The sequence below is a fragment of the Eptesicus fuscus genome, chromosome 13 (genome assembly GCF_027574615.1).
Source record: "Eptesicus fuscus isolate TK198812 chromosome 13, DD_ASM_mEF_20220401, whole genome shotgun sequence".
Classification (NCBI taxonomy): Eukaryota; Metazoa; Chordata; class Mammalia; order Chiroptera; family Vespertilionidae; genus Eptesicus; species Eptesicus fuscus.
The window spans coordinates 45,399,218-45,471,306 of record NC_072485.1 but is presented as its reverse complement, the minus strand read 5'-3'; the positions used below and the strand labels follow the sequence as shown (position 1 = coordinate 45,471,306).

The following is a 72,089-nucleotide window of genomic DNA, read 5'->3' as shown; positions in this document are numbered from 1 at the left end:
CATCTTGTTTGTTGGAGTGATGGTCAATTTGCATAATTACTCTTTTATTAGATAGGATAGAGGCCTGGTGCACAGGTGTGGGCCAGCTGGTTTGCCCTGAAAAGTGTCCCGGATCAGGGTGGGGATTCCCTTGGGGCGTAGGCAGCCTGGGCAAGGGGCCTGTGGTGGTTTGCAGGCTGGCCACGCCCCCCAGTGACCCAAGAGGAGGCCCTGCTATCTGGGATTTATTTATCTTCTACAATTGAAACTTTGTAGCCTTAAGTGGAGCCAAGCCTTCTGCTCGCTCCATGGCGGCAGCCATTTCTGTTGGGATTTATTTATCTTCTATAATTGAAACTTTGTAGCCTGGAGTGGAGGCCTAGGCTGGCCAGGGCTGCAGAAGCTTGGCTTCCTCCATCGCCAGGGCAACCCTAGCTTCCTGCTCTCTTCAGGTCCGTGTCTGCCGCCATTTTTGTTGTGATTTATTTATCTTCTATCATTGAAACTTTGTAGCATTGAGTGGAGGCCTAGGCCATCAAGGGCAGGCGGAAAGCTTGGCTTCCTCCATTGCTAGGAAAACCTAAGCCTCCCTCCTGTTCTTCGTGGCCACAGCCATCTTGGTTGGGTTTATTTGCATATTTGCTCCCAATTGGCTGGTGGGCATGGCTTGAGGGTGTAGCAGAGGTATGGTCAATTTGCATATTATTCTTTTATTAGATAGGATATTTACCATATTTTCCGGCATATAAGACGACCCCCAACTTTTCCAGTTAAAATATAGAGTTTGGGATATACTCGCCGTATAAGACTACCCCTTTTCCAACGCATACCAAATAAAAATTTAAAAAACATCAGATTTGATTTCAATATGATAATTTTAATTCAAATGCTTATGACATGCAGGTACTTAGCAGGAAAACTGTCACTTATAAACATAAGGCTGTTTGTCATCAAACATGTAAACATAAAACTGCAAGTGGATTAAACTTTTCCTAATTCACTCTAAAGCTGAAAGGAAGGATAAGACAATAAACCCATGGGAGCTGCCATGCTGTTTGTTTTCTACACTGTCAACCAAACTGGAACTGATGATGATAGGAGGAAGATAACAAACAATAGAGAGAGAGCAAGTGCTGGGCAAGTCCCTGTCGAGTTAGCAACGCTGCTTCACTGCAGTCCTCAGGAGCGAGATCTGAGAGGCAGAGAAGGAGGTATGGTAATAGGATACAAGGGCGGGCCAGACGGGTGAAAGAGGCGTGTTTTTCTGGGCACAGCTCTCTCTTTTTTCCATATCCCCGGCATCCCGGATGCCTGCAGCTTGCTCCACCCTTCACTTATACCTTCAGGTGAGGTGCCCCCTCACCTTGTCATCGGGACCGCGTTAAGTCACTTCTTTCCACGAATCCTGGTGAGTGGATTTTCTTCTACCATACTTGTACAGCGCTGCCCTTGCTGCTTTCATATGGTCGGTCGGTCAGTCACTGCATATGGTGCGGGGGAGCTTAAAAACAGCCGCGGCTGCATCCCCGCCGTATGTGGTGAGCACCCGGCCGCACTCCATTCATTTCAATGGAGCCGGACGGAGACCGTATGCGGCACAAAAAGGAGCTGACTGGAGACACTTGCGGTCTCCGTCCAGCTCCATTGAAATGAATGGAGTGCGACCGTTTTTGAGCTCTCCCCACCATATGCGGCGACCACAGATTCTCCAGTCCAGCTCGGAAGTTTCAGCACCCGCCCTATAAAACGACACTGGCGTATAAGACGACCCCCGACTTTTGAGAAGATTTTCCTGGGTTAAAAAGTCGTCTTATATGCCAGAAAATACGGTAATTAACTTTGCTATAAAATTTTAATTATTTTTATATAAATCTTTACTATTTCTTTCCTTCTGTTCACTTTGTGTTTCTTTTGCTCTTTTATTTCTGATTTCTTAAGGTGGAATATTAGGACATTTGAGACATTTCTTTCTTTCTTTTCTTATTTGTACAATCAAATTTTACCTCTCTTGTCCTTATTCACAATATTTCAACCTAATAGATCTTTGTTTTTGATATCAGGGTAATACTGATCTCACAAAGTAAGTTGTGAAATGTTTCTCTTTATATATTTTTGGAATGATTTGAGGAGAACTTGCATTAATTATTCTTTAAATGTTTGGTAGAATTGACCAGTGAAGCTATTGGGGTCTGAACTTTGGTTAGTTAAAGGTTTTTGGTTGCTGATTCAATCTCCTTATTACTAATCAATCTGTTCAGATTTTTTAGTTCTTGTGATTTAGTCTTGGTAGATTTAAGGTCATATGAAGCCAGATCTTTGGGTAATAGCTTTTTAAGTAAACAAATACAGCTCTTTCAGGGGAAGACTGGGAGATGAGTGTTTCATTCGGCTCCCTCTGCACTGAGCCTAGGTGTGGCCAGTCTAGAACCATTTCTTTGTTTGCCACCTCTCTGTTAAATTCATGAACACAAATCCCATCAGCCACCAGAGTCAGGCTATTGGGAGATGTGTCCTCTGGTGGCAGTCACAAAAGTAGGTGCACTGAACATGTACTCAAGTTTCTTCATCAGAGGCAATGGTGACTGAGGTAGAGCAAAGAGAGGACTCAAACAACACCCACTGACCTCCCCGATCCCTGGAGAGGACAATAGTCAGCCCTTAGATGTGTGTTTAATTAGAAACCTGCCCCTCAGTCCATAGCTGTGAAAATAAACCAAAAGGTTTATCTTTTTATTTGCAGAAAGACTTGGTGCCTCAAGTCTGTTGCCTTTCTGCTGCGTCCTGAGGTGTAGGCAACCAAGAACTGTTTCTCCATCTGTTCTAGTCCTGTGGACCTGCCAGCATAAGCCTCACTGGCTATCAGGGTTGGTGATTAAGAGGTGTCCCCTGGTGGCAGCCATACAAATTGCAGTGCCAGCTGAGAACACAAGCTCCTTAAGCTCCTTTCTGGGAGATGATACCTGTGACCTTGAGCAAGGAAGAGGAAGAGAGAAATGATGGTGCCTGCTGGCTTCTGTCTTTGGAGAGTATTTCGGCAAGTTCCTAGAAGTGTGTAAAAATGGATGCCTGCCCCTCGGCTTATGCTTTAAGCTAAGCAAATTGGTCTGTTTTACAGAAAGTCTGAGCCCTTTATAGTCAGCTGCCTCTGTGCTGGGCCCTGGGGTTGGTGAGTCTTTAGGAGACCTTTAAGATCTGTTTTTCTGATAGCTATACTCTAGTGGGTCTTGTGAACACAAGTCCCACTGGCTGTCAAAGCTAGATTGTGTGTGTGTGTGTGTGTGTGTGGCATATCTCTCAGGTGCAGATCTTAAAATTGGGATGCCAGATGTGGGGTTCAAACCCTTCACTCCCCCAGGGAGAAGCTCAGGGCTGTGAGATTCCTCCCAATTGTGCATTGTCATGTGGGGAATTATGGTGAGATTGTGTCTCAGCCTCTCTCACACATTTTAATATATGGGGTTTTCCCCTCCATCCCCCCAATGTATAGGAGTTGCTCATCTAGCTTTTGGGTTTCTTTCAGAGGAGATTTTTTCATAAGTAATTATAGATTTGGTGTCTCTGTGGAAGAAGGTGAGTTCAGGATCTTCCCATGTCGCCATCTTAAACTGGACTGCCCATGCTTCTCTTTCTTTAGTTTTAGGTGGAGGTATTCCTTATGGTCATCTATTGAAGAGCAGCATCTTTATGTTCTCTCTGAGCCATTTTGTCCAAATGAATTACATCTTGTGCTACATTCTGTTCAAACTAGGATGTCTTTTTCTAATTGAAATTATTGGAGTTACATTGGTTAATTAAATAAGTTTCAAGTGTACAATTCTATAATACATCATCTGCATATGGTGCTGTGTATTCAGGACCCATAGTCTAGTCTCTTTCTGTCATCATTTATTTCCCCTTTACCCTCTTCTGCCTGCTACCATTCCCACCACCCTTTAGTAATCACCATACTGATGTCTGTGTCTATGAGCATTTTTTTCTTAATCCCTTCACCTATTTAAACCAGTCCCCAGCCCTTCTCCCAACAACAGTTGTCAGGTGTTCTCTGTATAGTATCTATGAGTCTGTTTCTATTCCATTTGTTTGTTATATTTTGTTCATTAGATTCCATATATAAGCAAAACCATATGGTATTTGTCTTTCTCTGATTGGCGTATTTCACTTAGCATAATATCCTCTAGGTCCATCCATGCTGTCTCAAACCTAAAACACTGATTTGTAAGAATGTATGCACCCTATGTTCATTGCAGTGCTAGTTACAATAGTCAAGATTTGGAAGCAGCCCACGTGCCCATCAGTAGATGAATAGAAAAAAAAAAAAGCTGTGGTACATTTACATAATGGAATACTACTCAGCCATTAAACAGAAGGAAATCTTACTTTTTTTCTTTTTTAAAACATTCTACCTATTTTTCCAAAAATATATTTGATAATTCAATTTTTCTTTTTTTCTATAAACATTTTTTTCTCCAAACACTGATACTTTTATAAAATTTACTAACCTCTAGAAATAAGTATATGTTAGTATTTTATTTTTTAATTTATAACATTATATATGTATGTGACAAAGTCACAAATTTTAACAGAAGTTGATTTTTAACTTTTATAATTTAATGTAATCAGGGAATCATTATATAGTGGTCTTTATGTCTATAAAATTTACTCTGTGGATTATAAATGAGTTTTCATTATAAATTTATTATAAATGAGTAGTTTCACATTATGATGCCTATCATGACAAAAATGCTTGTATATTAAGCCCAGCTGGTGTTGCTCAGTGGTTGAGCATTAACCCATGCACCAAGAGGTCACTGGTTCAATTTCCGGTCAGGGCACATGGAGTGTGCAGTAGGCAGCCAATTGATGTTTCTCTCTCATAGATGTTTCTATCTCTCTCTCCATTCTTCCTCTATCTTTAGAAATCAATAAAAAACATTTTAAGAAATACTTGTAGATTAAAATTGGAAACTGAGCAATTCCATTCTTAAACAAAAGGAAAATAATATGAGCTATAACATAAAATACCATATTTGGCTAGTCAAGTAATACTATTAGAGATTTTTAATGTTAGTACATTTATTTACTTGTACATAGATCAGAAAAGCAGCCCTTATGCTCAGTCTCTTACATCCTTACTGCATTTTTGTATACTCATTATATAAATTACAGAGACAGGATTAATGAAAGCTCCTACTATAATTATAGATTTATTTACTTACTATATTTTTATTGATTTCTGAGAGGAAGGAGAGAGAGAGAGAGAGAGAGAGAGAGAGAGAGAGAGAGAGAGAGAGAGAGAGAGAGAGAGAGAGAGAGAGAGAGAGACATCAATTATAAGAAAGAATCATTGATTGGCTGCTTCCTGCATGCCCCATACTGGGGATCGAGCCCACAACCCGGGCATGTGCCCTTGACTGGAATCAAACCTGGGACCCTTCAGTCCAAAGGCCGATGCTCTATCCACTGAGCTAAACCTGCTAGGGCTAGACTTGTCTATATATATATATATATATATATTTCAAGAAAAATGATTTTTAATATAATAATGTTACATGCAATAAACATTAATGTTTCAAGAAAAATGATTTTAAATATAATAATATTACATGCAATAATCTTTTAGTTTCATGTATTTTAAAGCTCTGTTATCAAAGGTAATCAAATTTAGGGTTAATGGGTTAATGTGATGAATTGATCTTCTTTACTTTCTTTTTTTCATTGGTAATATTTATTTTTCTCAAAATTCTTTATACCTTCTATTAACTCAGTTGCTTTTATTTCCTTGTGATTAGTGTTTGCTTTATATACCACATTTCCTTCTTTTTAAATTTTTTATTGATTTACTTTTTAAAATCTTTATTGTTGTAAGTATTACATATGTCCCCTTTCCCCCCCTATTGACCTATTCTAGCCCATTCCTGCCCCAAGCCCCAGGCCTTCACTACACTATTGTCTGTGTCCATGGATTGTGCATATATGCATACAAGTTCTTTGGTTGATATCTTCCCACCCACACTCCCACACACCCCAGTATTCCTATTGATTGATTTTAGAGAGCGAGGGGAATAGAAAGAGAAACTGACAGACAGACAGACAGACATTGATTTGTTGTTCCACTTATTTATGCATTTATTGGTTGACTCTTGTATATGCCATGACTGGGAATTGAATCCACAACCTTGGCATATCAAGACGATGCTCTAACCAACTGGATTACCTGGCCAGGGCCTCCATTCTTATTAGTGTATTTGTGCACCAGTGGGGTCCCTCAGCCTGGCCTGCAGGATTGGGCTGAAATCAGCTCTCCGACATCCCTCGAGGGGTCCCGGATTGCGAGAGGGCACAGGCCAGGCTGAGGGACTCCACTGGTGCACAACCAGGGCCAGGGAGGGACATGGGAGGTTGGCCAGCTGGGGAGGGAGCGTGAGAGGGCTCCAGGGCATGTCCGGCCTGTCTCGCTCAGTGCTGATCTGCCAGACACAGCAGCAAGCTGACCTACGGGTTGGAGCGTCTGCCCCCTGGTAGTCAATGCATGTCACAGCGAGTGTTTGAGAGGCCTTAGCATATCATTAGCATATTTAGCTTTGATTGGTTGAAGGGACAGGCTTTTATTACATAGGGTAGCCTATTTGTATCTTTATATTTTAAAAGCATCTCTTGTTGACAGCACATATGTGGGTCATGCTTTTTAATCCAGAGTGATAATCTCTGCCTCTTAATAGGAATATTTAGTCTATTCTTATTAACTATTTAGTGCCCAGTTTTAATCAACAAGTATTTTTATCATGATAGGCATCATAATGTAATGCTGTTACATTTATCATTAATAATCCATAGAGTAAATTTTGTGGACATAAAGATCACTACATAATTATTTTCTAATTACATTAAAGTAAGTGCTTATTGTTATGAAATTTGCCAGTATAAAAATCAACCTCTGTAAAAATAGACTAAACTTACAATTAATTTTGATGCGGGTGCATCTGTCTCTACCATCCTTCTCTGCCTTTTTTTTTTGAGTATTTTTTCTTCTCTCTTGGTATTTTAACTATGCCTATAAATTGCTTATATGTTTGCTCTAGCGATTACCACATGCATCCTTAACATGTAGCAATCTACCCTAAAGTAATATAACTGTTTATGTATAATATAACATTTTTATAAAAGTAAACATCCATTTACTCTTTCTGTTGTGCTGTTGTCATACATTTTGTTTATACACTAGAGGCCTGATGCATGAAATTTGTGCACTGGGGGGGGCGGGTGTCCCTCAGCCCAGCCTGCACCCTCTCCAATCTGGGACCCCTCAGGTCCCAACTGCTCACCTGCCTGCCTGATTGCCCCTAACCACTTCTGCCTGCCAGCCTGATCACCCCCTAACCAATCCCCTGCTGGCCTGATCAATGCCTAACTGCTCCCCTGCTGGCCTGACTGCCACCAACTGCCCTCCCCTGCTGGCCTGGTCACCCTCATCTGCCCTCCCCTGTGGGCCTGGTTACCCCCAACTGCCCTCTCCTGCAGGCCTGGTCCCCCGCAACTGCCCTCCCCTGCCAACCTGGTCACCCCTAACTGCCCTCCCATGCAGTCCTGGTTGCTCCCAACTGCCCTCCCCTGCAGGCCTGGTCCCCTCCATCTGCCCTCCCCTGCCAGCCTGATCGCCCCGAACTGCTCTCTCTTGCAGGCCCGGTCACCCCCAACTGTCTTCTCCTGCTGCCCTGGTCACCCCCATCTGCCCTCCACTGTAGGCCTGGTCACCCCTAACTGCCCTCTCCTGCTGGCCCGGGCACCCCCAACTGCCCTCCCCTGCTGGCCTGGTCGCCCCCAACTTCCCTCCCCTGCCAGCCTGGTTGCCCCCAACTTCCCTCCCCTACAGGACTGGTCACTCCCAACTGCCCTCTCCTGCAGGCCTGGTCCCCTCCAACTGCCCTCCCCTGCCAGTCTGGTTGCCCCCAAATGCTCTCCCCTGAATGCCTGGTCACCCCTAACTGCCCTCCCCTGCAGGCCTGGTTGCCCCCAACTGCCCTTCCCTGTAGGCATGGTCTCCCCCAACTGCCCTCCCCTGCTGGTCATCTTATGACCACATGGGGGCAGCCATCTTTTACCACATGGGGGCAGCCATCATGTGTGAGGGCATGATCATCAATTTGCATATTACCTCTTTATTATACAGGATATTCTATAAATTTTACAACATGTTATTATTTTTGCTATAAAAGTTGGTTGGCCTCTATTACTGATTCTGTCCATGAACACCTAAAAACCCTGGAATATATATACAGTAAGACTTTAAAAGGTGGAGGAAAGAATCTAACTAGGTTCCTAATGGCCAAAGTAATGAAATGGTAGTAACTTGAGTTTGCTTTTGGCTTCATATATCCCATAACTGATACTGAAAAAGCCAGAAATCTGGATATGCTAACTATAGATACAAACAAAAAAGCTCCAAGCTAAGAGTGCTCTCTTTTGCCAAACAACCAGGAAAGGGGCAACCCAGGAAATTAGAATATTTAGGTAATAACTGCTTTATTTCATCTGAACCAAATTAAAAAAGAAAAAAGAACAAAACTGTGGACTTATCCCTACTCATGCTAGCAAAGGCTAAGTGGGGAGTTTAGACTTCCACCCTCACCAGGCTGGGTAAGAATTTTATCCCAGCTGGGAGGTGGTGAGCTCCACTGCCTCACTACCACCAGGTGTCAGTAAAGAGCTTGAATTTCTACCCCCAGCCAGCAGTAATAAGGTGCCCTCTCCCTTTATGCTAAAGTTGTATCAGAAGATGCCTAGTGGAGAGTCAGGACTTTCACCACCATCCAGCAGTAAGAGGTCACCCACAGTGGTGTCAGTACAGGCCACATAATGAGCAGTTAATTAAGCACTCTGACTCTGTCCAGGAAGGTATCAGTAGAGCAACAGGGAGCTGGAGTTGATCCCTACCCAGTTATAACGAGAAATTCCATGTTTGGATGCCAATGGAAGGTTAATAATAAACCTAGAGTTATACCTGCATCTGGCAGTAACAAGGCTGTGGTCCTCCCTTAAAATAGGAGAAATGTCAAAGAAAAACAGCTAAAGCAGAAGGTTTAAATAACATAGAAGTCTCATAAGAGAATATCCAATATATTCTGGTTTCAATAAAAACATTACCCATCATACCAAGGAAGATCTCAAATTGAATGATAAAAGCAACTAAAAGATGCCAATACTGAGATTATAGAAATGTCAGAATTATGAGTAAAGATTTTAAAGTAGATAGCTTAAAGAGAAATTATAAACACACTTAAAATAAAAATATAAAGTCTCAGCAAAGAAATAGAACATATAACGAAGATACAAATAAAAATTTTAGAAGTTAAAAACAAAGTAAGAAATTGCCCTGGCCAGCTTGGCTCTGTGGTCAGAGCATCGGCCCGTGGACCAAAGGGTCCCGGGTTCAATTCCCAGTCAAGGGCACATACCTCAGTTGCAGGTGCCCTGCCCATCCGGGGCCCATGTGGGAGGCAACCAATCGATGTGTCCCTCTCATGTTCATATTTCTCTCTCTCTCCCCCTCCTCTCTCCCTTCCATCTTTCTCTTCCCTTCTATTCTCTCTAGAAATCAATGGAAAAAATATCCTTGGGTGAGGATTAAAAAATAATAATAATAATAAGGAAATAAAAATGTTAAGTTGATGGGCTCAACAGCAGAATGGAGCATACAGAGGAAAGAATAGAGAAGGGAGTTCAGTAAGGAGAGGAGCAAGATAGTGGGGCTGAAAAAGTACTCAAAAAAGTAATGGTGGAAAATACTCAAATTTGGCAAAAAAAACACACACACAACATAGATCAACAGATTCAAGAAACTGAGTGGATCCTAAACAGGATAAGTCCAATGAAACCCACAAGACATTTCAGAGACAAACTTCTGAAAACTGAAGATAAATTACAAACCTTGGAGCACAAAGTAGGGACACACTAGTTTTCAAGCACCGTAGAAAAACAGTTAACTCTGAATCAAATATCCAGTGAAAATATCTTTCAGGAATGAGAAAGAAATTTAGATGTTCTCAGATGGAGGGAAAGGCAGAGACTATGTTACCAGAAGACACACTGACATTTGTCAGAAGGGAGAGAGGAGAGGAGTACTGGATGAAAGCAGGTGAAGGGATTAGCCAAAGAACATATATGCATAACCCATAGACACAGGTAAGAATGTGGTGATGGCCAGAAGGAAGGGGTGGGGGCTGGGTGGAGGTGGGCAACGGTGGTAAAAATAGGGACATCTATTAATGCAAGTTAAGCTACAATAAGATACCTCTACTCTATCAAAAACACTAAAATAAAAAAACAGTGAAAACACCAAATGATGGCAAGGATGGGGAGAAACTATAACACATACATTTGCCCCCAACTGCCCTCTCCTGCAGGCCTGGTTGCTCCCAACTGCCCTTCCCTGCAGGCCTGGTCACCCCTAACTGCCCTCCCTTGCTGGCCTGGTCATCCCTAACTTCCCACCCCTGTAGGCCTGGTTGCCCCAACTGCCCTCCCCTGCAGGCCTGGTCCTGCCAACTGCCCTCCCCTGCCATCCTCGTCACCCCTTACTGCCCTCCCCTCCCGGCCATCTTGTGGTGGCCATCTTGTGACCACATGGGGGTGGCCTTCTTGTGACCAGAGAGAGGTCAATTTGCATATTACCTCTTTGGCAGATTTTCTATCTCTCTCACTTTCTCTCTGAAATCAATAACATATATATTTATATATTTAAAGTTTGGCAGTTTCTTTGAAAAACTGAGCATGTAGCCCAGCCAGCATGGCTCAGTGGTTGACTGTCCACCTATGAACCAAGAAGTCATGGTTCAATTATCAATGAGGACACATGCCCGGGCTCTGGGCTCAATCCCCAGTGTGGAGCATGCAGGAGGCAGCTGATCAATGATTCTCTCTTATCATTGATTTTCTATCTCTCTCACTACCTCTCTCTGAAATCAATAACATATATATTTATATATTTAAAATTGAGTATTCAATTAACACAAGACTCGGTAATTGCATTCCTGTGCATTTATCCCAGAGAAATGAAAACTTATGTTCACATGAAAACCTATACACGAATGCTTATAACAACTTTATTCCGAACTAGAGGCCCGGTGCACGGATTCATGCACCAGTGGGATCCCTCAGCCTGGCTTGCACCCTCTTGCAATCTGGGACCCCTGGGGGGATGTTGGACTGTTGGTTTTGGCTCGGCCTGCATGCACCATCTGAAGGACTCAGATGTCCTTCAGCTGGTGCATGTTTAAACAAACTGAGGTACATTCATAGCATGTCATACTATTTAGCAATTAAAAAATGAATGATACCCACAAAAATCTACGTAAATCTCCAGAGGATTACGCTAAGTAGAAAAAAGCCAATTGCAAATGATTTCATTTGCATAGCTTTGCTGTAGAGACATTAACATGTTATGTTAGATTATAGAATGCTGCTTCTGAACTCTCTGGAGGTGTTGAAACACCTGATGCATGCAGCATGTCACCTTCTAAAACCTGAAAATTCCAAGTGTCCCACTTGTTTTGGATAAAAGAATTTGAACTTGTGGTTTTTTTTTTTAAGGATATATCCCCTCTATCCTCAAGGGTGTTGAGTTAATCAAATGAATTGAACAATATATAAATTGAAATGATTATGGCTCATTTTCTTTAGCCTGTTGATGTGGTCTTTTGACTAATAACAATCACCAAAAGCAAACTGTCATAAGCCTCAATAAGTCCCAACTTTTGCAGACATTACTTATTTAAGCAATACTATCACACCAGCCAAAGCAATGCTAATCAACAAGCTGCTTGTTTTGGTAGTTTTTCAACTAATAGTACAATATGTCAATAATATTTATGTATATACATATACTAGAGGCCCAGTGCACGAAATTCGTGCACTGGGGGGGGAGGGTTTGTCCCTCAGCCCAGCCTGCACCCTCTCCAATCTGGGATGCTTTGGGTGATGTCCCACTGCTGGTTTAGGCCTAAACCGGCAGTCGGACATCCCTCTCACAATCTGGGACTGCTGGCTCCCAACCACTCACCTGCCTGCCTGCCTGATTGCCCCTAACCGCTTCTGCCTGCCAGCCTGATCACCCCCTAACCACTCCCCTGCCAGCCTGATTGACGCCTAACTGCTCCCCTGCCAGCTGGATTGCCCCCAACTGCCCTCCCCTGCAGGCCTGGTTGCTCCCAAATGCCCTTCCCTGCAGGCCTGATCACCCCTAACTGCCCTCCCTTGCTGGCCTGGTCATCCCTAACTTCCCACCCATGCAGGCCTGGTCGCCCCAACTGCCCTCCCCTGCAGGCCTGGTCCCGCCAACTGCCCTCCCCTGCCATCCTGGTCACCCCTTACTGCCCTCCCCTGCCAGCCATCTTGTGGTGGCCATCTTGTGACCACATGGGGGTGGCCTTCTTGTGACCACATGGGGGTGGCCATCTTGTATGAGGGTGTGATGGTCAATTTGCATATTACCTCTTTATTATATAGAATTTCTTTTTTCAAAATAGGGTGTACTACAATGTCTATGGCATATGATTTTATTCAAAACTAGAGGGCTGGTGTACAAAATTCATGCACGGGTAGAGTCCCTCAGCCTGGTCGGCTATCAGTGGGGCGACCAGTGGGGCAATCTGGGAGGGTCCCGGCTGACAACTGCCTTGGCCGGTCTGGCGCCGCCCGCTTGCCAGCCCCGCCCCCAGCCACTGCTGCCACTGGATGCCTCCCTCTGCAGGGTGACTGGCGGGGCAATCTGGGGGGCCCCGCTGGCACCCACCTTGGCTGGCCTGGGGCCTGCGGGCTGGGGGCAGATCCTGCATTGAGCGTCTGCCCCCTGGTGGTCAGTGCACATCCTAGCGACCAGTTGTTCCTTTATAGATATTCATTAAGGTCCTTTATAGATATTCTTTTAAGCTCTATCTCTACATATTGCTACATCATTTTCTCTGGTGTGGTTACTTCTGCATGACTTCTTAAGTATATTATGTATAATTTCCATTCCTGAAGTACTGAGTTCCTATCATCAGATCAGTGAGGCTTATAAACAGCACAATGATCCAGACAATGATAACTGCCCAATCATACTTATTTAGTTCTGATTATGTAAAATCAGAACTGTTTCCTACCAATTACTTATGAGAAGCCCTCTTAAACTCAGAATATCAAAGATCCTTCTCTTACATCTCCAAATATTCCCACAAATAATTCCTGTCCGGTCTCAACAGACTCAGATTCAAGAGATATTTCTTGAACACAAGCGAATTGTTTATTGAGAAATACTCTGTTGCAGATGCTGTTATAAGAAACTTTCATCCACATATTCATTTACTCTTTAAACTCTCTGAGATAGATATTAGAATTATTCCCATTTTACAGGTAAGAAAAGGGAGGCACACAGAGGTTAAATAGTTTTCCCAAGGTTACATGGCTGAACACAAGCAGTGTGACTGTGCAGCCCACATTATTAACCTCTACTTACACTGCTTATGATGGACTGAGTAGAGTGCCAAACCTTTCGCAAACTTTATTTGTTTAATCCTCAAAACACTTGTAATATATTTAATGGAACATAAACTGATATAAAACAAAAACCCTAAATTAAACAAAATATAAATTACAAACATGGAACTAAAACCCCAACCCCTAACTCTCAATTCAGTGATTCTTCAATGACATCATGGAATTAAGGGATGTTACCTACATGGATTCAGATGATAAAGGAAAAAACAGTCTAGAATTGTTGAACCCCTTTCAGATTCTAAGCACTCCATCTATCTCAGAACATTTACTCCTCTCAGCAACTCTGTGAGGTATATTAATCCTATTTGATAGATTATGAATCTAAGGGTCAAAGAGGTTAAGTAAATTGCCCAAGATTGCATGACTGAGCTAGGCTATAAACCATATTGGCCTGGCCCAAAGCCAAAGGCTTCCCTTTGAGCAGGAATGTGGCATGATGGAAAGAAATGCAGAAAAACAAGGAAGGAGAAGGCAAGGGGAGGTCCTAAGGACATTGTGACATCCTCTCCTTCATATAAGTTTCCTAATAAACTTCTGTTTCCTAAATTTCCCAAACATGCCCTTTCCCAAAGACTCTGCCCAGTCTTTTTTTCTTTTCTGTTGTATCTCTTTTGGTCTCTCGGGCTCCTGCCTCAGAGCCATCCCAAAGCATCAGAAAGAAGGAGGGGGAAATGGGGACTATCGGAGGGAGGTGCAAGATAAAAGAATCTTTCCTGGTTTGGCAGGGTTCTCTGAATATGGGAGGAAGCGGAGGCAAAGTCTCTGCAGCAACTTTCTTTGTCCTGATGCTTCAACTTTCTTACATACACTCCCTAAGCCTTTTCTAACCAACCTGGTCATCTCAGGAGGACCCTGAGTCAAAGACATCTGAATAAAGTGAGTAGATTCTGTTATCTGCTGCATTCCTCTTCAAGTGGTCAAATTTCTCATGTTTACTTTCTGTCCAATACATTCATCTTTCTATTCCTCTCTACACCCAATAAAATCCAAACCCTATAAACATTTTCTACATCTGACCTCGTCTATTGATATGTAGATGAATATCACTTTCTTCATGTTTTCTACTTGTAAGTGGTTTCATTATTTATTCATATTCTGCCCGTCCTCCCTACACCTTCTATGATTTCCCATTCTTAGTCTGTCCTTTCTATGTTATAGTTACCTTGAGCTAATCTTGCCTCATTGAATCTGTTGATATTCAGCCTACCAAATATCATCCATCTTATCCACAGAAGATCCACTCTTTCTTCATGGAATCTGACTGGTCCCCATGGATCTGCTCACTCTTCTATGTTTGATTTCTATGTTCCTCACATATTATTCCAACACTGTCAATTTTCTTTGTAATCCATCTAAATTATATACTCCTGATCATTTCCACACAATTACTTTTCACATTCTGCTTTCTTTATATTCCATTCCTATAATCTATTAATTAATTCTGCCCATAATGTGCCTTTCTCTGTTTGCCATCTATACATGTGTCCATAAAATTGTTATCATATCTTTACTAATCAGTTATTAAAGTAGACCCTATAATAGGAACTATTGTCAAAACGAGAAATACCAGTAACTAACTTATATCTGTGGAAACACACACACACACACTGAGTGGCCAGATTATTATGATCTCTGAACGCATAATAATCTGGCCACTCAGTGTATATCCCATATAATAAAAGGCTAATATGCAAATTGTCCCCTCGACCAGGAGTTCAACAGCAGGCAGGCCGGCCAACTGCCCATGTCCCCTCTCCCTGGCCAGGCTGGCTGGACCCCACCCATGCATGAATTCATGCACCGAGCCTCATATATATATATATATATATATATATATATATATATATATATATGAGGCTCGGTGCATGACTACACACACACACACACACATACACACACACACACACACACACACTGAGTGGCCAGATTATTATGCGTTCAGAGATCATAATAATATGGCTACTCAATATATATAGAACTCACCGACAGCTAATGTCTCTATAAAGAGATGCCACATGAGCCAAGACGTACAAATGGCAATTGTACTTTTGAGATTGTTATTTATGAAGCTAGTATATAATGTAGGGGTAAGTATGGTAGCTTAAACTTTCAGGGATGAGAAAATGAAGATATGTCCTTATCACTAGGTTATGAGCTCCCTGAAGACTGAGTATATGTCTTATTTACCTTTTATGTAGCACAACTCTTAGCCTGTGGTCTGGAACATAGTTGATCCACCATAAAATTTTAAATAAATAAAGTGTGAATATATTTGGAAAGGATGGGAGTGATGGTAAATATTAGCCAGGGATATGGGTATTTTGTAGATGCATTGAAGTACTCTGGTATTGAGAGACATGCCAAGGACTCTAATACTGAATAACACTCAAGTATTAATCACAGAGCATAAAGAGAAGAAAAACTCAGTTATAAAACCATTAGCTGGTTTGATGTTTTTATATTCCATGAGATGTACAATTTTGTCTTTCTCTGTCTGACTTATTTTACTTAGTGGAATGTCCTTAGGGTCCACCAATGTCATTACAAATAGCAGGATTTCCTTCCTTTTATGGGTGAATAATATTGCATTATATATATATATATATGTTATAGAATTAATAATTTCTGGGGATATAATGTATAGCAGTATATTATAAGTATACAATACTCAATTGTATACTTGAAGTTTGCAATGAGAGTAGAGCTTTAGTGTTCTCACCATAACAATAATGAAATACTAATTATGTGAGGTAACTAAACCTATGTGTACATGATATAGTTTTATGAAATCGTTGCATTGTATAATTTAAGTTTATATAGTATTATATGCCAACTATATCTCAATAAAGCTGGGAAAAAACCATTTGCAGGTTGAAGTATGAGCACATTTGGGCCCTGCTAACCTCATAGAAACAGGCCCAAAACTAAAAAGTAAAGAATTTCTTGAGGGGAAATAGCACACAGGTGTTCAGCTGATTCTCCTCCCTCCCAATTCTCCTTTCTGATTTCCATACTCCCTTCCATTGCTTCAAGCACACAGAGGCAATAGTGGAGACACCAATCTTTTCTTCATGTCAACTCCCACATGGAAATGTCAACATTAGATCCAGAAGAGGCTTGAAGTTTGAAAAGAGCAAATTTTATTTTTGACACCAAGGTAAACAGAGAGAGTACTCTACTAAATGTAAGCTTTTATATTGGTCTTGATACTGTCAAAATAATTAAACAAGATATTAGATTAGGTGGCTTTAATGCCTTGGTAGCCAACAAAGGTAAACAACGCAACACTTAAGCAGGAGTCAATTGTAAATGCAATCATAACCAAGAAAACCATATTTCAAAACAATCATAAACAGCCAACTAGGTCTTCCCCAATAAGGCAACCATTTAAGCTTTGACCAGTCACATAATGTCCTTGCTTTGATTTCACATCTGCTCTATAGAAGCCTTGCCCCAAACTTCTGTCAGAGGAGGGCACCTAAGCACTTTCAGTTTGGCACTGCCTGAGTTGAATTCATGTTGCTCAAATAAACTCTTAAAAAATTTAATGTGCCTCCGTTAGCTTTTAACAAAACTAAAGAAAGGTGTTACACTCTGATTCCAAGACAGCACAACTTTCAGAACCATTGGGAATCTCAGTTCTTCTGCCATCCAGAAACAGCTTCCTAATATGATTTCTACGTAGATCTCAGATCCTCCTCTTAAATATTATGTTTGGTATGACTTCCACTCTACAGGCGCAATTTTACTTTGTTCCCTTACAGGCAATGACCAGCTTCCCTAGCTGAGCCTAAAATATTCCCTCTCTTAGATATAAATCCAGGAGGTATCTTATAGTTCCTCTTCCATTTGTCTGAATATTTTGGAAGCTCTGAGTTCCTGACTTCCTGGTTCCACCTACTGCTATCTGTGTGACCTAGAAGATGTCACTTAAATATGTCTCAGTTTCCTTAGATATTAAGTGGGGTACAACTCAAGGTTATTTTGAAGATTAAGTGAATTGCTATCTGCAAAATTTTCAGAACACTGACTATACAAATAATACATAGCAAATACCCAATTGTGTTACTGTTATTGTTATTCCTCCACCATGTAATGTATTTCATCAAAACAGAGTTGCAATCCAGCTCACAGACAAATTTGCATATTAGGGCATCTCAGACGCTCTTACTATTCTTGTTTTTATCTATGTTCTCCAGGGACCAGCTAGAGTCATCTTTACCTGGTGCTTATCAATACATGCTTCTCCACAAGCCAAAACAGACTCCTATCCTATCCCCAATACAAAGCAATTAATTCTTGTTCGCTTTTGTCCAGATTACAGAAGAGAGCAGCGGCCTCAGCTCAGGGATAATTTATATGCACCACATGCATTGCTTTCTACCAACATAAACCCACCAGGAGAAAGTCTGGGTTCTTGCTGATGCCTCCTCAAGACACTCTATTCTCCCTCCTGAAGAACAGTGGGCAAGACTGACCCCATGGAACAGAGGAACCAGAGTGGGAGAGTCAGTGAGTTTGTGCTGCTGGGCTTTCCAGCTCCTGTGCCACTGCGGGCACTACTGTTTGCCTTTTCTCTGCTGGCCTATGTGTTGGTGCTAACTGAGAACACACTCATCATCATGGCAATTAGTAACCACCCCACCCTCCACAAACCCATGTACTTCTTTCTGGCTAATATGTCCTTCCTGGAGATCTGGTATGTTACTGTCACTATTCCCAAGATGCTAGCTGGCTTTGTTGGGTCTGAGCAGGGCCATGGACAGCTGATCTCCTTTGAGGGCTGCATGACACAGCTCTATTTCTTCCTGGGTCTGGGCTGCTCTGAGTGTGTCCTTCTTGCCGTTATGGCCTATGATCGCTACGTGGCCATCTGCCATCCTCTCCACTACTCTGTCATTGTCACTGGCCGACTGTGTGTGCAGCTGGCAGCCGTCTCCTGGGCAGGAGGGTTTGGCATCTCCATGGTCAAAGTTCTTCTCATTTGTCGCCTCTCTTACTGTGGTCCCAACCTCATCAACCACTTTTTCTGTGATGTCTCCCCATTGCTCAACCTTTCATGCACTGACATGTCCACAGCAGAGCTTACAGACTTTGTCCTGGCCATTTTTATCCTGCTGGGACCACTCTCTGTCACTGGGGCCTCCTACATGGCCATCACTGGTGCAGTGATACGCATCCCCTCGGCTGCTGGGCGCCATAAAGCCTTTTCCACCTGTGCCTCTCACCTGACTGTTGTGGTCATCTTCTATGCAGCCAGTATCTTCATCTATGCCCGGCCAAAGGCACTCTCAGCTTTTGACACCAACAAGCTGGTCTCTGTACTCTATGCTGTCATTGTACCATTGCTCAACCCTATAATTTACTGCTTGCGCAACCAGGAGGTCAAGAGAGCCCTACGCCATACTCTGCACTTGTACCAGGGCCAGGATACTGAGTCTGGGAAAGCTAACAGAAATGGGTAGAAGGGAGGTTTTAAGTCTTAGAAAACATTCTTAAACTTGGGATCTATGTCTTCTATGAAGTCCAGAGGAGCTTCTGAGGCCTAAGTTAGGGACTAGAGTTGCAAAGGTACTACCAAAAAACTAGTCCAAGAGAAGGAAGAAGGATGGATTGCAAACTAGCAGCTAGACGCTGGATTTTCATGATATATTCATAAAGCAGGTTTATGAATTATTCATCCTGGTGGGGTGGAAAGATATGACTGAACATTAATACAGGGTGTCCCCCCAAAATGTATACACACTTTAACAGCTGATTGCTCAGTTTTGAAAATAAAATGTATTTTAATAAACTCTGCCTTTATAATTATTCAACATGTTTGTGTACTCTTTTGCAGGACACCCTATATTTAAACAAACAAACAAACAAACAAACAAGCAAACGTAGAACTGGCATCTCTCTACATGTCCTTTCCTGGGTTTGCTCTCGGTTTTGGTTCTGAGACAGAAGGTGTAGGAAAGAGAAGCAGAAGGAGGAAGCCATTTAGGGAAGCACAGTCTTCAGGATGGAAAAGCATCAGGAGAATGGATGAGGTCTCTCTAGTGCAGCCTATGAGGTAATGGGGCCCAGGAAGTGATCAAGGTAGTGTGAATTACAAGTCAAGGAGTCAGGAAACAGAATTGTTGTGCTGGTAACATATCGCCTCCTGGGCAACAGGGGTCTAGCTTCCTTTCCTGACTGACTGAGGTCACAGTACACATTGAACTAGTGGTTGAGTGTAGTTATTTATTTAATCATCTGCCTCCCTAAAGAGATTGTAAGCTCCATGGAGTCAAGGATCACTTTTTCCTGTTCATCATTTTATTACCATGACCCAGGATACTGTCCTAGTGTCTGGTGGTTGTGAAGAAAAAAATCAATGAATATAATTTGGAGCCACGGAGGAAAGGCATGTGAGTCACACCTACAGTTAGGATTGGTATGTGCAGGAACTAAACCCTTCCAGCTTCAGTGGATGACGTGGAGGTACAAATTGGCTCAGCCTTGCTGGAAAGAAACTTGGCAAAATATTACCACAAACACTAAAAATATTGAAAATATTCTGACTCAGAAAGATTTTTATAGGTAGATATACAATGCATTAGCTATAAATTATTCAAGTAATTCTTTATTTGTAGAAGTTTCGCATATTTCTGTGTTCTCGTTATCATAAAGGAAATGCACTGACATGTCCTCTTTGACACCTGGTCATCACGACCACAGGTTAATGTGTGAAGCTGGTGGCTTCCTCCTATATGTCTGGTTTCATGATCACTGAGATCAAGGTCTATTTCATTTCAGGCCACCTTCTGTGGCTCCAATGTCATGAACCACTTTTACTGTAACATATAATCAGTTCCAAAACTGGCCTGTAAAGACATGTCCACAACTGAGCTAGTGGACTTTGCTTTGGGCTATTGTCATTCTTGACTTCCTTCTCACCATCACCATCTTCTCCTATGTCTACATAGTCTCCATCATTTTGTGTATACTCTCCACTCAGGGAAGGGAGAAAGCCTTTTCCACACGTGCATCCCACCTCACTAGAGTCACAAATTATCACTTATTCCATGATTGTCATGTCTGTTCAGTCCAGAGCTATTGCATCATTTAATTCCAATAAACTAATTTCAACTGTGTGTGCAGTCTCACACACATGTCAGATCCCTTCATCTACTGTACTAGAAACTAGGAAGGCGAGAATGCTATCAAAAAGCCGTGGGGTTGGCCAGCTGCCTTGAAGAGGAAACAGTTTCCCAGCAAGGATAACATTCCCATTACACTTATCATGAGTCTGTATTTTACCTTGCTGTGCAGATATAGATTCTTAAAGTAATCAGTATGGGAAAAGAGAAAAAATATTGAAATATGACATTATCTATTGCTTTAATCTTGGACTATGTTTAATATACATTGTATATATTTAAAAAGTACTTTGAAATGACAGAATAGTAATAAATGTTAACATATTTAAGGGTGGTATTATTAACCCTTTACATCTAATAAACTTTTATTCTCGTAATACCTCTATGAGTTATGATTAATTACCTGATTTTACAGATCAGGAAACTGATTCACACTAAGGGAGGTGAAACAAATTGTCCAAGATGCACCCTTAATAAATATGAAAGCCATTGTTTTCACCAAGGGAGTCTAGCTTTATAATGCAGTGTATTAGAATCTCTGTATATCTAAGGTCTGTGATAGTAGCTTTAACATACACTGATGCCTGGAAGGAACCAGAAATCCAGTCAGTAAGTTATGAGTATGTGTGATGATAAGTGATAGTGATGTGGTAGTGGTAACAGTGCTGTTTGTGACTATATTAGATTACTACCATTATAATGGTACTAGAGGCCCAGTGCATGATTGAATCATGGACGTGTAGGGTCCCCTACATGGTTTCGCTTTTCGCGGTGGAGCTGGGTGCCTGTCCGCTGGTGCACCAGGCCTTTCAGAAGCCTCCGGCTCAGCGGAGGCTTCTGAAAGGCCTGGTGCCGAAGCAGACAGGCACCCAGCTCCCCCACTTTTGATGGTCCGAGGCCGCTGATGGGGGCTACCTTGCTGTTGAGAGGTGTAGGGGGCGGGACTCCCACCCCCTGTGCCTCTCAACAGCCGCTGAGTGGGGCTTCCGCGGACACCTGGCTACCCTGCCGTTGAGAGGCGCAGCTGGGTGTCCACAGCAGGCCCCCTCAGCGGCCGTGGTTCTGGCCGTTGAGAGGCGCAGGGGGCGGGAGTCCTGCCCCCTGCACCTCTCAACAGCAGGGTAGCCCCCCTCAGTAGCAGCGCATCTGTGCCTCTCAATGGCCGGATAGGCCACCCCGAGTCCCGCCCCCGAGCCTCCCGCCGCCCAATCGTGGGCGTAGCGGAGTGATGGTAATTTACATGTTACTCTATTATTAGATAGGATGGTGGTAGTAACAGTGTTATTTGTGACTATATTTTATGGGCTACCATTGCTATTAAATAGAGTACTGAGCATTTCCCAATCCTCTCCTTCCAGGACTATAAGAGCTCATTTCTCTCTTCCTCTTTTTAAATCATCACCAGAGGATATGTTTATTGATTTTAGAGAGAGAGGAAGGGAGAAAGAGAGGGAGGGAGGGAGGGAGGGAGGGAGAGGGAGAGAGAGAAGAGAGAGAGAGAGAGAGAGAGAGAGAGAGAGAGAGAGAAACATTGATGTGAAAGAGAAAAATGGATCAGTTGCCTCCCATATGTGCCCAGACCAGATCAAACCTGCAACCTAGGTATGTGCCTCAACCAAGAATAGAATCCACAACCTTTTTGACACTTCAACCAACTAAGCCACCCTGGATGGAATCCACAGGAATGGAACAAATAGTTTCACGAGAGATGAAAGAAGCAGCCTTACTGCAACTTTTGCAGTTGATATGTGTTCCTTAAGACACTTTCTTTTGGGCTCTTGAATTCTTGTGGCCTTCCATGCTATATTGTGACTATTGTAAGCAAACTAATGGAATATTTTCCCATCAGTATGTCTGAGTTGAAACCCTCAACACATCAATATAATGCATGTGCCACATACAAATTAAGTGAAAGGCAAATACAAAAATTTTTAATACTAATGTCAGTGTTGGTATCATTGGGGGACCTACTAACTAGATAAGGAAATGTAGTATATCAGGGAGAATTCTACAAAATTGATCAAATTGAGACTAAAATGTGAAAGAAATAACCTAAAAGAGCTACATTGATTCTATATCCTGCTCATTTTAAGTGGAAGTCTAAAATTAGTCTCCTATTCTTGACCTAAGCCACTCTCAACATTATTCAACATTACTGGACTAATCTTTCTTATATATTGCTACTCTACTACTTAAGAATTCTCAATTTGAATTAAATAAGACCTACTCATTTGATTTATTGTTATTCTGGAATTATTCTAGCATTTAGGAGCCTCATATATACCATTTCAATTTTGTTTTTTTACTGATCCTCAATATGAAACATCCATTCTGATATTAGTCACTTAATGTACTCAATGATTACATAATACTAATTTTTATCTTGCTTCATTCATTCATTTAATATTTTTGTGTGCCCTTATTCCTTGCCAAGCACTGTAATAGCCTATAAGAATACAATGGTCAACAACAACAGAATATATACAGATTCCTCCTGCAAACAACTATAATGAGTAGGGAAGATAAAGGGACAATTAGCTTCAGAGTTATAAGTGTCATAAAGCAAGTACAGGATACTATGGGAGCAAATGGTAGGTAGACCTAGGGTGAGCAGAGAAAATGTACCAGCAGAAGTAGTATTTAGGCTAACACTTGAAGGAATCAGACAGATGTAAAATGGTGGGCAGTAGTGAAGGTCAGGGTTGCAGAAATAAGAAAAGCCAAGACCTAAAAGATGATTAGCTCAAGGTGACATAAAGAAGGGGTCAAATGAGGAAGTAGATTCATGTTTACCAATCCACATCTAACCAATCTGTGACTATTTTCTTATTTACAGGTTTATGGCTACATAAAAAGTTCACAGAGGCATGTTTATCTCTCTCTCCCCCTCCACCCTACAGTCCAACTTTCCCTCCCCCCTCCCTTCTACTCTCTCTAGAAATCAATGCCAAAAAATATCCTCTGGAGAGGATTAAAAAAATAATAATAATAAAGAAATAAAAATGTTAAGTTGATGGGCTCAACAGCAGAATGGAGGGAACAGAGGAAAGAATAGAGAGGAGAGTTCAGTAAGGAGAGGAGTAAGATAGTGGGGCTGAAAAAGTACTCAAAAAAGTAATGGTGGAAAATCCCCAAATTTGGCAAAAAACAAACAAAAAACACACACAGATCTACAGATTCAAGAAACTGAGTGGATCCTAAACAGGGTAAGTAATAAAGTCCACAAGACAAACTTCTGAAAATTGAAGATAAATTAGAAACCTTGGAGCTAGTTTTCAAACACCGAAGAAAACAGTCAACTCTAAGTCAAATATCCAGTGAAAATATCTTTCAGGAATGAGAAAGAAATTTAGCTGTTCTCAGACGAAGGGAAAGGGAAAGAATATGTTACCAGAAGACACACTTACAGGGGAGAGAGGATAGGAGCACTGGATGAAAGTAGGTGAAGGGATTAGCCAAAGAACATATATGCATAACCCATAGACACAGATAAGAGTATGGTGATGGCCAGAAGGAAGGGGTGGGGATGGGTGGAGGTGGGCAATGGTGGTAAAAATAGGGACATCTATTAACGCAAGTTAAGCCATAATAAGATACCTCTACTCTATCAAAAACACTAAAATAAAAAAATAATGAAAACACCAAATGATGGCAAGGATAGGAAGAAACTATCTAATCTAATAATAGACAAAAATGCAAATTGACCGCACCTTCGCTACACCTAAGCCACGCCCACCAGCCAAGCCACGCCCACCAACCAATCAGGATGAGTATGCAAATTGCCCCAACAAAGATGGCGGCTAATTTGCATATCAAGACAGCGTCCAAAGAAGCCAACAGCTGCAGAAGGAAGTAAAGCTTTGAAGAAGCAAGCAAGGGGGGGGGGAGGGCGGGGCGGAGGCGGGGCCGGGGGGAAGGAGAAGGGCGGGGCGAGGGCGGGGCAGAGGCGGGGCCCGGGGTGAAGGAAAACAAGGGAGGGCTGGAAGAGAAGGCGGGGCGGGCGGGGCGGGCGGGGCGGCGGCGGGGCCGGGGGTGAAGAGAAACGCGGGCGGGCTGGAGGAGAAGGCGGGGCGGGTGATAAAGGTCGAGTGGAGGCGGGGCCAGGGGTGAAGGGAAACGCGGGCGGGCTGGAGGAGAAGGTGAGGTGGGGGACAAGGGCGGGGCGGGGGACAAGGGCGGGGCAGAGGCGGGGCGGGGGAGAAGGGAAACGCGGGCGGGCTGGAGGAGAAGGTGAGGCAGGCGAACAAGGGAGGAACGGAGGCAGGGTAGAGTGCAGCGGGAAATCCTATTGCAGGATTTTTTCCTGCAACGGGAAAGCTAGTATCACATACATTTGTGGTACTAATGTAAAACAGTATATCCACTCTGGAAAAGAGTTTGGAAGTTTCTTTGAAAAACTGAGCATGTAGCCCAGCCAGCATGGCTCAGTGGTTGAGTGTCCACCTATGAACCAAGAAGTCATGGTTCAATTCCAATCAGGGCACATGCCCGGGTTCTGGGCTCGATCCCCAGTGTGGGGCATGCAGGCAGCAGCTGATCAATGATTCTCTCTTGTCATTGATGTTTCTATCTCTCTCTCTCCCTTCCTCTCTCTGAAATCAATAATATATATATTTATATATTTGAAATTGAGCATTCAGCTAACACAAGACTTGGTAATTGCACTCCTGTGCCTTTATCCAAGAGAAATGAAAACTTATGTTCACATGAAAACCTATACACGAATGTGCGCATCATAGCTACCAGTCAAACAGTCATTTGGTCATTTGGTTGCTTAGCCTTTTAGATAGATAGATAGATAGATAGATAGATAGATAGATAGATAGATAGCCTAAACTAGAAACAACTCATATGTCCTTCAGCTGGTGCATGTTTAAACAAACTGAGGTACATTCATAGCATGTCATACTATTTAGCAATTAAAAAATGAATGATACCCACAAAAATCTACGTAAATCTCCAGAGGATTACGCTAAGTAGAAAAAAGCCAATTGCAAATGATTCCATTTGCATAGCTTTGCTGTAGAGACATTCACATGTTAGATTATAGAATCTGCTTCTGAACTCTCTGGAGGTGTTGAAATACCTGATGCATGCAGCATGTCACCTTCTAAAACCTGAAAATTCCAAATGTCCCACTTGTTTTGGATAAAGGAATTTGTACCTTTTTTTTAGATGTATCCCCTCTATCCTCAAGGGTGTTGAGTTTATCAAATGGATTAAACAATATGTATACTGAAATGACTATGGCTTATTTTCTTTAGCCTGTTGATATGATCTTTTGACTGATAACAATCACCAAAAGCAAACTGTCATCAGCCTCAATAAGTCCCAACTTTTGCAGACATTACTTATTTAAGTAATACTACCACACCAGCCAAAGCAATGCTAATTCAACAAGCTGCTTGTTTTGGTAGTTTTTCAACAAACAGTACAATATGTCAATAATATTTATGTATGTACATATATTTCTTTATTCAAAATAGGGTTTACTACAATGTCTATAGCATATGATTTCATTCAAAACTAGAGGCCCATTGCACAAAATTCATGATGGATAGAGTCCCTAGGACTAGCCGGTGATCAGGGCCAATCTGCGGGCAACCAGAGGGGTGATTGTGGTGGCGGGGGGCCGCTGGCACCTGCCTTGGCTGGCCTGGGGCCTGTGGGCTGGGGGCAGCTCCTACATTAAGAGTCTTCCCCCTGTGGTCAGTGCGCATCATAGCGAACGGTCGTTCCTTTACACCAGTAGATGTTCTTTAAGATCCTTTTTAGATATTCTTTTAAACTCTGTCCCTCCTTATTGTTACATCATTTTCTTTGGCTTGGTTACTTCTTAAGTATATTATGCATATTTTCCATTCCTAAGCACTGAGTTCCTATCATCAGATCAGTGAGGCTTATAAACAGCACAATGATCCAGACAATGATAACTGCCCAATCATACTTATTTAGTTCTGATCATTTAAATTAAGAACTGTTTCATCCCAATTACTTATGAGAAGCCCTCTTAAACTCAGAATATCAAAGATCCTTCTCTTACATCTCCAAATATTCCCACAAATAATTCCTGTCCAGTCTCAACAGGTTCAGATTCAAGAAATATTTCTTGAACACCAGCGAATTGTTTATTGAGAAAAACACTGTAGCAGATGCTGTTATAAGAAACTTTCATCCACATATTCATTTACTCTTTAACTCTGTGAGATAGGTATTAGAATTATTCCCATTTTACAGGTAAGAAAAGGGAGGCACACAGAGGTTAAATAGTTTTCCCAAGATTACATGGCTGAACACAAACAGTGTGACTGTGCAGCCCACATTATTAACCTCTACTTACACTGCTTATGATGGACTGAGTAGAGTGCCAAACCTTTCGCAAACTTTATTTTGTTTAATCCTCAAAACACCTGTAATATATTTTATGGAACATAATCTGATATAGAACAAAAACCCTAAATTAAACAAAATATAAAGTACAAACATGGAACTAAAACTCCAACCCCTAACTCTCAATTCAGTCATTCTTCGATGACATCATGGAATTAAGGGATTCAGATGATATGGATTCAGATGATAAAGGAAAAAACATGGATTCAGATGATAAAGGAAAAAACAGTCTAGAATTGTTGAACCCCTTTCAGATTCTAAGCACTCCATCTATCTCAGAACATTTACTCCTCTCAGCAACTCTGTGAGGTATATTAATCCTAATTGATAGATTATGAATCTAAGGGTCAAAGAGGTTAAGTAAATTGCCCAAGATTGCATGACTAAGCTAGGCTATAAACCATATTGGCCTGGCCCAAAGCCAAAGGCTTCCCTTTGAGCAGGAATGTAGCATGATGGAAAGAAATGCAGAAAAACAAGGAAGGAGAAGGCAAGGGGAGGTCCTAAGGACATTGTGACATCCTCTCCTTCATATAAGTTTCCTAATAAACTTCTGTTTCCTAAATTTCCCAAACATGCCCTTTCCCAAAGACTCTGCCCAGTCTTTTTTTCTTTTCTGTTGTATCTCTTTTGGTCTCTCGGGCTCCTGCCTCAGAGCCATCCCAAAGCATCAGAAAGAAGGAGGGGGAAATGGGGACTATCGGAGGGAGGTGCAAGATAAAAGAATCTTTCCTGGTTTGGCAGGGTTCTCTGAATATGGGAGGAAGCGGAGGCAAAGTCTCTGCAGCAACTTTCTTTGTCCTGATGCTTCAACTTTCTTACATACACTCCCTAAGCCTTTTCTAACCAACCTGGTCATCTCAGGAGGACCCTGAGTCAAAGACATCTGAATAAAGTGAGTAGATTCTGTTATCTGCTGCATTCCTCTTCAAGTGGTCAAATTTCTCATGTTTACTTTCTGTCCAATACATTCATCTTTCTATTCCTCTCTACACCCAATAAAATCCAAACCCTATAAACATTTTCCACATCTGACCTCATCTATTGATATATGTAGACCAATATCACTTTCTTCATGTTTTCTATTTACAGGTAGTCTCATTGTTTATTCATACTCTGCCTGTCCTCCCTACAACTTCTATGATCTCCAATTCTTATTCTGTCCTTTCTATATTATAGTTATCTTGACCTAATTTTCCCTCATTGGATCTGTTGATATTTAGCCTACCAAATATCATCCATATTATCCACAGAAGATCCACTCTCTCTTCATAGAATCTGACTGGTCCCCATAGATCTATTCACTCTTCCATATTTGATGTCTATGTTCCTCACATATTATTCCAACTCTGTCAATTTTCTTTGTAAACCATTTAAATTATATACTCCTGATCATTTCCATACAATTCCTTTTTACATTCTGCCTTCTTTATATTCCATTCCTATAATCTATTAATCTTTTCTGCCCATAATATACCTTTATCTGTTTTCCATCTATACATGTGTCCATAAAATTGTTATAATATCTTTACTAACCTGTTATTAAAGCAGACCCTATAATAGGAACTCTTGTGAAAAGGAGAAATACCAGTAACTAACCCATATCTGTAGAAATATATAGAGAGAGCATATTTATATATAGAACTCACCAACAGTGAAGAGGAAAGGAAAGAAAGGACAGCTAATGTCTCTATAAGGAGATGCCACATGAGCTAAGACGTTAAGGCCAACTAGGGGTTAGTCATGCTCATGGAGATTGCCGCATGAGCAAAGCTACAGAGATAATACACATGCTGTATGCCAAGAGCTAAGGAGTATAAAATACAATGTAGGCTGTAGCAAGAGTTAAGATTGTGGTGATAGCAGTAGCAGGTCATGAAGTACTTACACACCCTGTTATATAACTTGAACAAAATCATGTAGGCAATGGGGTGCTATGAAAGGGTTTTAAGTAGAGGATTAAAATGGTCAGATTTTATCTTTAGGGGAGAGACTATATAGGCAGTGATACCAATTAAGAGTCCAGAAGTGAGAGGCTAATCTTTTGTTAAAGTGTGCAGAACATCAAATGTGAAAGTAGAAAAAAATTAAAGGATAAGAAAACCAACATGGGGCCAAGACGGTTAAATGCACAATGAACAGCATTAAGGCAGGTATTGCAGAGAAAGAATCAAGGTTAAGGTACCAATGGCAATTGTACTTTTGAGATTGTTACTTATGAAGCTAGTATATAATGTAGGGGTAAGTATGGTAGCTTAAACTTTCAGGGATGAGAAAATGAAGATGTGTCCTTACCACTAGATTATGAGCTCCCTGAAGATTGTGTATATGTCTTATTTACCTTTTATGTATCACAACTCTTAGCCTGTGGTCTGGAACATAGTTGATCCACCATAAAATTTTAAATAAATAAAGTGTGAATATATTTGGAAAGGATGGGTGAGATGGTAAATATTAGCCAGGGATATGGGTATTTTGTAGATGCATTGAAGTACTCTGGTATTGAGAGACATGCCAAGGACTCAAATACTGAATAACACTCAAGTATTAATTACAGAGCATAAAGAGAAGAAAAACTCAGTTATAAAACCATTAGCTGGTTTGATGTTTTTATATTCCACATATAAGTGAGATATACAATATTTGTCTTTCTCTGTCTGACTTATTTTACTTAGTGGAATGTCCTTAAGATCTACCCATGTCATTACAAATGGCAGGATTTCCTTCCTTTTATGGGTGAGTAATATTGCATATAACTTTTAGTTATAGAATGAATAATTTCTGGCGATATAATGTACAGCAGTATATTATAAGTATACAATACTCAATTGTATACTTGAAGTTTGCAATGAGAGTAGAGCTTTAGTGTTCTCACCATAACAATAATGAAATGGTGATTACATGAAGTATCTAAACCTATGTGGTACCATTTCACATGATATAGTTTTATGAAATCGTCGCATTGTATAATTTAAGTTTATATAGCATTATATGCCAATTATATTTCAATAAAGCAGGGAAAAAACCATTTGCAGGTTGAAGTGTGAGCACATTTGGCTCCTGCTAACCTCATAGAAACAGGCCCAAAACTAAAAAGTAAAGAATTTCTTGAGGGGAAATAGCACACAGGTTCAGGTGATTATCTCCTCTCCCAATTCTCCTTTCTGATTTCCATACTCCCTTCCAATGCTTCAAGCACACAGAGGCAATAGTGGGGACACCAATCTTTTCTTCATGTTAACTCCCACATGGAAATGTCAACATTAGATCCAGAAGAGGCTTGGAGTTTGAAAAGAGCAAATTTTATTTTTGACACCAAAGTAAACAGAGAGAGTACTCTACTAAATGTAAGCTTTTATATTGGTCTTGATACTGTCAAAATAATTAAACAAGATATTAGATTAGGTGGCTTTAATGCCTTGGTAGCCAACAAAGGTAAACAACGCAACACTTAAGCAGGAGTCAATTGTAAATGCAATCATAACCAAGAAAACCATATTTCAAAACAATCATAAACAGCCAACTAGGTCTTCCCCAATAAGGCAACCATTTAAGCTTTGACCAGTCACATAATGTCCTTGCTTTGATTTCACATCTGCTCTATAGAAGCCTTGCCCCTAACTTCTGTTAGAGGAGGGCACCTAAGCACTTTCAGTTTGGCACTGCCTGAGTTGAATTCATGTTTGCTCAAATAAACTCTTAAAAAAAATTAATGTGCCTCTGTTAGCTTTTAACAAAACTAAAGGAAAGTCTAGTCTTATTCCAAGATAGCACAACTTTCAGAACCATTGGGAATCTCAGATCTGTTGCCATCCAGAATCTGCTTCATAATATGATTTCTAGGTGCATCCCAGATCCTCCTCTTAAATATTACGTTATGTATGACTTTCACTCTAGAGGTGCTGACCTTTTGGAACTTTGTTCCCTTGCAGGAAATGACCAGCTTCCCTAGCTGAGCCTCAAAGACTCCCTCTCTTGGGTATAAATCCAGGATGTATCTTATAGTTCCTCTTCCATTTGTCTGAATATTTTGGGAGCTCTGAGGTCCTGACTTCCTGGTTCCACCTCTTGCTATCTGTGTGACCTGGAATAAGTCACTTAACTCTGTCTGTTTCCTTAGATATTAAGTGGGGTACAACTCAAGGTTCTTCTGAAGATTAAGTGAATTGCTATCTGCAAACATTTTAGGAAAATGACTATACTACATAGCAAATACTCAATTGTGTTACATATTATTGTTATTCTTCCACTATGTAAAGTATTTCATCAAAACAGATTTGCAATACAGTTTACAAACTTTCATATTAGGGCATCTCAGACTCTTACTATTCTTGTTTTTATCTATGTTCTCCAGGGACCAGCTAGAGTCATCTTTACCTGGTGCTTATCAATACATGCTTCTCCACAAGCCAAAACAGACTCCTATCCTATCCCCAATACAAAGCAATTAATTCTTGTCTTCTTTTGTCCGGATTATAGAAGAGAGCAGCGGCCTCAGCTCAGGGATAAATTATACACACCACATGCATTGCATTCTACCAATATAAAGCCACCAGGAGAAAGTCTGGGTTCTTGCTGATGCCTCCTCAAGACACTCTATTCTCCCTCCTGAAGAACAGTGGGCAAGACTGACCCCATGGAACAGAGGAACCAGAGTGGGAGAGTCAGTGAGTTTGTGTTGCTGGGCTTTCCAGCTCCTGCGCCACTGCGGGCACTACTGTTTGCCTTTTCTCTGCTGGCCTATGTGTTGGTGCTGACTGAGAACACACTCATCATCATGGCAATTAGTAACCACCCCACCCTCCACAAACCCATGTACTTCTTTCTGGCTAATATGTCCTTCCTGGAGATCTGGTATGTTACTGTCACTATTCCCAAGATGCTAGCTGGCTTTGTTGGGTCTGAGCAGGGCCATGGACAGCTGATCTCCTTTGAGGGCTGCATGACACAGCTCTACTTTTTCCTGGGTCTGGCCTGCTCTGAGTGTGTCCTTCTTGCCGTTATGGCCTATGATCGCTACGTGGCCATCTGCCATCCTCTCCACTACTCTGTCATTGTCACTGGCCGACTGTGTGTGCAGCTGTCAGCTGTCTCCTGGGCCGGAGGGTTTGGCATCGCCATGGTCAAAGTTCTTCTCATTTGTCGCCTCTCTTACTGTGGTCCCAACCTCATCAACCACTTTTTCTGTGATGTCTCCCCATTGCTCAACCTTTCATGCACGGACACGTCCACAGCAGAGCTTACAGACTTTGTCCTGGCCATTTTTATCCTGCTGGGACCGCTCTCTGTCACTGGGGCCTCCTACATGGCCATCACTGGTGCGGTGATGCGCATCCCCTCAGCTGCTGGGCGCCATAAAGCCTTTTCCACCTGTGCCTCTCACCTCACTGTTGTGGTCATCTTCTATGCAGCCAGTATCTTCATCTATGCCCGGCCAAAGGCACTCTCAGCTTTTGACACCAACAAGCTGGTCTCTGTACTCTATGCTGTCATTGTACCATTGCTCAACCCTATAATTTACTGCTTGCGCAACCAGGAGGTCAAGAGAGCCCTACGCCATACTCTGCACTTGTACCAGGGCAAGGATACTGAGTTTGGGAAAGCTAATAGAGATGGATAGAAGAGAGATGTTAAGTCTTAGAAAATGTTCTTAAACTTGGGATCTATGTCTTCTATTAAGTCCAGAAGAGATTCTGGGGCCTAAGTTAGGGACTAGGATTTCAAAGGTACCACCAATGAGCTAGTCAAAGAGAAGGAAGAAGGATGGTTTGCAAACTAGCAGCTAGCAGGTAGCAGCTGGAATTTTATGTAATTTATATAAAGCAAGATTATGAATTATTCATCCTGATGGGGTTGGAAGGTTTGACTGAACAGAAGACATGGCTGAATGTTAATACAGGGAGTCCCCCTAAAATGTATACACACTTTAACAGATGATTGCTCAGTTTTTTAAATAAAATATATTTTAATAAACTCTGCCTTTATAATTATTCAACATGTTTGCATACTCTTTTGCGAGACACCCTATATTTAAACAAACAAGCCAATGTAGAACTGGCATCTCTCTACATGTCCTTTCCTGGGTTTGTTCTTGGTTTTGGTTCTGAGACAGAAGGTGTAGGAAAGAGAAGCAGAAGGAGGAAGCCATTTAGGGAAACACAGTCTTCAGGATGGAAAAGCATCAGGAGAATGGATGAGGTCTCTCTAGTGCAGCCTATGAGGTAATGGGGCCCAGGAAGTGATCAAGGTAGTGTGAATTACAAGTCAAGGAGTCAGGAAACTGAGAACTGTTGTGTTGGCAACCTATCGCCTCCTGGGCAACAGGGGTCTAGCTTCCTTTCCTGACTGACTGAGGTCACAGTACACATTGAACTAGTGGTTGAGTGTAGTTATTTATTTAATCATCTGTCTCCCTAAAGAGATTGTAAGCTCCATGGAGTCAAGGATCACTTTTTCCTATTCATCATTTTATTACCATGACCTAGGATACTGTTCTAGTGCCTGGTGGTTGTGAAGAAACATAATCAATGAATATAATTTGGAGCCCTGGAGGAAAGGCACGTGAGTCACACTGACAGATAGGATTGGCAGGTGCAGGAACTAAACCCTTCCAGCTTCACTGGATCACGGGGAGGTACAAATTGGCTCAGCCTTGCTGGAAAGAAACTTGGCAAAATATTATCACAAACATTAAAAATATTGAAAACATTCTGACTCAGAAAGATTTTTATAGGTAGATATACAATGCATTAGCTGTAAATCATCCAAACAATTTTTTATTTGTAGGAGTTTCGCATATTTCTGTGTTCTCGTTATCATAAAGATAATGCACGGACATGTCCTCTTTGATACCCTTAACTACAGCAGCTTTTTATTCTGAGGGACAAATGTCAGTTTGTTCTTGACTCCCTGCCCGGTGCATTCCCCTAGGGCAGAAACTCATCTATTCTTGAATCTACAACATCGGCCAAAGTTCCTGACACTGGAGGCACCCGTGACAGGTTGTCCTTTACTCCCCACTCCCCAGTTCTCTATTCTCTGCCCTCCTGTTCCCCTTGGTGAACCCAACCTCCCAGGGAGTGAGAGCAATGGAACCTATGGACTGTATCACTCTGGCTCTGTGGGTCTCCGGCTTCCACTTTGGTCGGGTCAATGGGAGGCAGAAAACTGAAGGATGCCAGGAGAGAGGTGACAAGGAATTACTCCCTGTTTCCCTGGGTACTGTGATTCTGGCAGTGATTACAACTCCTGCAACAGGGGTGCTGCAGGTGTTTCCGGTACCAGCACGGTCAGCCCTTCTGTGGCCTGACACCCTTGTTTGTTATCTTCACCTCACCCAACTTCGGTGAATAGCTGTGACATTTAATTCTACTTACATATTTCAGCCCAGCCAGTATCTCAGTGGTTGAGTGTTGAGCTATGAACCAGGAGGTCATAGCTCCATTCCCAGTCAGGGCACATTCCTGGGTTGGGGGCTCTATCCCCAGTGTGGGGTGTGTGCAGGAGACAGACGATCAGTGATTCTCTCTCAACATTGATGTTTCTATCTCTCTCTCCCTCTCCTTCCTCTCTGAAATCAATAAAAATATATTTAAAAACTAAAAATTTCAGCAGAAATTGCCTGCTGTTTTGTACTAGGATTCTGATCGTATATGGACTTTAATAAATATTAGTCAAATTGAAGTAAACCTCAGTAGGAATGCTTATAATAAGTATGCCACTTTAACAACTGACATGGGTTTAGATTTTGAAATAAGTAACATCACCTAAGTAAACCTCATTTTCTACTTAAGTATTATATAGAACTTGAATTAAAATACAAAGTCATTTATTCCACATTTAATTTTTCAACTATTTCTCCATAAATAACTTCCTCTTTTCTTCCATCCACATGCCACTGCCAAATTGAATTGATTCTGAGATGTCTGAGCTAACACACTGAACAATTTTAAACTCAGGTGTTGAAGATATTGTGCCCAACTTTTCTGCCATTTAATGTAAGACTCTACATGCCACTAGAAAGCCTTAGTTCCTCTCAGAACCAGTGTAAGTTTACTATCTCTTTACTTTTTCCCTATTAGGTTGCATTTATTCTCTTATATTTTATGATCTGTAGAATAATTTTCCCAGGGAGTTCTAATACACTCACCCATGTGACTATCATCTAATAAACAATATAATCAGACTTCTAAACAGCTTCACTGGCAAGTGGGAAAATGATGAGAAAGGAGATGTTCTTGGGACACAAATATTTTGCATAAGACCCTGGCATTATTAACTGCTAACTTACATTTTTCATAGGATATTAGAATTTCAGTTTTTTGAGCTTCAGTTTCCAAATTTGTGAAATATCTACCTTCAAAAGTTGGTATGAAGGTTAAATGAAAATGAATATATGTGTATGCATCTGGCACGGCATTTAACACATACAATTCTAAATTATTCAACAAAATACAAGATAAACAGGATTGATCATAAGATCTTTAAAACTCAACTGGAGTTTCAAGTTTTCCATGATGCTTTTCATTTTTTCCAACCTCCAGCTTGTGCAGATCTACCCCCATGCCTATCTGGAAGTGATCTCTTGCTGTGCTTAGCTCCTGTTTAGTGTGACAATGTTTTGGTTATAATACTCTTCCAGACTCCACCTTATAATTATTCAAATACACACAGAATTTCTCATACTAGATTGTAAGTTTCTCGGATCATAGATATATCTTTATGACTTTCATTTACTAAAAATTATTTCTACTTATTATGCATTCAATGGTTAATAGATATTTGATGAATAAATCCCTGTCTGAGTGGATGCCATACTTTCAATTGATAGCCACAGTACCCATACCTTCCTATCTCTTTTGGCATAGTTCCCATTTTATTTTATTCTATCTCTTCCACTTTTCAGACTGAGACAAATATGATTAATTCTTCACATCCATTTCAATAATTTATAACATGCTGAGGCTGGAGAGCTTAACACTTTGGTTCTCAGGCTTTCACTTATGCTTAGGTTCCTGTATCATGCACTTTTATGAGACTTTGATTCAAACATAATTTTCATGTAGAAGAAGGCTGAGTGTGGAATGTTCATTTAGTTGATGTGGATTATGGCCAAAGTTGGGAAGCCAGCAGATTCTAGTTCATTAGCTCTGAGAGAAAGCAGTAGCCACAGCTGCTTTTTCTATTATTATTGAAACAAGGGGGTTTGAGGGATTGTTCCTGGGGGTCAGCCTGAATAAAGCCTCCTACTTCAGCCATGATTTTATAAAAACCAATTCTCTTTCTGCTTAAACTAAGGTGAATTCCGTTATTTGAAACAGAACAGACTGATACAATCACTCTGGGAAAATTATTATTCATCCTGAATCTCCATTTTCTTGTTTAAAAACTGGGAATATTAATAACATTTTATAGAGCTGTTGGAAGCATTAAATTAGATAACATGTGAAGTCTTTCACACATAACAGGCACACAACTGATTGTTATTCTCTGTCTTCTGCAAGGAATTGCTCTTATGTATTCACAGATGTCTTTATGGCTCTAAGGATGGCAGTCCTCACATTTTTAAAATAGAAATTACCTTAGTCATTTGAATGATTGGGGTGTTTTGGGATTAAAAAAAATTAAAGTTAATAATAATTCAAAGGTTTCAGGCATGAGAGATTGAATGGATAGTTTAACTAGTCCTTAAAGTATCTGGAATTAACCTAGAATTCCAGTGTTTCAGCTACTGATAATTTATACTAATAAAAAGGTAATATGCTAATTAGACCGGATATCTTCCAGAAGTCCTTCTGGACAATGCCACGGTGGGGGGGGAGGGGGCACGAAGCAGAGGTGGTTAAGGGCAATCAGACAGGCAGGGGAGCAGTTAGGGGGCAATCAGGCTGGCAGGGGAGAGCAGTTAGGGGCAATCAGGCCAGCAGGGGAGAGAGGTTAGGGGCGATCAGGACGGCAGGGGAGAGCGGTTAGGGGCAATCAGGTAGGCAGGCAGAGTGGTTAGGGGTGATTAGGCAAGCAAGCAGGTGAGTGGTTAGAAACCTGTGGGATTGTGAGAGGGATTGGGCCTAAACCAGTAGTCAGACATCCCCTGAGGGGTCCCAGATTGGAGAGGGTGCAGGCCGGGCTGAGGGACCCCCTCCACCCTGTGCATGAATTTTGTGCACTAGGCCTCTATTATAATTATAAAATCAGTAAATCTTATTAATATTGAAAAGCAGAGCTCTTTATAAGTGTATATAAAAAAATATCACATAAACCCCTACATTAGATGAATGATGGAAAACCAGGTAAATCTATATATATAAAAGCCTAAGTGACCAGACGACCAGCTGGTAGCTATGACGCCCAATGACCACCAGGGGGCAGACGCTCAGTGCAGGAGCTGCCCCCTGGTGGTCAGTGTGCTCCCACAGCGGGAGCGCCACGCTGCGCAGCTGACCATTGGGAGCCAGAAGCCGGGCTCATGGCTGGCAAGCGCAGCTGCGGTGGCGCTACCAGCAGTCTGCGGGGATCGGGCCGAAACCGGCAGTCCGACAACTCCTGAGGGGTCCCAGATTGCGAGAGGGTGCAGGCCAGGCTGAGGTATCCCACCAGTGCATGAATCCATGCACTGGGCCTCTAGTATAGTAATAACTATTTTTCTGTTAAATTTTATAAGTATTTCATCTAATTTTATTTTTAATAAAGGATATGAATTGAATGAATAAATTGATGTACTATTTATAACTCTCTTGTATGTATTTTTATAAAAATAAATTCACAAATAAAAATTTATCTTTGTTCTTACTCATGAATTTTAGTCCAGAAAATAAGTTCACATAAATGCTTTAAAACACTCTACCTGTCAATGTACTTATGTTTGTTAATCTTATTTATAAAAGAAAGGTATTTAACAGGGTACAAAGAAAAATCTCCAAATATTGTACAGTAACCTTCAGCTGCCGACACCACTCCTGCTGTTTTCAGAAGAAATATATACAGAGGAGATGTTGCAGGCACAGACACATTCTGTCACACATTAGATTTGTGTCCTCAATCTCTTAATCGGTGAGCAGACCTGAATCATATTTGAGACACAAGGTCATTTCTTGTTCCACTGGCCCAACTCTTTGACTTTTGAAAAATCTGAGCAGTCTCCTATTACTTTCCCCCAACCTACAGTCTAATTATGGCCCTCACAGCCTCATCACTCTGATGATAAAACTATGACAGGAGACATGGAAAGATTAAATTAGAAGTAAGAGAAACTTTCAATCTGAGGCTTAGCCATCAGCTACCTCTCCTTTGCCTTGTCTCCTGCCTTCCTTTGCTTTTGATCCTTGTGCGTATTTTCTTCTTGGATTGCTAAGCATGAACACTCCTCCTTCTAAACCTCTTTCTCAGGTTATTCTCAACAACTATTCACATGACATGCAAAAGAGAAGAGCCATGCAGAATGACCCAAAAGGAAGAGACAAGTTCCCTTAAAAGATAAAAGAGCCAAAATTGGCTACATTAAACTTTATCGCCCAAAGTTCAATTTCTTAGGTCTATGTGCAATTGTTTACCTTCGATGCTTAGGAGTACACTTCTCTTGGGTGGAGGGAGTGAAGCGAAAGCTGTGCTTTTCCCTAGAAATTAGTATGTACTATTAACACTGCTAACTCATCTTTTTGTGTATTTTAATCCTCTCACCAGCAACCCCTCTGAATAACATTAATGCTTTAAAGTAATAGGTTATGAGTTATAGTTACTTCCCAAATGACCACAAATAAGAAGGAAAACCAAGACTTGAGACTAGAATTAGAATCAATCACCAGGGTGATTTGCCATGAAACCATTGCTGTTCTGTTTCTCCATCTGATAATGATATAGTATCATTTCTGCTGACCCTTGGAGATCACTAGGGAAATGTCTCTAACTTCTTTGTCATTGTTACTATTCAAAATCCTAGAACAAGATCCCCAAGGATGTGTCATTTAAAGAACAGGAGTTATCTCTACTGAGCAGTGGGCTCATTGTATCTTGGACCTCTCCAGCTCTCTTGTTATTCCTGGTTGAGGACTCTTGTGAGGAGTCAACATAAAATCAGTGGCAGAAAAACAGAGAACGAGAGCAAGAGAGAAGGGAGTAGGAAGAGATAACATTAAATAAATACAGAGAAAAAAATTTAAAAAGAAAAATTTATCCCATCTTGGGCTTTTATCATCCAACAGGGGCATCCAACAAGCCAAAAAGTAACTTTTGAATATTGGATTTAATAGTGTAACCATATATATAAATTGAGGTGATGTTCCCTTTAACCAATAGCAAAATAATTTTTCATTTTCCTATAAGCCATCTGGACCCCAGACTCTTTCCCAGATGATGAGAATCACAAAATCATGTAACTCTTGAGTTTCACAGAGAAGCAATTTTCCAAGACTTAGATCAGGCTATTTTAATGTCTCTCCTTTCCCCCTTTTCCCTAGTGCTTTCTGTCACCTATCTGCAACTCCTTTCAGGTGGAGCTACAAAGACTCATGGTGCAACAAAGGGCATATTCTTTCGAACACTCTCCATAGATCTGACCACTGGACAACTGTAACAAGGTCTCTAAGCCAGACTCAACCAAGATGACCTACTTCACTCAGGTGACTAAAGAGAAATAAACAGGTGAGACATCTGATATTATTTAAATGTCACAAATAATTTGTTTATTGAGTGCCAAGCATGCATCAGGAACTGTGCTAGACATTTGATATAAGACAGACAAGCTGAAAATAGGATAAAATTGGTATTTTTCAAGGAATTCACAAATCTAGGAGTGGTGACAGGTAAGCAAACGATACATGTTAGCATAAAATGATGCTCTCCAAGGTCTAAAATTTTATAAGATCAGATAGCCAGGGGTGATAGGCTGGAGAGTGTGATAGTGGGGCTGATTAGAGATAGTTTGATAGAGAGGATAAGTCTGAGTAGGCATCTGCCACGTGACAAGCATTAGAAAGAATTTCAGGTAGGAGACAGAGTATGTGTAACTGCATAGATAGAATCTTGAATAAGGATGTTGTAATGAAGAACTTCAAATTCTTCAGTGTGACTTGAGCTTGGGTTGAGTATCTGACAGGAGAAAAATATTAGCATGAGGAATGTGATCACCAGGCACCAGCTATGAAATGTAAGTAAGGAGTTTAGATGAACAGTAACCACTGAAGGATTTGAACTGGACAGTCAAAGGTTCATCTTTATATTTTAGCAAAATCACTCAGTCTAGAGACAGGAATACTATTTCGTATCTCTACTTATTGTCTTAAATGGACAGCAGGCCTTTTGCCAGTCTCTATACAGGTCCCAGCCTCTTGCAGTGCATACTTACACTACTAGTATCTTTACTGAGACTTTATCTTTTGATTTTCCTTTGCATCTTCTTTCCACCCTAATTATACAAAACCACTCCCATTATTTGCACTACTCTCTTTGCTCTCTTGAAACTTCCTCTTCCTTCATGATAAAACCTATCTCCCTCCTGTAGCATCTTCCGGGGAATACACATCAGTTCAGCAGGTGAGACCCTCCTCTGGCTGAGCCAACAGGCTCATCATAATAAAGACCTTCAAAGTAGTGACATGGGCAGCAACTGGGTGGAACACACCACATCAGTGGCTGGATCAGAGGTCAGTGTACAGTGGGGGAGGTCATGTAAAGTCAGACTTCAGACACAGACGAGTGTAAAAAGCATCACAAATATCAGGAAGTCTTGATTATAGACTTGGGAAGCAAGTTGCTCATGGAAAACTAGACAAACCAGGTTTTGGAACTTTAGACTAATCACAAAGGCTCAGATAGGGTGTAAAGGCTAAATTCAGAAGTGAGGAGTTTGGATATAAAAGACTGGAATTAAAAGAAAAAATGATTTTAGTATGAGGATGAGAACCAGGGATCAGGAGAGAAGGCAAGACAGTAAAGAAACAGAAAGAGCAGACTACGGATTCACAGTGGCAATGAGCAGAGAGAGAGGAGGAAAGCAATCCTTAAAGACGGAGGATTATAGCATAGTAGAGACTGACAGTCTTAGGTTATAATACCATCTCTGCCAATTTTTACTTGTATAAGTATAGCCAAATTATTTATCTTATTATCTGTAATATGGGACCAATAATATGTTTTATTTTGTTGTTGTGAGAATTAAGTGAGATAAAGTATGGTAAGCAAATTCTGCCATATGCTAGGTACTCAGTAAATGATGAATATTTTATTATTGAACAGATTATAGACAAGGCAGAGATGAGGAGCAAAGATGATGAAAGCTACGTAGGAAAACTGGGTGAGTGTTCAAAAGGGAGAAAGTGTAGGACAGTAGTCCTAAGTAGCCCTCAAATTACAAAGTACTAACAACTTAAAGTTTGAAGAACAAAGTAAGAATCTTAATTTAAAAGGAAGCTTGGTTAAATTAGATAATCTTGTTTTCCACATGTGGTCAGTGTGATAAGAGATATTGCAGGACATATTGTGTTGGAAATGGGGAGAATTAGGAAAAAGTGAGAAGTAAGAGGGCTAATTATATAACATCCTTCAGCCTTGTCTCAATCCATTCACACCATCCATTCTTCCTAATCAAAATGCAAATCATTCATTCCATCATTAGCTTTTATCTCTTTACTCTGTACCTGTGCATTTGCTATTTTCTCTTCTTGATTATTTCTCCCCCTCCAAAACTTGAAATGCTTCATTTCAGTTCAAATGGCACCTCCTTGGTGAAAGGATTCTGGGCTACTCTGACAGAAAGAATTATTCTCTACTCTCGGCTTCCGGTACTCAATATTCCCTTTGCAATGCTTATTATGTTATATTCCAATTCTCTGATCCCTTCTCTGTCTCCTTTACTAGATAGTTCCAATGTCTGTCTGTTGTGGTGTTTTCTTGCTAGGGTTAAAGGTATGGGGGCTGGTGTGAGGGAGGGGTCAGGGAGTGGCAAACTAAAACTAACATTTTAAAGATGAGAAAGACCTGTCTATTACCAGAAAGGTAGCAGCAGTAGAAAGTAAGCAGTCAAAGGTAAGCAAAGAACGTGGTTGATAGATTGTACAGTGTTCTAAAGCAGATACAAAGTAAAAGAATATTTTCAGGAAAAGTGATAAATTGATTGGCCATCTTTGGAAGTTACAGAAAATGACTCAAAAGAATCTGGTAGGGGAATTCTTAAAAAGCCAACATGATTACAGCTGCTTAAAAGGACATGGTGATCTGCTCACCATCTTCTCCTCCACCGCTTCCTTCCCTGATTTCATTTCTCCCTTCCGCTTACCCTGCTCCAACCAGACTGAACTCCTTGCTGTTCCTCATGCTATGCCTCAACTTAGGGTCTTTGGACTACCTATTCCCTTTGTCTGGAAAGCTCTTCCACTCAATAGCCAGATGGCTAATGCCTTCTTCGTGACTCCGCCCAATGAGGTTTATCCCTAACAGCTATTTAAAATATGAACCAGCCACTACTCCATGTCCTCATTTTCCTTAACTTACTCTATTTTCTCCAAAGAACTTACCAATTCCTACATCTGTATATTTATTGTGTTTATTCAAAGTCTTGAGAAGGATTGTATTTACTTGTATCCCTCCATTGAGATGTAACGTCTTAAGATTAGGACTTTTGGACTGTTTTTGTATCCTTTGTTCAATGAGCTATTTCAAGCATCTAGAATAGTGTCTGTCACATAGTAAGTGCTCAATGAATATTTATGAAAAGAATGAGTTTAATATACAGAAAGAGATGGGATTTCTGATAGAGGAATTCCCTGAGAAATAAGATGTAAAGCAGATAGTACATTCTTAAAAATTCCTTCACAAACTTGTTCTATAATGATTCAGATTTATGCTATGTGCTTCCATACACCTCTTGGGCAAAAATGACCTAAGAGAGATGTTAAAATTAATTAAATGATAATTCCATTTAGTGGAAAAAATAAGTCAACTTTGAGTTCTATATCACTGTGGCTATTTCTCCAGCACATATAACCAAGTACTATATTGTAGACCTGGGAGTTTAGGCCATAATGTATGTATAAATCAGAAATAATAACTAAACATTGAGGAAAGTCCACATCTTATTCTTCTTCACAGTTCCTGGATTCTGCATTTCCCTTTCCAGGTCATCTGTCTTGGTCTCCTTGAAAAGAATGTTTCTCTTTTTTAGATTAATTTTATTTATAATCTCAAGCTAACTTTTATTCCTACTTTTCTTTTTCTTCTATCCCCACTTGTGAAGAAAGTTTCTTTTAATTTCAATTCTCTCCTTAGGTTCATATTGTGTCCTGGGAAGCCCAGGACCCTTAGATTCTTAATGTAACTTGTCTTCAAGCAGTATCCATAATAAGGAGGAGTTTCAAAGTCAAGAAGTAGGTAGAAGTATTCAAGTACACTTCTTTTATTGCAGTAGAATATCTTTGAAGAGAATATAGATGAATGCACAAGTTAATTTAGGATCAAATAAAAACTTCTATGTGTATATTTACTATATCCACAGGGTGGGGCAAAAGTGAGTTTGCAATTGTTCATATGAAAAATAATACAATATTAATAAATAATAATATAAGAATAAATTCTGTTTTATGTACTCATAACTATAAATCTACTTTGCCCTATCCTTTATATATATATATATAGCTATATATATATATATATATATATAACTATTTTATATACATAGTATATGTATCTATAATATTATATGTATTAGTTATAGATACTTATGTATAAATATATTATTAGCATTATTAGGAGCCATCTGAAAAGTTAAAATGTGTTTAATTATTCTAAAAGGGAAGACATTTCTTTATTCAATTTTTTAAGCTGTGGCCCTGAAAACAGGCAGAGAATTATTAACCATCTTTGCCATATTCTTCCAAAGACTTCAAAAGGCTTACAACATAGTGGAGGAGTAGGCCAAAGTCAGCAATTCTCCTAGCCAGGAGGGTCTCTTCCAGGTAATGTTCTGTTTTTATTTTCTCCAGATTTTGAACTTCCCTGCTTCCTGGACCATCCTTGATATTTATTTCAGTCATCACAATCTCCTGCTTCCCCTGAAATCTTGGCATATGCTGGTGAGGAAAGTATTTACTGCTAGTTCGACTGAAGACCCCTTTCTGACCTAGATCTGAAGGCCTGAACCCTGAATCTGACATCATGATTGTTTTGAGATTCTTTTTTAAAATTTATTTTTCAATTACAAGTGACATCTATACTAATAAAAGGGAATATGCTAATTAGACTGGACGTCTTCTGGACAAAGCCACGGTGGCAGGGGGCCGAGGCAGAGGTGGTTAGGGGCGATCAGGCCAGCAGGGGCGAGCAGTAAGGGGGCAATCAGGCCAGCAGGGGAGGGCAGTTAGGGGCAATCAGGATGGCAGGGGAGGGCAGTTAGGGGGATCAGGTCGGCAGGGGAGCAGTTAGGGGTGATCAGGCCAGCAGAGAAGCAGTTAGGAGGCAATCAGGCTGGCAGGCAGAGGTGGTTAGGGGCAATCATGCTGGCAGGCAGAGGCAGTTTGGGGCGATCTGGTAGGCAGGGGAGAGCAGTAAGGGGCGATCAGGCCAGCAGGGGAGCAGTTAGGGGTGATCAGGCTGGCAGGGGAGCGGTTAGGGGGTGATCAGGCTGGCAGGGGAGCAGTTAAGGGGCAATCAGGCCAGCAGGCAGAGTGGTTAGGGGTGATCAGAGGGGAAGGCAGAGGCAGTTAGGGGCAATCTGGCAGGTAGGGTAGCAGTTAGGGCCTAAACCAACAGTCAGACATCACCCAAGGGGTCCTGGATTGGAGAGGGTGCAGGCCGGGCTGAGGGACCCTCCCCTGTGCACAAATTTTGTGCACTGGGCCTCTAATAAAATATATTAGTTTCAGGTGTACAACACAGTCATTCTTAACTTTGTATCTGTGATGGGTTTATTTTCAGTTCCTGTTCTGACAGCTGATTTTCGGAGAGATCTTGTGGCATCTTGTGACCCCAGAGCCATACCAGAGGACCAGATTATGGCACTAGGGTTAAGTTTAATAATAAAAGACCTGTAGCCTAAGGACTCCTTTCTGCTAATGTTGATCTCACTCTTCAATTTGGTGTTACTATCAATAACTACTTTGTCTTTTGGTGTCGTAACCATGTGGAAGAAAAACACCACTTATATTAGTGAGTTCATCCTGCTGGGTTTCCCTACTTCCCTTTGGCTTCAAGTTCTGCTTTTCCTCCTCTTCCTCATCACCTACTTGTTTGTGCTGTTGGAGAATTTAGTCATCATCATCACTGTATGGGTCACTAGATCTCTGCATAAGCCCATGTACTATTTTCTGGGTACCCTGTCCTTTCTGGAGACCTGGTATATATCTGTCACAGTCCCCAAGATGCTGGCTGGATTCCTACTTTGTCCCAATACCATATCCTTCCTGGGATGCATGACACAGCTCTATTTCTTCATCTCACTTGCCTCTACTGAATGTGTGCTGTTGGCTGCCATGGCCTATGACCGTTTTGTGGCTATACGTTGGCCTCTTCGATATCCAGTCCTGATGACCACAGGATTTTGTGTTCAACTAATCATGAGTTCCTGGGTGAGTGGCTTCACCATTTCCATGGTAAAAGTATACTTCATCTCCCAAGTTGCCTTTTGTGGTAATAATATCTTGAACCATTTTTTCTGTGATGTGTCCCCCATCCTCAATCTGGCCTGTGTGGACTTTTCTATGGCTGAGATGGTAGACTTTGTGCTAGCCATAGTCATCCTTGTGTTTCCTCTCTCAGCCACTGTCATTTCTTATGTTTTCATTTTATCTACCATCCTGCACATTCCCTCAGCCAATGGACAGCGAAAGGCCTTCTCCACCTGTGCCTCTCACCTTATAGTGGTGGTCATCTTCTACACAGCTGTGATCTTCATGTATGTTAGACCTCGGGCCATTGCTTCATTCAATTCTAACAAATTGATATCAGCCATATACACAGTCTTCACTCCCATGCTCAACCCTATCATCTACTGCCTGAGGAACAAGGAGGTCAAAGATGCCATCAGAAAAACCATGGCAAATGGTCAAGGCCTTTTCTTGAGAGATTCTCTTTGCTGAAGAGACTCAGATATTCCTTCTTTTTTCAATGTTTGACTTAACCTCAAAAAACACCTTCATTTGGTGAAAGTCGGCAATTATAAAAATAGTGATATAGTACAATAATTTAGGGAAATCCCCTTTTCTGTCAGGCCTTAATTAGTGCTTTCTTTTATAACACAGTGAGTGAAATAATCAGAACTCCAAGATATATATATATATATATACACACACACACATATATATATCTTACCTAATAAAAGAGAAACATGCAAATTAACCATCACTCTGCTACGCCCACAGCCAATCAGAGTGAGTATGCAAATTAACCCAACAAAGATGGAGGTTAATTTGCATATGCAGGCGCAGAGTGGCGTGAAGCCTGCTATGAGGGGAAGAGGGGCAGTGGCGGAGGGAGCTACTGGAGTGGTGCTCCAGACAGAAGTGAGGACTTGCCGGCTCCAGCCGACCCAGGAGCAGGGACTTGCCGGCTCCCAGGCGGCTGGGAGTGAAGCCAGGAGAAGAAAGGCCTATTCTTGTATGAATATCGTGCAATGGGCCCCTAGTGTGTGTGTGTGTGTGTGTGTGTGTGTGTGTGTGTGTGTGTGTATTAGTAAAAGAGTTGTAAAATAATTTATTTTTATGTGATTTTATTAAGAAGTAATCAGTTATTATCTAACTAGATTTTAGAATCCTATTTGTAATATTTTTTCCATTTTGATTTTTTTTGTTTTAAAAGTCTCCTCTGTCTTAGTTGGGGAACACATACTTAATTTTATGGCTATGACCTGTTTATTACTTCCAAGAGGGTTAGGGGACTGGTTCCTTTTATAATCAATTGACTTTTCTGATATCTCATTTTAGTTACTTTTTGAAATATAGGAAAATATGAAAGACAAACTTTTTTGTAGTCTTCTTAATATTTTTTAAAAAATTTATTTCAGAGAGGAAGGGAGAGGGTTGAGAATCATTGATTGTCTGCCTCCTGCATGCCTCCCACTAGGGATTAAGCCCACAACTCAGGCATGTGACATGACTGGAATAAAACTGTGACCTTCTGGTTCATAGGTCAATGTTCAACCACTGAACCACATCAGCCAGGCACTTTGCAGTATTCTTTATGCAAAATTTGTCATGGCTTTAGTTCTCTTCCTTTGTTGAGATTTCTACATATATGATATTTTGGATGTAATACTCAGAGGCTAGACCCTAAGCAAAGCTAGTGACAATTTGTCAAAGTCCACTCCTTCTCAGGTAAGGAAAGCATTGACATTAGTAAGGAACCAAATTTTTTTTTCTTAGATGGTACTTAGTCTAGATATACAGGATTTTCCTGGGTTTCCCAGAAGATCGCCCTTTTCACTTGTTATTTTTATTTTTGGAAAGGTGATGCATTATTCTAAGAAGTAGTATATGCTTTCCTTTAGTTTCCCTTTTGGATGAGTCAATTAAAGAAATACGTTCTACCAAGAATTTAAAGATGACAGACATACTAATTTACCCCAACACTTTGGAAACCACTTTTCATAAGGTTTAATTGGGTTATTGATTTATATACCACATTTGATTTGTTTTGACTTTATTTACCTTGTAACTACATGGTCTTTCCATTTTGTATTGTTTTTATATATGCAGAAGAGATTGTTTTAATTTGGCTTTGTATAGATCAAGATAATTTATAAACTGGTAGTTTCCAATTTGTCTAAACCTATTATATCTCCTGGCCTTCACTACTTTTAGCCTAAACACTGTATGTTTTCATGATATGTAGCATTTTTCTTTAATCAAAAAGTAGTGTTATGGGTTATAACCCTCACATAGGTAAAAATAATACAAATGCTTTACACCTTGGGATTCCTATATAAAGATTATTTTTATAAGTTTTTGCAACAAAAGGAAATTGTAATATTTGTACAGTGTCCAAGTGAATAAAGATTCTGCATAAGGCTAAAAACAAAACAAAACAACAACAACCAAAAATGCTTTACCTTGAATCATGTAATTTCTTACCCCAATGTTAGACTTTTCTAGTCTTTTTGTAAAAAATAGCAGTGTTATTAGATATACACTTTGAAACCTTTATTAATCACTAATGGACAATTATTACTATTTTACAGGTTTTCCTGTACCAGTGAACCAGCAAAAAGTAATAGATAAATTGTCAAAACTGAAAATAGCCTTTGCCAGTTTTTCTCAGTGGTTAGAGCATTGGCTCACAGACTGAAAGTTTGTGGGTTTAATTCTGGTCAAGGGCATATACCTTGGTTGCAGACTCTATTTCCGGCTCTGGTAAGATGCATGAGGGAGGCAACAAATAGATGTTTCTGTCTTACAAAGATGTTTCTCTCTCTCTCTGTCTCTCCTCCTTCCTCCCACTCTCTCTAAAAATAAATGGGGGGAAAAATATATATCCTCGGTAAGGGCTAACAAAAAAAAAAAAAATTAAAACAACAACCTGAGAATAGCAGGAAATTTCCCAGGTAATTAATTTGGTTAGAAACCATCTTTAGGTAAAATTTACCTTCATGTCAGCAAAAAATGTATTGGCTGTATAAGTAAAGATACAACCAGAGAAGTGAAGCCTGTTGAATATATACACTGAGTGGCCAGATTATTATGATCTCTGAACAAATAATAATCTGGCCATTCAGTGTATATCCTGTATAATAAAAGGCTAATACACAAATTGTCCCCTCGACCAGGAGTTCGACCAGCAGGCAGGCTGGCCAACCGCCCATGTCCCCTCCCCCTGGCCAGGCTGGGTGGACCCCACACATGCATGAATTCATGCACTGGGCCTCTAATATCCTATCTAATAAAGAGGGAATATGCTAATTGACCATCACTCCATCACAAAGATGTCTGCACCCACAGCTGAAGCCAAGTTCCCATAAGGAGCCTTAACGAGCAATCAGCAGGGACCGGAGGCTACGCCCTCCCCTGCCCCCCGTGGGGCTTGACAGGGGACTTCAGGCCATGCCCCCCCACCCTTGCATTAGCCTGGGGGACCTCAGGCCACGCCCCCTGCCCTGGTGCCAGGCCAGGGGACCTGAAGCCACGTCCCCCCGCCAGGCAGGGCTTGACGGGGGACCTCAAGGTGCCTTCCCTTCCTGGTGCTGGGCTAGGGGATCTCAGGCTGCTCCCCCTGTCCCAGCACCAGGCTGGGGGACCTCAGGCTGCACCCCCCACCAGGTGGGGCTTGACAGGGGACTTCAGGCCACGTCCCTCACCCCAGAACCAGGCCAGGGGACCTCAGGCTGCACCCTCCGCCCCAGCACCAGGCCAAGGGACCTGAGACTTCGCCCCCCTGCCTGGCGGGGCTTGACAGGGGACCTCATGCCATGCCCCCCACCCAGTGGGGCTTGACAGTGGAACTCAGGCCATGTCCCCAACCTGGCGGGGCTTGATGGGGGACCTCAAGGCACACCCCTCACCCCGGTCTGGGCTGGGGGACCTCAGGCCATGCCCCCTGTCCTGATGCCGGACCAGGGGACCTAAGCCTACATCCCCTGCCCAGTGGGGCTTGACAAGGGTGGGACTGGTCAGGTCTGGATCTAGCCCAATGGGGGTGGGGCCAGCCTGGTCTGGGTCTCACAAGATTTTGAGGCGCATGTGGGTGGGCAGGGACTTGACTCTGGGTGCACCCGTGGTACACCCCAGACTCTGACAGGAGGAAGGTTTTCATATACATTTTACTAATTTTCTTTCATCTCTGACACTTCTATTATAAAGAAAGGGCAAATAGCAATATTAAATTATTTCCTCTAATTAATCCCCTTTTAATGTGCATGAATTTCATGCACCAGGCCACTAGTATGTGTGTACATATATATATATATATATATATATATATATATATACACACATACACACACACACACACACACACACACATACATACACACACTGAGTGGCCAGATTATTATGCATTCAGAGATCATAATGATCTGGTCACTCAGTGTATATTAAGAGATTTATTACATGGAACTGGCTTATGCAATTGTGGGGGTTGGCAATGTAAATCTGAAATTCATAGGGCTGAATTCTGAATTTCAGGAAGGGTAGCCTAGAACTCTCAGGCATGAACTAAAGCTGCTGCCCACTTGTGGAATTTCTCCTTTCTGAAAGAACCTCAGTTCTGCTGTTAAGATGATAGAATGTTGCCAAGGATAGAATCAGCCTCCTCTGTATTATCTAGAATAATCTACAATACTTAATCAATTTATTACGGACTTTTATCATGTTGACAATATACCTTCACAGCAACACCCAGATTAGTGTTTCATTGAAAAATTAAGGCTAAAGCTTAGTCGAGTTGATACATAAAACTGACCATCACGGGATGGAATAGATCCTGAGACATGGAAGCATGGAACAGAGTGCAGAATCTCAGAGGGAAGGTGGGTGGAGGGTGGGTGGAAGGTAATCGACCAAAGAACTTGTATGCATATATGCATAACCCATGGACACAGACAATAGGGTGGTGAAGGCCTGGGCCGGGGGGGGGGGGGGGGGGCGGTAATGGGAGCGGGCTAGAGGGGGTCAATGGGGGAAAAAGGGGAACATATACAATACTTTCAACAATAAAGATTTAAAAAACCCCACAAAAACACAAAACTGACCATCACAGTCCATCCCTTGACAACTTGACACTCATACACATCTTCAACCATTTTTAGGTAAAAATTTCCCTTCATGTCTGTTCTGACATCTTTGTTTTAATGGGAAGTTCTAGGAGTAGTCCCTCAATCCTTCTCAGGGATATCAGGCATTTTCCCATGACCCTGCTACCTTCCTCAACTCTTTCTAATCTCCTTCCCTATTAGCTTGGATCCAGCCGTGCTATTCCTCACTTGTTCTGGATATACAGCAATGTAAAGACTTTGAATGGTGTTTCCTGCCTGGTTTCACAGCATTGGACCAGAGACTTGTTTCCTACTGATACTCTGTAGCATGAATGAGCTCGAACAATGTGATGCCAGATAAGACACTTTATGCAGGAAGCTATTAGGGCTGCATTTGGTCTCCGTAAAGTGGCCCTCCCTATTTCCACAGTTGGTGGTGTTGCCTAAGTTTGTCCTCATCTCAATTATCTTGACTCTGTGATCATGGGGCTTCATCATGCCTTACTCTTGAGCACTACTGTCAAGTCTTGATTCTCTGATCCAATGAAGAATTTAGGAAAGGACCAGGATTGTGGCTATAGTATGATCTAAAATGTTCTCTTAAAATTTTCTTCCTGCTTGGCATAATCTCCTGGAATCATAAAAGAAAAGTTAAGTATTGGTTCTGCTTCTTGATGAAAGTGTAAGTCCACTGGTTGAAAAGTAAACTAGAAAAATGGGGGGCGGGAGGAGGACAACCCAGGAGAACTCTATATTTTTTCAAATCCATACAAAATGTAAGATAGCTTCAGTAGGAACATAAGAATGGAAATTTTAGACATTCAAGTGTCTTAAATGTTTACAAGAAGCTTTTTTAAGCAAATTCATTTGCTATTTCCAAGGAGACCGTCACTTTCAGGATTGGGTGCTTTATCATCAATGTTTAATTGCTGCATTTATTGTAGACAGGAATAAACATCAATGGGCACAAAAGACCAAACCTATCTTACTGAATTCATCTTGCTGTGCCTTTCTTCAGATCAGCAGACCCAGATCATGTTGTGTGTGGTATTTCACATCTACCTGATGACTGTGTTTGTAAATCTTCTCATCACTGTGCTAATGCACCATGATTCTCAATTTCATGCCCCATGTACTTTTTCCTTAAAAAACATATAATTTAACTCTCTCTGTTTCTCTACAATAATTGTCCCCCAAATGCTATTCCATTTGCTGGTAATGAGAAAGAACATTTCCTTTGCTGGGTACTCAATTCAGATGACTTTTTTCCTAGTAGCTGGAGGTACAGAGAGTTCCCTCCTAGTAGTGGTGGCCTATGACCATTATGTGAATGTCTGCAAGCCCCTTCACTATTCCACCCTCATGAACCAGAGGGTTTTTTTCCAGCTGGTCATAAGGTCTTAGGCCAATGGCTCATTTTTGTCTCTAGTAGACACAGCTTTTACTTTATGTCTCACATAATGGGAATAGAATGTAATTAATCATTATTTTTGTGAACCTCCTGCAGTCTTGAAGTTGGCTTCATTAGAAACCTACTAAGTTGAAATGGCCCTCTTTGCAATGGGTGTTGTAATCCTCCTAGGTCCCCTCTCCCTTATCCTTGTCTTCTACCAGAATATTATCTCCACTGTGATTCAGATACAGTCAGGTGAGGGAAGGCTCAAGGCCTTTTCTACCTGTGGTTCTCATTTCCTTGTTTATTTCTCCTAATGCTTGACCACATCTACCTACATGCATCCAAATTCCAAGAAAATGAATGGAGGGATAGAGTGGTCTGCATGTTTTATTCAGTCATAACATCCATTATGGATCCATTTATTTACAGCCTGAGGAACAGGAAGAACCATTTTTAGAAAATAGTTGGAAGATAGAGCCTCTCAGAGACAATCCTATATAATAAAAGCCTTATATGCTAAGTGTCTTGTCGTCTGTTCAACCAATCAAAGCGTAATATGCTAATGATATGCTAAGGCCACTCAACTGCTTGCTATGATGTACACTGACCACCAGAGGGCAGACGCTCTAACCAGTAGCTGAGGTCCGCCGATTGGGACTGAGTGAGACGGGCTGGACATGCCCTGGAGCCCTCCCATGGTCCCTCCCGGCTGGCCAACCTCCTATGTCCCTCCCTGGCCCCAATAGTGCACTGGTGGGATCCCTCGGTCTGGCCTGTGCCTCTCACAATCCAGGCTGAGGGCCCCTTCACTCCCTGAGTGCACAAATTTCATGCACTGGGCCTCTAGTTATATTTATATTGATAGAGAATTGTAGAGATGAAGACATTCCAAAGTGGTTTGACATCTTTAACAACTTTCTCTCTGAACTATTTCTAAGGTGATACATCAATAGGGGTCATGAAAGTACCCTGGTACATCTAAGATGTTTTTAAGTTTGATTACTGCACTTTTCTCAAATTCCTTCTTGTAGTTGTAGCTCGCCTGTCTCAAAAAAAAAGTTTTTTTTATCACCTCTAGCCATCCACAGATCTTGTAATTCTAACTGATGTCAATATGCTAGATGCTACATTTCCTATGAGAAAATATCAAAGATACCTTGAAGCTCTGATATGGAATCTTATTTTTTATTCTGTAGAGTCACAAAATACTGCTGTTGCCAATTCAGCCACACATGGGAGAGCTGTCAGCATAGACAATAATCTTTCATATATCACACACTGCTTCATTCCGAGGACAATTGCAAGCTTGAGGAAACAAGAATTGAGAAGCAACCTGCCTACATCAGAACTTTCAGGTCAGAAACTCCTGTGACATAGCTGTTTCCCCTCAGACATGTTCTCCCCTCTTCTGCAGGCTTGCTTATGCCAGTACTCATTAAGTTCTCTTTTGGGGGAAGTGAAAGAGAATGGCTGACATATGAGAAGTAACCCCAGAAGTTGGGTGTTGTTCTGTGGGGTGAAATGGCCCCTTTGTTCTTTTCTAATTACCGATATAACCCTTTGTTACAGTAGAAGCACCACCAGTCACCTACCTGTAGCTTTTCACCAACATTCAGCATATATACTGCCCCTCCCCAACCCTCAACTAAAAGTCTAACTCCAGGTATTAAGTGAAACTAGCCCAATATTTTATTAGTGTTTAGAAATACTACTAATTCCAATTCCTGGTTGCAGGGCCTGTAAGCATGAAAAGCATAACTGGGACCATCATTGTCTTGCCCATTTCTGCCCATTCTTCATTTTTCCTAGCAGAAGTCCAATGACACAAACATATTCCATTATTTTGTGCTTCATTACATATATCCCCTGACTCGTCTCACCTCATCTGCCATGGAGCTTTTTGTAGGGATTCTGTCATATAAAGATAGTGATGTTTACCATAGCCAAACCCTCCTTCCCCAAACTGAAAAGAGTACGGGAGCAATTTATTTTTTTCCTAGGAACCATCTCAACTTGAAATTCTACTCTTACTTCATGACCTTCTCTTAAGGCATCTGCAAACAGATTGTGGGTGAAGGCATGAGCCAGAGAAAATGAGAAGGCTCTGAGGAAAGTCAGGCTTGCCATGTTGACTTCTGGCTGCTGCACCTTCAATGTCCATGGCCTGTTCTGAGGAGCTAATGCTATTAATTCTATGATGATATCCTTGCCGAACTGTATGCATCACGTATAGAATGATTCTGCATGGGAGAATAACTGTGGGCAAAACTAGATTCACTATGTACATGTGATGTGTATTGTTTTCAGATTATGTGGACTAGTATGCTACATTTATACAAGAAAAAAAAAACTGGTCATGCACTAAAGCTTCTTTAAGAAGCTATATTATAAGTAACAGCAACTTCTTTTAGACATGCTGCTGCTCATTGTCACCAGAGAGGGGCGGGCCTGTAGTGTGTGGGTTCTTCGTGCAGGAAAGATTTCACAACAGCCGTCCAGATGATTTGGAATAGATGTTTATTAAAGCTGTGGACAGTGAAAAAAGGAAGGGCTTAGGATGGAAAAAGCAACAGGAGAGAATCTAGGTGGGGCTGCTTTGGCTTTCTACAAATATTAAGTGAGCTAAGGCAGGGCTGTGGTTAGCTCACTGAGAAGTAAAAGTCACAGTGACAGGAGTGAGCCAAGGTGGGGCTGTGGTAACCTCATTGAAAAGTCAGAGAAAAGGGGCCTTGGAGGTTAGCCACAAGGTTCAGGAACAAGCTGCTGAGGCCTATTGCTCCCCTGGTTGCAAGTATTTTGGGGACACTTAGAGTGTAGGAGAAACTGTTTTTGTTTTTTTGTCTTGAGGCTTTTTTTTTTTCTCTTTTGAAGATGGAAATCTTAGAGGCGATCTCAGGGGAGGGTTTCAGCAGAACATCTATCAACTTTCCAGGTGCATTTTTTAATATGTTGATGTACCAAAATGAGCACATAAAGGAACAAAGGTCATTTTCTGGAAAGCTTTGCCTCTATGTTGGATTTGTTTGTTTCTAATTGTTTTGTTGTTGTTACTTATCTCCCTGACTTCATCCATCCTTCAGTTTGGCTGGCACTAATGACACTAATTGGGTCTCTGTTATCTATCTCCCTGACTAGGGTGATTTAAGGAGAAAAGGTGTAAACCATTTGCTCTCTGGTGTTCTTGCTTAAGGAAGATAAGGTCTTGTGATTCACTAGCTGGCTGTAAATTGCTTGAATTGTTTGGCCCTATTTGTCTAACCATCTGTTTTCCCTTTTCCCACTAGTCAAAAAATTTCCCAACATCTAACTATCCTGCCTCATCATGACCATTCAAACAGAAGCTCACCTTTCCACTTCCTCTTTCCTTGCATTTAAGTAACAGGGAAGTCATATCATATAATTGGAATGACCTTTGATTTATATAAAAACAATATAACTAACCTCAATCAGAAAACAGTGGAGTCAACAGAGTAAGAAAACACAGATACTGACAGATATTTGTAAATGACTGGATGTCAAACTATATTAATTACTGTGCAGTAGAGGCTAGATGAATTACATCAATAGAGAAACTAACAAGCTACTGAAGTCACCATATTGTGGGAACTACCGTGTTTTCTAAAGCAAATAGTTTTCAGTTTTCAAAGGAAATAAATTTTCTTTTTTTATGCCACATGTTGTATTACTGTTACTTTGTATTAGATCTACTCATAGGACATTGATTTCAATAGCACAATTTGAGTTCATTTATTAACTAAATATTTACTGAGAACTCTTCTAGATGCTGAATATATATTGCAATGAAAGAAGTTCAAAATTCCTATCCCCATAGACTTACACTTTAGGTGATAAATAAATAAATCACATAATATATCTGATAGTAATAAGTGCTATGAGAAAATAAAAGCAAGAAAGGGTGGGTTGGCATTTTAAGCATGTGGTCAGGAAAGTCCTTTCTGCGAAGTTGACATTTCAGTTAAAGGAGAAATTGTTTGTTCTGTGACAAGAAAGTTGAAAAGAAAAAACCAACCAAGGAGAGATTTGGGGGAAGAGGGTCCAGACAGAGAGAACAGAGTCTAAATGGCTTGGATCAGAATGAGCTTTTTGAGATCAAGACAGAGAAAGGTCAGAGTGATTGGAAGCTGATGAGTGACTGGGAGAGTGGCAATGAATGAGATCACAGAAACAGGAAAAGGCCAAAGTGGGATCTTTGCATCCATTTCCTAGGGCTGCCATAATAAATTATCACAAACTCTGTGGCTCAAAACAACAGAAATTCATAGTTCTAGAGGCCAAAAGTCTAACATCAAGGTATCTGTAGTCTGTGCTCTCTGAGCCTTCCTTGCACCTTCGTATTCCTTGGCTATGGCAGCACAAGTCCAACCTCCACCTCTTTCTTCACAGTGCCTTCTTTCCTCTGTCCCTGTGTCTTCCCCTCATCTTAAAAGGACATCTGTCACTGGGTTGAGGGTCCACCCTCATCCAGGATGATCTTGTCTTGATATTTCCCTTAATTACATCTCCACAGACCTTTATTCCAAATAAGGTCACATTCTGAGGTTCCAAGTGGACATATATTTTTGGATAATACAATTCAACCTAAGGCTGTAGCCTTGGAAATACTAAAAAGGTGATTGGTTCTATTTTATGTTCAATAGAAAGCCATCCTGATATTATACTTTTAAAAGGTCACTTTGAGTCATTGTGTGGAGAATGGATAGTAGGTAGAAAAGCATGGAATCAAGAAAAGCAATCAGATGGACTGGGTAGTAGCTCAGGGGAGAGATGACCATCTAAACTAGGTGTAGAAGTGGAGAAGCAGAGAAGATGGTAAGACATGTGGGTTGATAGCATGTACAAGATGAAAAAAAAGAGAGAAAGAAATATTCCTGCTAAGTCTTTGACCTGAGCAATTCTGTGGATAATGGGAAAGACTCAAAAAGGGGGTAGTTTGGTGGGAAAATCAAGAATTCTCTTTTGGACTTGTTCATGTGGCCCTTAGTTCACACAACACTTAGTATTTGACTCACTACAATAAAGCCCACATTTAAACTGCCTGTGTATCTTGAACAGCATCATAGATTTCTTGCTTTGTTTGTTTGATTTTCCCCATTAGCAATTAAAGCATTTTGAGTACAATTGCAGACAAGAGTTTTGAAATCCCCTGGCTTCATCCAGACAATGCAGAATATACTGATGTCAGCTGCCTTTTGTGTTAGCATCATTATTGAAACACTATTTAACAAAATTTTTGACAGAGTACTTGGAGACTCCAGAGGTCCTTAGAATGATTTGAGAAATAGTAGTGTAATATCTGGCATCAGATAACATTCAGGTATTTTAGTTTGTGATAGAAATAAAAAAGGCCCCAGGGTATCTCTCATTGTAGAAAGATTTAGAAAAAGTTAATAGCACTGATTGCTCCAGGGAATGCCCTGTTAACAATGGCTCTTAGGACCTCAGGTTTAAAGACTTCTTTCTAGGAAAATCCTCCAGCCTGGTTCCTTGGTGAGTTGGGGATTTTAATAAAATGGTGCTCCTTGGCTTGGGATAAAATAAGACTCAGCCCAGATGATGTCCCAACCATCAGTTTATTTGGTAAACTGCAGTAGAGTTTGCCTATTAGGATATGAATAAGCAAACTGCAGAAACCACACCTTCCTTCATCCATTAACTTACCTCTTCATCACTGACCCCATTGTCCTGTGTTTGTCTCCTGCCAGCCCACCAGGTGAGTGGGTAGGATGATTAGGGGGGGATTAATCTTTTGAGAGAGTCGGAAATCTTGATTCTGTTCATTTGGAGTAGGCTTTGCCTTTCATTTTCCATTTGGCTTCTACAGAGAATATGTGTGTGTTTTTTTTGTTTTTGTTTTTGTTGCTTCTGAGGTAATAGCCTCATGAATCCTGTTCTGCGGTTCCTCTGGGGAGGAGTAAGCTATTGATCAGGGATAGTAGAGTACCTGCAAGGACTCTGGACAACTACTGCCTTTTCTTTTGCATTAAAAACTAATCTGCCAGATTCTCTTCTGCCTCTTGCTGTCTCAATGCTCTCCATTCAGGGATTTCTTCCTCATTCCTTTTAGTCACTTGGGTTTGGACACAGAAAATAGGCTGGAATGGATAAAACCTGAACTTTCTGCCCCAGGGTTCACAGAAAGGATCTTCTTGTGGTCAGACATCCCTGGATGGCCACACAAGGCTGTGTGAGCATGCTAACCTGTGTGTGCAGGCATACCCAGATCCTGGTATCTGCCCCTTTTCACACTGAACTCACCCTTCTTCATTTGGATGCCACTGATAGTCAGATCATTCACTCTCTTTAACCTGGTGATTGATACTGGGATTTGTTTGTTAGTTAGTTTGTAAGAGAGGTAGAAAAAGTACATCACAGAGGTAGAAATCACAGAGGTAGAAAAAGTAATCAGTACATCACAGAGGTAGAAAAAGTAATTTCAGTACATAACAGAGGTAGAAAAAGTAATTTCCAGAAGAAATGGGCTTAGGAAACACCCTATAGAAGTAAAGAAAGGGCCCTTGGAGCTTGGGAGTGAGGAAGCTAATGGTAAGGTGTCTGGGGCAGGGAGGTGGAAGGGGAAGGAGAAGGGAGGGGAAAGGTATGAGCATGCTCCCAGGAGTGAGAGCACCTACAAATAAAGTCTCAATCCTGGGATTTTCTAAACCAAGATCCTTCCAACCTCAGATCAGAATTCATATCTCAATAGCCAGCACAGTACCCTTTTCTCACTTACATTTCTCTTGAGAGAGTGAATGTGTTGGCATGAGTCTATTTATTCAATTCACTTGGAAACCCCTTCTATGTATCAGGTGATATTGCTATACCAGATACTAGAGATAAGTGATATACAATTTACTGCCTGAAGAAGCAATTCAGTCCAGGGAGACAAATATTTAATCCCTTATTTAATTACCTATCACATTTGGTCTTCACATGGAATTTTCCTAGCAACACAGTGCTAGTAACCAAGAAAGAACAAAGAGCAAAAGAAGGCAAAGGATAAAAATAGTGAGAATAAGCATTTTCCTAAGCCAAACACAGCAGCCATGTGTTACCATGCTTTGTCCTTAACAACTATTTTCCTAATCTTGCAGTTACTTCTAGATCATGATCTCATTATCATATGAAATATTATATAATATTATGAGCTAGCCTTTACTGTTCTAAATTCTTTAAGTGCATTAACATTTTAGTTAATCTCTAGATAAACACTATAGGACATGTATTACTTATGTCACCATTTTACAGATGAGGAAAGCTAGCCACAGAAAAGCTAAGTAATTTGCTGTTGGTTGCCCATTAATTAGAAACCAGGATTCAAGACCTTCAGTTTAGCTGCAGAGTTCCAATCAGTGAGCTATGTATGCTCTCTCCTTACAAATGAGGCAGTCCATGCTCAGTGGACTCTCACTACAGGAGAAATATCTCTGGAAATACACAGACACTCCAAATACACATGTACACATAAACACACACCCATTCACACTCCATTTAAAAGATTACAGTAACAAATCACACATAGAGTCTGATGGTTAGCTTTTCACTTACTAACCTGTTATCAAACTTGCTAAGTCATCAAACTTGGGTGAACAGCATTTTAAGTTTCACCTAAAAGGCAAATAAATCTCACCTGTTGTTTTAATGTGCATGTTTTTGTTTCGTGTTTATTATTCAGTTTTACTTTTTTTTTCTTTTACTTATTTTTGTATGAATTGGATACTTAAATCCTTTGCCCACTTTTTGGAATGTGTTATATGTCTTTCATTATTTATTTTAAGAGGTCTTTACATGGTACGAATAACTTTTTTTTTCCTGTTAGATATTTTCTTAGATTTATTTATTTTTTAAAATTTTGTTTATGGTTGTATCCACTAAATAGAAGTCTTATTTTTTATTTGTCAATTACTTCATCTTACACCAGATCACATTTCTTATCGGTTATCATAGGCTTGAAATTGGCTCTTTTTAATTTTTAAAAAGATATACAACCAGATTGTCTTCAAATAATCTTTATCACCTTTCTTAATATTTGGTTTTTTTTCTATTCTCATGGGACAAGACCCCTCAAAAAAGTTTTAAAATATCTGTTAAAATATGCCTGACTGTTATTTTTATGCCTACAGAGCTCTGTCATAGCAGATTAGCTTGAAAGCCCTTAAAATTGAGAACGTCTGTGGGCTTGTCTTCAAGGAGTGAGTGTATAGAGAATTAGGTGAAAGTTTAACCTCCTCTACAACCAGTTTTTGAATAAGAAAGAAAAAGAATTGCAGGATACAGAACAAGTGAGGAAGGCTTAGAGGAAACAGTTTGAAAATTTCTCCAAGTCTTTGTTTCATCATCTGTATACTGTGAGTAATAATAACTACCTCATATGAACTTAAAGAGGATGTAAAATAAAAAGTAAAGAATGTAAAATAAATATTAATAATTATTGGCACAAGAAAAGTGTCCAATACATGATATTTAGTACTATTATTGCCAAGGGCCTTATACAAGTGTGAAGAACAGGGCATATTTAAAAGGAGGGCATATTTAAAAGATGCTACTAAATGCAATGACCAATGAAGCAGTTGTTTTTATTGATGTTTCTCAGCACCCTCTTCACATTGAAAACAAATGACAGAATAATTTGGTTAAGGACCAATATTATAGACTACTATAACTTCCTTTAAATTCTCATTCCTTTAGAATTATTTTGTAAATATGATGAAAAAAATCAGCCTTCATAAATGCTATCAGACAGTTTAATGCACAAAAATCTCACTGGCTTAAAGCAACATCAATTTGTGTGATTCTCAAATCTACATGAAAGGAAGGAGGCACTGTGAATGCAATATAGTCTTCTCAGGACTATGTGTAGTCCAGCCAAGGTTTGGTCCTATAGCATATGCAGGATAATTTAGCCCCTCTGGTGCTAATAAAAAATTCAGGAAGAGAGAAAATAAAAATTATATTTCAATTGTCAGAACTACTGAGAAAAAAGAGAACTCTGTTTTCTAACATATGGTAGCTGTTAAAATTGAAGACCAATAGCCTAGTTTTACATACTGTTTATAAAATATCTAAGTTAAACAGATTTTTAAAAAATAACTGAAATGTTTCTTTTCTCGGTGCTTCCTATAAACAGTAATATAAATATTCATGGGAGAAGAAAACCAAACCTATGTGACTGAATTTATCTTCCTGGGCCTTTCACAGGATCCACAGACACAAGTCCTACTCTTCTTCCTTTTTCTGATCATCTACCTGCTGACTGTGCTGGGAAACCTGCTCATCATTGTGCTCACTCACCTGGACTCCAGACTCCACACACCCATGTACTTTTTCCTTAGAAACTTGTCTTTTGCTGATCTCTGTTTTTCCACTACTACAGTCCCCCAGGTGCTAATCCACTTCCTGGTAAAGAGGAAAACCATTTCCTTTGTTGGGTGCTCAACACAAATAGCTGTTTTACTTCTGGTTGGGTGTACAGAGTGTGCTCTGCTGGCAGTGATGTCCTATGACCGGTATGTGGCTGTCTGCAAGCCCCTGCACTACTCCACCATCATGACACATTGGGTATGTGTCCAGCTGGCTACAGGGTCCTGGGCCAGTGGAGCGTTTGTGTCTCTGGTGGACACCACATTCACATTGCGTCTTCCCTACCGAGGGAACAATATCATTAACCATTTTTTTTGTGAGCCTCCTGCACTCCTGAAGCTAGCTTCAGCAGATACCTACAGCACAGAAATGGCCATCTTTGCAATGGGTGTGGTCATTCTCTTAGCTCCTGTCTCCCTGATCCTTGTCTCCTACTGGAATATTATCTCCACTGTGGTCCAGATGCAGTCTGGGGAGGGAAGGCTCAAGGCTTTCTCTACCTGTGGCTCCCATCTCATTGTTGTTGTCCTATTCTATGGCTCAGCAATATTTGCCTATATGAGGCCAAACTCCAAGATAATGAATGACAGGGATAAAATGATCTCTGTCTTTTATTCTGCAGTGACACCCATGCTGAACCCCATCATTTACAGTCTGAGGAACAAGGATGTCAAAGGGGCTCTAAGGAGAGTGACTGCAAAATAGTCTTTTTGAAGGTGGGGATCTCTGGTTCTGATAACAATTTTAGAAATATGGAGAAAAATGATTTTGTTGTGAACTTGTCCCATTTCATTCCATCCCTCCCCTTTTTTCTTTCTTCTCCTATCTCTTCTTAGATAAATTCAACAAATTAGCTATTCAAAACAAGATGTCTTGATAGACATAGGAAAGAAATATAAAAAGGGAAAAAAAGGAGGGAAAGGAAGGAAGGAAAGGAGGTAAAAACAAAGGAAGGAAGGATGGAAGGAAATAAAATGCAGATAAGCAAACAGTCACTACTCTCCAAGCCCATATAAGCTAATAAGCAAATTAAAACAAGTAGACATACAACTATATATAAAAACAAAGAACCAAATAAACAAATAAAAGTATCACAAATATGATAATGCATTTCTGGAAAATGGAGTCATTTCCTTCATTCTTGCATGAACTCATTAAACATATTTTGAATGCTTATTATATATCCCAGGTATATTTCTAGAAACTTGAAACATGAATTAAAAAGTCTTCATGGTATTATGTTTCTAACATGCTATTATATTTCAGAAAAATTTTTCTTTCAATTTTTTTTATTAAGGTATTATATGTGTATATATCTTACCATTGCCCCCCCCACCCCACTCCCATACATGCCCTCACCCCCCAGAGTTTTGCGTCAATTGGTTATGTTTATATGCATGCATACAAATCCTTTGATTGATCTCTTATCTTCCCCACCTCTCCCTAACCTTCCTGCTGTAATTTGACAGACTGTTTGATGCTTTACTGCCTCTGTATCTATCTTTTTGTTCAAGTTTATAATGTTCTTTATTATCCATAAATGAGTGAGATCATGTGGTATTTTTCTTTCATTGACTGGCTTATTTCACTCAACATAATGTTCTCCAATTCCATCCAGGTTGCTGCAAATGGTAAGAATTCCTTCTTTTTTATGGCAGCATAATATTCCATTGTGTAGATGTACCATAGTTTTCTGATCCAGTCATCTGTTGATGGGCACTTAGGCTGTTTCCAGATTTTAGCTATTGTAAATTGTGCTGCCATGAACATAGGGGTACATATATCCTTTCTTATTGGTGTTCCCAGTTTCTTAGGATATATTCCTAGGAGTGGGATTACTGGGTCAAATGGGAGTTCCATTTTCAGTTTTTTGAGGAAACTCCATACTGTTCTCCACAGTGGCTGCACCAGTCTGCATTCCCACCAGCAGTGCACGAGGGTTCCTTTTTCTCCGCATCCTCGCCAACACTTGTCATTTGTTGATTTGTTGATGATAGCCATTCTGACAGGTGTGAGATGGTACCACATTGTTATTTTGATTTGCATCTCTCGGATAATTAGTGACGTTGAGCATGTTTTCATGTGTCTCTTGGCCTTCCTTCTGTCTTCTTTGAAAAAGATTCTATTTAGGTCCGTTGCCCATTTTTTTTATTGGATCATTTATCTTCCTTTTATTAAGTTTTATAAGCTGCCTGTAGATGTTGGAGATTAAACCTTTATCAGTGATGCCATTTGCAAATATGTTTTCCCATGCAGTGGGCTTTCTTGTTATTTTGTTGATAGTTTCTTTTGCTGTAAAAAAGCTTATTATTTTGATGTAGTCCCATTTGTTTATTTTCTCTTTAGCTTCCATTGCCCTAGGGGCAGTATCGGTGAAGAAGTTCTTTTGGCATATGTCTGAGATTTTGCTGCCTGTGGATTCCTCTAGTATTTTTATGGTTTTCCGTCTTATGTTTAAGTCCTGTATCCATTTTGAGTTTATTTTTGTGTATGGCGTAAGTTGGTGATCTAGCTTCATTTATAAGGCCACTCTACCAAGACTGGGAGACATAGCAGCTCTACCTAATATATAGAAACAGATACAAGGAGGCTGCCAAACTGCGGAGCCAAAAAAGAAAACATGTCCCAAATGAAAGAACAGATCAAAACTCTAGAAAAAATAAATAAACAAAAAGGATGCTTAATGAACTTAGGGGAAGAGTAGATGAACTTAGTAAGTACTTCAACAAAGGGCTAGAAAACATAGAAACAGAACTAGAAAATAAGAAAAGAACCAGTAAGAAATAAAGAAATGAAATGAAGAATACATTACAGGGAATCAACAATAGAGTAGATTAACAGAGGATCAAATCAGCAATTTGGAAAATAAAGTAGCAGAAAACACTCAATTAGAACACCAAAAGAAAAAGAATTGAAGAAAATGAGGATAATGTATAAAGCCTCTATTACAGCATGAAATTTACCAAGATTCACATCATGGGGATAGCAGAGGGAGAAGAGAGAGAACAAGGAATTGAAAACCAATTTGAAAAAAATAATGACAAAAACTTCCCTAACCTGGTCAAGGAAATAGATATACAAGTCCAGGAAGTGCAGAGATACAAACAAGATGAACCTAAAGAGGATTAAACCAGACACATCATAATTATAATGCCAAAGGTTAAAGACAAAGAGAGAATTTTAAAAGCAGCAAGAGAAAAGCAGTTAGTTACCCACAAGGGAGCTCCCATAAGACTGTCAGCTAATTTCTCAACAGAAACTTTGCAGGCCAGAAGGACTGGCAAGAAATAAATGATGAAAACAAGGACCTACAACCAAGATTACTCTAGCCAGCAAAGTTATCATTTAGAATAGAAGGACATATAAAGAGCTTCCCAGATAAGAAAAAGCTAAAGGAGTTTATCATCATCAAACCAGTATTACAAAAAAATATTAAACAAGATTTTATGATAAAATAAAATGGGATAAATACATATCTATTAACAATTGCTTTAAATGCAAGTGGATTAAATTTTCTGATCAAAAGACATACAGTGGCTGAATGGACCTTTACATATGCTGTCTCCAAGAGACTTGGAGACAGCATATGTAAAGGTTTAAAGAGACACAGACTGAAAGTAAAGGAATGGAAATAAAACATTTCATGAAAATGGAAACAAGCAAAAAACACTGGGGTAGCAATACTTATACCAGACAAAATAGACTTTAAAACAAAGGTTATAACAAGAGACAAAAAAGGACCCAGCAATTTTACCTCTGAGTATTTATCCAAAGAAAGCCAAAACACTAAAATGAAAACACATATGCATCCATATGCTCATTGCAATATTATTTACAATAGCCAGGATATGGAAGCAACCTAAGTGTCAATAGGTGAATGGATAAAGAAGAAGTGGTACATATATACAATGGAATATAACTCAGCCATATAAAAGAATGAAATCTTGCTATCTGCAACAATATGGATAAACTTAGAAGGTTTTATGCTGAGTGAAATAAGTCAGGCAGGGAAAGACAAATGCCATATGTGGAATATAAAAAAACAGAATAAACAAACAAGCAGAACAGAAACAGACTCATAGATACAGAGACATTTTGGTAGTTGCCAGAGAGGAGGGGAATTAGGAGGATGGGTGAAAAAGGTGAAGGGATTAAGAAGTCCAAATCGGTAGTTACATAATAGTTATAGGGACGTAAAGTACAGCGTAGGAAATATAGTCAATAATATTGTAATTACTTGTATGGTGTCAGGTAGGCAGTAGGATTATTGGGGTAATCATTTCATAAGGCATGTAAATGTCTAATCAATTGGTTGTACACCTGAAACTAATATAATGTATATTAACTGTAACATAATGTGTGTTAACTGTAATCCTACCTAATAAAATGGTAATATGTAAATTACCATCACTCCGCTACGCCCACGATTGGGCCAGCGGGAGGTGCAGGGGGCGGGACTCGGGGTGGCCGGGGTAGCCGATTGGGCCAGCAGGACGCTGAGCTCACGTCGCCAGTGGCGGCGGGAGCTCAGCGTCTGTGCCATGGCTGTGCTGCGGCACAGAAGGGGCCTCTGGGGCAGCGAGCTCATGTCCCGCCACGGACCATCAAAAGCGGGGGAGCTGGGTGCCTGTCTGCTCTAGCACCAGCGGACAGGCACCCAGCTCCCCCGCGATCGAAAGCGAAAGCGTGTGGGGGACCCTACATGTGCATGATTCAATCATGCACTGGGCCTCTAGTTGAAAAATAAAAAATTATTATTATTATTATTTTTTATATATTTTATTGATTTTTCACAGAGAGGAAGGGAGAGGCATAGAGAGTTAGAAACATCGATGAGAGAGAAACATCGATCAGCTGCCTCCTGCACAACCCCTACTGGGGATGTGCCCACAACCAAGGTACATGCCCTTGACTGGAATCGAACCTGGGACCCCTCAGTCCGCAGGCCGACACTCTATCCACTGAGCCACACCGGTCAGGGCAAAAAATAAAAAATTATTAAAAATTTTAAAAAATAAAGCTGAAAAGTTAGAGTCTAAATTGAGAAATGCTTTGAATTGAATTCTAAAGAATTGGCCCAACATGTAATCCTGAAAATGCTGAAGATTGATGAATTTATAGGACAATGATGGAAAATGAGGGAATATTTTCAGAAAAGGAGGGATGGGACACTGTTTTGTGCTGTAGTAAAGCATTTATGATAAAGACCATAGTTTTGCACATCATGACTTGGAATAATTCTTGGATTGCTTTGTTGAAAATATTTCTCAAGACAAGATGGGGTAGGGCAGTTGATCTCAGGAGCCTATATTTGTAACAAGACCCACATGTTTCTTAAGCACATTAAAAATGTTACACTGCTTTTTAGGCAATGGAATGGCTTTTATGTAAACTAATTATGTAATTACTTGCTTAATGTCTGACTCCTCCACTAGACTATAATTCCAAGACTGACTGCTTTGTTGACATCTGTATTACCACTTGTAGGAAAGTGCCAGCCACTGTAATAGCTCAAGAAATATAATTTTGAATAAATGAAAAAACCTAGAGTTTAGAAGAGAGATATTGACTGGAGACATATATTTAGAAGTTTACTTCAAATGGAGTTTGACAAGCCTAAGGATGCGTGCCAAAATTTTTATCCAGGAAACTAAGTGCATGCATTGCAATCTTGAAATAATTCTACTAAAATGCAAGTGCCTCGTCCTCTTGCAGAGCATAAGGGTGGCAAAGATGGAGGCAATAAATATGTTTTGTAAAAATATTCTAGGGTAATTCTGAAGTGCAATCCTAGATGAGATGTGATGTTGGAGAAAGATAGTGGGAAAGAATCTATGCCAGAACCTTGGAGTTACGAGTATTTCAAGGTGGATGAAAAGTAGCCAATCAAGGTTGGAGCTGTAAGAATTAGAGAAGCAGAGGAGAATTGAATAAAGATGTGTCAGAGTGGTGAAAGGCGGAGCCTTCCAGGAAAGATTTCTCAAATGTCTCAGAGTTTTATGTATTGATAAAGGACTATTGAACTTGTCAATTCAGTCTTTTTTTGTTTTTTAACCTTTGAGAGATTATTACAGCAGAATAATGGAATGACAGTTACAGCCTTTTAGAAAGCATACAGAATGCATTCCTAAGGAAGTGACTTCTAAGTTGAAAACCAAAGGGTGATAGAGCTAACCAGGTAAAGGTGTGCTGGGGGTAAGACGCAGGAAAGCAGGCTAAGCAGGGAGGACTACCTAGAGGGGTTTTTGTTTTGTTTTGTTTTTTACTAAGAGAGGCTTTCCTCACCCCGACCATAATGTTTGTTCTCCTATGTTATTTTCTATTTCTAGTTTTAGTTTTCCTTTATATAAGGTAATGCTAAGTACTATAATATAGGGATCAGCAAACTTTTTCTTTAAAGGGCCAGGTAATAAATACTTTTGGCTTTGTGGCCATACTGTCTCCATCACAACTACTCAACTCTATCACTGTAGTGGGGAAATAGGCAATACCAAAATAAATGTGTTCCAACAAAACTTCATTTGAAAAAAAAATGCATAGCCCCAGGGACATGTTTGCTGACACCTGCTCTCACAGATAAATCTCAAATCTGGTGGCTTAACAGGTAGAAGTTTGTCTCATTTACATAAATTCTAGTTGGATCCACAAACATCACACCTGCTCACATGCCATTTATTAAAACTCAATCAGAGGAACCAAGATGGCGCCATAGGTTAAACACCTAACCTGCAGCCGGGCACAACAATTTCAAAAATACAACTAGAGGTCAGAACGGACATCGTCCAGAACCACAGGAAAGTTGGTGGACTGAAATGCCCACAGCTGGGGGGAAGGAGAAGGCCACGGGGACAGTCGGGGAAGCCGTAAAAGCCTGAGGTATGGAGAAACGGGCGGAGACACGAGCACACGCGCCTGCGGGGAGGATGGAACCGGAGAGGAAGGGGCGGCTGATGACCTGGCCGGCGTTCACTGGCAGGAAGGAGATAAAGGCTCCGGAGTGCACTGAGCGCCGGCTCCGATTGCACTGAACCCCATTCCGGGCGAAACCCTGGGAAACTCACTCACTTTCGCAACTCCGCCGCCCCCGCAGGCCGCCCGGCCCGGGACGCTGGGGACGCCGCCGCAGCGGCGGCGCCCGGAGCCCGGCGGCCTCCCAGCACCCGTCCCCGCCGCGCAGCCCCCGCGCGCCTGGTGCCGTGGGCCGCGCGCCCCGCACACCGGACGGAGGCCCGGGCGCCCTCTCCGTGCACCTCCCGGCGGCACTAGACTTCAGTAGAGTTGACTGAATTCAAGGGATTAAGAAGTACAAATTGGGGGGACGCCGCGGCGGCGACGCCCGGAACGCGGCGATGGCGGTGCCTGGAGCTCGGCGGCCGCCCAGCACCCGTCCCCACCGCGCGGCCCTCGCGCGCCTGGTTCCGCGGGACGCGCGCACCGCGCACCAGACGGAGGCCCGGGCGCCCTTTCCGTGCACCTCCCGGCGGCGCTAGACTTCAGTAGAGTTGACTGAAATGAAGGGATTAAGAAGTACAAATTGGGAAGTTTGAAAAAGATGGCGGCGGAGGTTAAAGGCTGTTCTGTTGCCTCGCACCCAGCGAAATCGGAGGGGATGAGGTGTGGAGGCGCGTGGGTCTGGCTGGTGGCGGGGGAAAGGGGCTTTTGTTCCAAACCTAGGGGAGATTAGCTCTCCATCACCCTGAAATCCATCTTCTGGCGAACCGCGGGAGACCCAGATGCCTGCGGGGAGAGGCGGGACTCTTGCGGAGGTGCGCCCAGCAATCAGTGTTTGCTGCGCTGGAGGGCGGAACGAGGGGACTTAGATACGTGGAAGGCAGAAGGACCAGACTCACAGCCATCGCGGCTCGCCGCACCATGGCCTGTTGGCGCCCTGAGACCCCGCCCCGCACATTTGGAAGACCTGCCCCGCAAGTCTTGCAGGCACACCTGCGCCCCAAGCAACGGCTTATGCATGTGGGTGGCCTGCCCTCTGGCAGCGGACCAGATGAACTGCTGTTCTAGTCGGACTGCTCCAGGGCCACTCAGACAGGAGGAAGAAACTACAGTTTTTGCTGTAATCCTTGCTGAATGCCTAAGGCAGTAGCTGATCTACACCCCATTGGAGACCCAGAAACGAGGGCATCTAGTGGTCTGTGGGAGATGACACCAGATTTCAACCACGTGCATAAGGGACACATTCAACAGGAATATTCAGTGAGCGCCAAAGCTTTGCTGCACCAAGACCCGGCCCATAAACGTGTCTCCTGCACAGCAACTCTTCCTTTATAGACAAAGAGAGCCCCCCCCAGTGACACCAACAACAATCAAGACTTAACTATACAAAGGAGGACCAAGATGGAGGCATAGGGCGGAAGCCTGATTGTTGCCTACCACAACAACTTTGAGACTACGACAAGAGAGCAGAGCAGACACCATCCAAGACCACCATAGGGCTGGCTGAGTAGATGCTCTACAACTAGAATAAAAGAGGGGTATGTGGGATGATGCTGATGCCGGTGACCCAAAGACCACACTTTAAGAACTATGGCTCAGGCGACACAAAAGAACTATGGCTCAGGCGATACAACAGCGGCCTGGAACGTGCTCGGCGCAGTTCCCCCGGCGGTCTCCGGCTGAGGGGACGGCTCCACTGGCAGCCAAGCACGGACAGACGAGCCCCTATGAGACATGGGGTGGGAGACTCCGCGCTGGCTGACCTCCGAGTCCGTCAAGAATCTCAACGCCCCGGAAGTGGCCAGGTGCGCATGCTCGGCGACCGGCCACCGATGCAGACCCAAGGGCCGACGCAGCGACGCCAGACCGGCCCACCACCCTGCACCGGGCGCACCGGAGCTTCGCCGAGCCGCCGCCCGACGAGTTCTGCAGCAGCCATACTGGAGCTCTGGAAGGATGGCCAGGGGAATTGCTGAGGGGGGATTGACCGGCAGGAATTGGGATCAGGAAGACGGGGCTCCGCTGAGACCCGGGTGCGGGCGGGGTTGCGCGCCTCTGGGCTCGGGTGTGGTCACACGCCTCTGGGTATAAGTGAGGCCTCACGTCCCTGGGTCTAGGTGAGGCCACATGCCCCTGGGTCCAGGTGAGGCCGGACTCCGGGTCCGGGTGAGGCCATGTGCCCCTGGACCCGGATGACGCTGGATCCCGTGCCCGGGTGAGGCCAAGCGCCCCTGGGTCTGGGAGAGCCCACACATCCCTGGGTCCAGGCGAGACCATGTGTCCCTGGATCCGGGTGAGACCTCGTGCACCTAGGCCTGGGTGAGGTCACGTGCCCTTGGGTCTGAGAGGCCAAGCGTCCCTGGGTCCAGGTGAGACCATGTGTCCCTGGATCCGGGTGAGGCCGCATGCACCTAGGCCCGGGTGAGCCCAAATGGCCCTGGGTCTGGGAGAGGCCAAGCGTCCCTGGGTCCGGGTGCGACCATGTGCCCCTGGAGCCGGGTGAGGCCTCGTGCACCTAGGCCCGGGTGAGGCCACGTGCCCCTGGGTCTGGGAGAGGCCAAGCGTCCCTGGGTCCGGGTGAGACCATGTGTCCCTAGATCCGGGTGAGGCCTCGTGCACCTAGGCCCGGGTGAGCCCAAGTGGCCCTGGGTCTGGAAGAGGCCAAGCGTCCCTGGGTCCGGGTGAGACCATGTGTCCCTGGATCCGGGTGAGGCCTCGTGCACCTAGGCCCAGGTGAGGCCACGTGCCCCTGGGTCTGGGAGAGGCCAAGGGTCCCTGGGTCCGGGTGAGACCATGAGTCCCTGGATCCGGATGAGGCCTCGTGCACCTAGGCCCGGGTGAGCCCAAGTGGCCCTGGGTCTGGGAGAGGCCAAGCGTCCCTGGGTCCGGGTGAGACCATGTGTCCCAGGAGCCGGGTGAGGCCTCGTGCACCTAGGCCCGGGTGAGCCCAAGTGGCCCTGGGTCTGGGAGAGGCCAAGCGTCCCTGGGTCCGGGTGAGACCATGTGTCCCTGGATCCGGGTGAGGCCTCGTGCACCTAGGCCCGGGTGAGCCCAAGTGGCCCTGGGTCTGGGAGAGGCCAAGCATCCCTGAGTCTGGGTGAGACCATGCGTCCCTGGATCCGGATGAGGCCTCGTGCACCTAGGCCCGGGTGAGCCCAAGTGGCCCTGGGTCTGGGAGAGGCCAAGCGTCCCTGGGTCCGGGAGAGACCATGTGTCCCTGGATCCAGGTGAGGCCTTGTGCAACTAAGCCCGGGTGAGGCCACATGCCCCTGGGTCTGGGAGAGGCCAAGCGTCCCTGGGTACGGGTGAAGCCAGATCCTGGGTCCGGGTGAGGCCGTGCGCCCCTGGATCCATCCGGGTGAGGCTGGGTCCCAGGCCCGGGTGAGACCACGCGCCCCTTGGGTATGGGTGAGGCCACGTGCCCCTTAGTCCGGGTGACGCCGTGCCCCTGGGTTCGGCCGAGACCAAACCAGAGGGAGTCGGACCTCCATTACCACCATTTGTCCACCATCCAGAGCTGAGGGGTCAGTGCTGACATGTACACATAAGGAACTACTGGACATTGAAATTGGGTCTCAAAAGAACTGTTGGTCCAGGGGGAAGCTCGCTACAGATTGATTCATTTGCCTGTCAGCATAACTATTATTGCTCGTCTCACATACAGTTCTTATTA

At 41.8% G+C, this 72,089-nt stretch overlaps 4 protein-coding genes and 1 pseudogene across 4 annotated transcripts; all 5 read left to right on the top strand.

The window, feature by feature from the left end:
- Nucleotides 1-17,990: 17,990 nt before the first annotated feature.
- On the top strand, nucleotides 17,991-18,974 carry LOC103294663 (olfactory receptor 226). The gene has a single exon (XM_008151080.2). The coding sequence runs from the start codon at nucleotides 17,991-17,993 to the stop codon at nucleotides 18,972-18,974; it is 984 nt and encodes a 327-aa protein (XP_008149302.2).
- Nucleotides 18,975-31,662: 12,688 nt separating this feature from the next.
- Nucleotides 31,663-32,646, top strand: LOC103294664 (olfactory receptor 226-like). Its single transcript, XM_008151081.2, has one exon. It carries the CDS (start codon nucleotides 31,663-31,665, stop codon nucleotides 32,644-32,646), a length of 984 nt encoding a protein of 327 aa, XP_008149303.2.
- A 12,484-nt stretch (nucleotides 32,647-45,130) lies between these two features.
- On the top strand, nucleotides 45,131-46,087 carry LOC103294708 (olfactory receptor 6-like). The gene has a single exon (XM_008151112.2). It carries the CDS (start codon nucleotides 45,131-45,133, stop codon nucleotides 46,085-46,087), a length of 957 nt encoding a protein of 318 aa, XP_008149334.2.
- A 5,564-nt stretch (nucleotides 46,088-51,651) lies between these two features.
- Nucleotides 51,652-52,544, top strand: LOC103294709 (olfactory receptor 2D3-like; annotated as a pseudogene).
- An 8,702-nt stretch (nucleotides 52,545-61,246) lies between these two features.
- On the top strand, nucleotides 61,247-62,170 carry LOC103294665 (olfactory receptor 2D3-like). The gene has a single exon (XM_008151082.2). It carries the CDS (start codon nucleotides 61,247-61,249, stop codon nucleotides 62,168-62,170), a length of 924 nt encoding a protein of 307 aa, XP_008149304.1.
- Nucleotides 62,171-72,089: the final 9,919 nt, after the last annotated feature.

Bases quoted from the DNA above. Each gene is read 5' to 3' on its own strand.
- LOC103294664 (XM_008151081.2), top strand. From the start codon at position 31,663: ATGGAACAGAGGAACCAGAGTGGGAGAGTCAGTGAGTTTGTGTTGCTG.
- LOC103294708 (XM_008151112.2), top strand. From the start codon at position 45,131: ATGTGGAAGAAAAACACCACTTATATTAGTGAGTTCATCCTGCTGGGT.
- LOC103294663 (XM_008151080.2), top strand. From the start codon at position 17,991: ATGGAACAGAGGAACCAGAGTGGGAGAGTCAGTGAGTTTGTGCTGCTG.
- LOC103294665 (XM_008151082.2), top strand. From the start codon at position 61,247: ATGGGAGAAGAAAACCAAACCTATGTGACTGAATTTATCTTCCTGGGC.